The sequence below is a fragment of the Scyliorhinus canicula genome, chromosome 5 (assembly GCF_902713615.1).
Source record: "Scyliorhinus canicula chromosome 5, sScyCan1.1, whole genome shotgun sequence".
Lineage (NCBI taxonomy): Eukaryota > Metazoa > Chordata > Chondrichthyes > Carcharhiniformes > Scyliorhinidae > Scyliorhinus > Scyliorhinus canicula.
The window spans coordinates 129,814,935-129,887,023 of NC_052150.1; the positions used below are offsets into that span (position 1 = coordinate 129,814,935).

The 72,089-nt window shown below is 46.0% G+C and overlaps 2 protein-coding genes across 2 annotated transcripts; one reads left to right on the plus strand and one right to left on the minus strand.

Annotated features, from left to right (window-relative positions):
- Positions 1–18,097: 18,097 nt before the first annotated feature.
- Positions 18,098–48,674, minus strand: sec61b (SEC61 translocon subunit beta). Its single transcript, XM_038797659.1, has 4 exons — positions 48,526–48,674; positions 45,839–45,942; positions 30,843–30,944; positions 18,098–18,466 (listed from the first exon to the last, which is right to left on the minus strand). Exons 1-4 carry the CDS (start codon positions 48,526–48,528, stop codon positions 18,379–18,381), a joined length of 297 nt encoding a protein of 98 aa, XP_038653587.1. The 5' UTR covers positions 48,529–48,674; the 3' UTR covers positions 18,098–18,378.
- Positions 48,675–48,849: 175 nt separating this feature from the next.
- On the plus strand, positions 48,850–51,330 carry alg2 (ALG2 alpha-1,3/1,6-mannosyltransferase). Its single transcript, XM_038797658.1, has one exon. The coding sequence runs from the start codon at positions 48,943–48,945 to the stop codon at positions 50,179–50,181; it is 1,239 nt and encodes a 412-aa protein (XP_038653586.1). The 5' UTR covers positions 48,850–48,942; the 3' UTR covers positions 50,182–51,330.
- Positions 51,331–72,089: the final 20,759 nt, after the last annotated feature.

The window sequence follows — 72,089 nt, forward strand, 5'->3', positions numbered from 1 at the left end:
CTCCAACCCCTCCATCTCCCAGAGGTCCCGCGTGGCCCCACCCACCCCTGGGTCCATTCACTGTTACTTTCTACAGATACTGTCTAACCTGCTCAGTATTTCCAGAATTTGCTGCTTTTATTTCAATCTTTCACACTTGCGATGTTACCAACAATTTAAGCATCAACCCTTCTGAATGTTTTAAACTGGTTCCTTAAAAGATTGGCACAAAATCATTATTTAAATGAGAAAATTAGAACTCAGTAGAATTAATATGCGCATTAAAATGACAAGGGAAGCCATCTCATTATCAGTCCCTTGGGGATATCCGGTATCAGTCGCTCTTCCAGGATGAGACAAAATTCATCAGTTTAATGATCAAGCATTTCAATCAGAGTGCAATGCAATCTGTGCAGGTCTGTTTTGTATCACCGAGGTTCAATTTGTATTTCAGAGGCTGATAAAATTGGGATCATATTTACAAAAACCTTACACAATGCATACAGGATATTATTTGGGTTGAAGTCTGACACAGTTTTATTGGGCAATAGCTAGGAAAACGAAATGCAGTTAACAAACTAGTTCTGAATCCTAAGGCTGTATCATTGAGTCTGACCAACCTGAATCCTTCTTTGCAAAGTGTGTAGTGGCAGTGGGAGTGATTTCATTTTGTTTTCAGTGACTCTTATTTCTCAAAAAATGCTGATAGCAGATACCATGGCAGGTTGCAGAAAAATGTGCATTCTGCTCATCAAATCTTTTGACTTGGAATAGTAATCAGGTTCTATTTACAGGCGACTGGCATATTTATACACGCTAAATTAAAGCTTTGTGCCTCAGTCTTTTTCCAATGCTGCCCCAGAATTTCACATGCTCCGGCAAAATAACTTATCTAAGGTCTCCACAAAATCTAAACTTTACTCATTTCTCTTTTCAAAGCCTGTTATAAAATTCTAAATTAGCTAAAAATAAAATCCTGCAAATGTCCCAAAGGTTCAGCCTTTCCTTCAACTTCTTGAATTTCTGGCATTTTCTGTCTTTACACGGGAATTTTTCCAAGACTGCACTAATGTTACATAGCTTCATGGACAGTGGTCAGGGATGGAGGCCCTCACATAATTCCTGTTGTTCCTGATTCTTTCATCATCAATTTATGTGCATTTGATTGAACCCCTTCTTACATTTTAGTTCGTGTATTACATTTTGCTGGGTCTTCATCAGTTTTTGTTCTACCTCATCAATAATATTTTTGGTTGTTATTTAGCTTTAATTTTACATTTTAAGTGGGGCTCATGCATTGGACATTCCTTTAGGGGTTCTGAATGTACTACATAACTGAGTTGGGGAAGGTAGGTTTGTGACGGGCTAGGACAAAAAACATACTTAGTGTGAACTTTTTTTAAAAAAATTTGTTGTTAGGGTTTTTTCTTTTTAGACATAACAGACAAGGATAAAAATAAACATTCACAAATCGATACACATCAGTTACAGTTTACAATTTACAAGTGCCCAGCATTTGAATTGGCCTCCTAACCCCACCTCCGCCCATTTCCACGAGACCGCTTCCTCTTCTTGCTATCTGCGTGTTTTCTTTGTTCTCTGCTTCATCAGTCCTGAACATACTTGGGTAGCAAAATGATAGCTATGTTACATTGTGCTATCATAGAATCCTAGAATTTACAGTGCAGAAGGAGGCCATTCGGCCCATCGAGTCTGCACCGGCCCTTAGAAACAGCACTCTACCCAAGACCACGCCCTATCCCTCACCCAATAACCTCACCCAAACTTCTTGCACACTAAGGGAAGTTTAGCATGGCCAATCCACCTAACACACACATCTTTGGATTGTGGGAGGAAACTGGAGCACCCGGAGGAAACCCACGCAGACACGGGGAGAATGTGCAGACTCCCGCACAATCAGTGACCCAAGCTGGAAATTGAATCTGGGATGCTGGAGCTGTGAAGCAACTGTGCTAACCACTCTGCTACCGTGCTGCCCACAGTGGTAAGATGGTAAGTTGTTCTTATTTAGTTGCTTGTATTTACAAACACTCGGTCCGGTGAATGGTGAATGCCTCTACGATTTATTGAAGTCTTCTTCCGACCCCCGGATGGTGAATTTAATTTTCTCCATTTGGAGAAATTCCAACAGGTCGGCCAGCCAGTCCGCGGCTTTGGGTGGTGCTGCCGATCGGCAGCCAAGTAGGATTCTTTGATGGGCGACTAGGGAGGCAAAGTCTAGGGCATTGGCCCGCCTTCCCATAAATAGTTCTGGCTGTTTTGATACCCCGAAGACTGCCACTTTCGGGCATGGCTTCACACTCATTCCCACAACCTTGGACATCACTTTGAAGAAGGCAGTCCAAACCCCGGCAAGTCTGGGGATGCCGAGAACATGTGGGCGTGATAGGCTGGGCCTCCCAGACACCGTTCACATATGTCCTCCACCTCTGGGAAGAACCTGCTCATTCGGGTTCTGGTTAGGTGGACTCGCCAACACTAAACGCATTCAGAAACATAGAACATTACAGCGCAGTACGGGCCCTTCGGCCCTCGATGTTGCGCCGACCTGTGAAACCATCTGAAGCCTACCTGACCTACACTATTCCATTTTCATCCATATGTCTATCCAGTGACCACTTAAATGCCCTTAAAGTTGGCGAGTCTACTACTGTTGCAGGCAGGGCGTTCCACACCCCTACTACTCTCTGAGTAAAGAAACTGCCTCTGACACCTGTTCTATATCTACTACCCCTCAATTTAAAGCTATGTCCCCTCGTGTTGGTTATCACCATCCGAGGAAAGAGACTCTCACTGTCCACCCTATCTAACCCTCTGACTATCTTATATGTCTCTATTAAGTCACCTCTCAGCCTTCTCCTCTCTAACGAAAACAACCTCAAGTCCCTGAGCCTTTCCTCGTAAGACCTTCCCTCCATACCAGGCAACGTCCTAGTAAATCTCCTCTGAACCCTTTCCAAAGCTTCCACATCCTTCCTATAATGTGGTGACCAGAACTGCACGCAGTACTCCAGGTGCGGCCGCACCAGAGTTATGTACAGCTGCAGCATGACCTTGTGGCTCCGAAACTCAATCCCCCTACTGATAAAGGCTAGCACACCATATGCCTTCTTAACAACCCTATTAACCTGGGTGGCAACTTTCAGGGATTTATGTACCTGGATGCCGAGATCTCTCTGTTCATCTACACTACCAAGAATCTTGCCATTAGCCCAGTACTCTGCATTCCTGTTACTCCTTCCAAAGTGAACCACCTCACACTTTTCCGCATTAAACTCCATCTGCCACCTCTCAGCCCAGCTCTGCAGCTTATCTATGTCCCTCTGTATCCTATAACATCCTTCAGCACTATCCACAACTCCACCGACCTTCGTGTCATCTGCAAATTTACTAACCCATCCTTCTACACCCTCTTCCAGGTCATTTATAAAAATGACAAACAGCAGTGGCCCCAAAATAGATCCTTGCGGTACACCACTAGTAACTGAACTCCAGGATGAACATTTCCCATCAACCACCACCCTCTGTCTTCTTTCAGCTAGCCAATTACTGATCCAAACCGCTAAATCACCTTCAATCCCATACTTCCTTATTTTCTGCAATAGCCTACCGTGTGGAACCTTATCAAACGCCTTACTGTAATCCATAAACACCACATCAACTGCTTTACCCTCATCCACCTGTTTGGTCACCTTCTCAAAAAACTCAATAAGGTTTGTGAGGCATGACCTACCCTTCACAAAACCGTGTTGACTATCGCTAATCAACTTGTTCTTTTCAAGATGATTATAAACCCTATCTCTTATAACCTTTTCCAACATTTTACCCACAACCGAAGTAAGGCTCACAGGTCTATAATTACCAGGGTTGTCTCTACTCCCCTTCTTGTACAAGGGGACAACATTTGCTATCCTCCAGTCTTCCGGCACTATTCCTGTCGACAAAGACGACATAAAGATCAAGGACAAAGGCTCTGCAATCTCCTCCCTGGCTTCCCAGAGAATCCTAGGATAAATCCCATCTGGCCCAGGGGACTTATCTATTTTTACACTTTCCAAAATTGCTAACACCTCCTCCTTGTGAACCTCAATTCCATCTAGCCTGGTCGACTGAACCTGAGTATTCTCCTCGACAACATTGTCTTTCTCCAGTGTAAACACTGATGAAAAATATCCATTTAACGCTTCCCCTATCTCCTCTGATTCCACACACAACTTTCCACTACTATCCTTGATTGGCCCTAATCTTACTCTAGTCATTCTTTTGTTCCTGATATACCTATAGAAAGCCTTAGGGTTTTCCTTGATTCTATCCATCAACGACTTTTCGTGTCCTCTCCTCGCTCTTCTTAACTCTCCCTTTAGGTCCTTCCTGGCTAACTTGTAACTCTCAAGTGCCCTTACTGAGCCTTCATGTCTCATCCTAACATAAGCCTTCTTCTTCCTCTTGACAAGTGCTTCAACTTCCTTAGTAAAGCACGGTCCCCTTACTCGACAACTTCCTCCCTGCCTGACAGGTACATACTTATCAAGGACATGCAGTAGCTGTTCCTTGAAAAAGCTCCACATTTCGATTGTACCCATCCCCTGCAGTTTCCTTCCCCATCCTATACATCCTAAATCTTGCCAAATAGCATCATAATTGCCTTTCCCCCAGCTATAATTCTTGCCTTGTGGTATATACCTATCCCTGCCCATTGCTAAAGTAAACATAACCGAGTTGTGATCACTATCACCAAAGTGCTCACCTACATCTAAATCTAACACCTGGCCGGGTTCATTACCCAGCACCAAATCCAATGTGGCCTCGCCCCTTGTTGGCCTGTCTACATACTGTGTCAGAAAACCCTCCTGCACACACTGCACAAAAACTGACCCATCTATAGTACTCGAACTATAGTATTTCCAGTCAATATTTGGAAAGTTAAAGTCCCCAATAACAACTACCCTGTTACTCTCGCTCCTGTCGAGAATCATCTTTGAAATCCTTTCCTCTACATCTCTGGAACTATTCGGAGGTCTATAGACAACTCCCAACAGGGTGACCTCTCCTCTCCTGTTCCTAACCTCGGCCCATACTACCTCAGTAGACGAGTCCTCAAATGTCCTTTCTACCGCCGTAATACTTTCCTTGATTAACAATGCCACACTCCCCCCTCTTTTACCATCTTCTCTGTTCTTACAGAAACATCTAAATCCTGGAACCTGCAACAACCATTCCTGTCCCTGCTCTACCCATGTCTCCGAAATTGCCACAACATCGAGATCCCAGGTACCAACCGATGCTGCAAGCTCACCCACCTTATTCCGGATGCTCCTGGCGTTGAAGTAGACACACTTCAAACCAGCGTCTTGCTTGCCAGTGCCCTCTTTCGAACTTTTAACCCTATCCCTGACCTCACTGCTCTCAACATCTTGTACACTGGGACTACAATTTAGGTTCCCATCCCCCCTAGTTTAATTAGTTTAAACCCCCCCGAAGAGCACTAGCAAATTTCCCCCCAGGATATTGGTACCCCTCTGGTTCAGGTGAAGACCATCCTGTTTGTAGAGGTCCCACCTACCCCAGAATGAGCCCCAATTATCCAGGAAACAAAAACCCTCCCTCCTGCACCATCCCTGTAGCCACGTGTTCAACTCCTCTCTCTCCTTATTTCTCACTTCGCTAGCACGTGGCACGGGTAACAACCCAGAGATAACAACTCTGTTTGTTCTAGCTCTCAGCTTCCACCCTAGCTCCCTGAATTTCTGTCTCAAATCCCCATCTCTCTTCCTACCTATGTCGTTGGTACCTATGTGGACCACGACTTGGGGCTGCTCCCCCTCCCCCTTAAGGATCCCAAAAACACGATCAGAGACATCACGAACCCTGGCACCTGGGAGGCAACACACCAACCGTGAGTCTCTTTCGTTCCCACAGAACCTCCTGTCTGTTCCTCTAACTATGGAGTCCTCAATGACAAGTGCTCTGTTCCTCTTCTCCCTTCCCTTCTGAGCAACAGGGACAGACTCTGTGCCAGAGACCTGCGCCCCATTGCTTACCCCTGGTAAGTCGTCCCCCGCAACAGTATCCAAAATGGTATACATTTTATAGAGGGGAACGACCACAGGGGATCCCTGCACTGCCTGCCGGTTCCCTCTCCCTCCCCTGATGGTAACCCATCTACCTTCTTCTTTTACCTGAGGTGTGACTACCTCCCTATAACTCCTCTCAATAACCCCCTCCACCTCCCGAATGATCCGAAGTTTATCCAGCTCCAACTCCAGGTCCCTAATGCGGTTCTCGAGGAGCTGGAGTTGGGTGCACTTCCCGCAGATGTAGTCAGCAGGGACACTCGAGGTGACCCTTTCCTCCCATATTCTGCAGGAGGAACATTCAACTGCCCTAGCCTCCATTCCCACTGAACTAACTTCCCAACTACTGAAAACTAAAAACTAAAAAAAAACTTGTTAGTTTTGCAATCCGACGGACAGAACTTTGTTTTTGGTTAAAGGAGGAGGATGGGTGGGAGACACTACGTAAGTAGTGTTTCGGGTAAAGCTGTCACTCGAGAACAGCCCCTTCATAAACCACCTTCAACTTACGCTGACCGTACTACACGTATGCAAATCTCCCCGGAACAGCCAATCAGAAGCTCTGCTCTGCTGCCCTCTGCTGGGTGCTTGCCTTCCCTCGAACACCTCGGGTCACTTGCGCAGGTACACCTTCAACTTACGCTGACCGTACTGCACGTATGCAAATCTCCCCGGAACAGCCAATCAGAAGCTCTGCTCTGCTGCCCTCTGCTGGATTCAAATGGTCATTGGCTAAACATATGGATGATAAGGGAATAGTGTAGATGGGCTTTAGCGTGGTTTCACAGGTCGGCGTAACAGCGAGGGCCGAAGGGCCTGTACTGCGCTGTAATGTTCTATGTTCTAAATTTCTAGGTGTGCTCTATGTACCACTTTCAGCTGCATTAAGCCTAGCTTTGCACATATGGAGGTGGAGCTGACCCTGTTTAGTGCTCCGCTCCAGAATCTTCAGCCTATTTGAAACCCCAGGTCCTCCTCCTATTTTTCATTTGTCTCGTCCAGTGGGGAGCGTGCTTTCTCCAGTAGTCACCCATACAGTCCCCACAGTGCCCCCCCCCCCTCCCCCCACCCCCAGGAGGTCTGCGCCCAGTAGTTTTTCTAATAGTGATTGTTTCGGTGCTCATGGGTATGTCTTTGTTTCCCTACAAAGGAAGTTTTTAATTTGCATGCATCTTAACTCGTTTCTTTGTGTGAACTTTTAACTTATGTTGCTTAAAGCAGCATATAAGGAGTTAACCCACAGTAACATGGTAGGGAGATGGTGACAACATCACCATGGCCATTCCAGGCATCTCCCCAATGTGACCTAACATCATTAGGCACTTACCTGATAGGTAATGAGGTCCTTGTTATCTTTGAGGCAGATGTCCATAAGACCATGAGACATAGGAGCAGAATTAGGCCACTCATCCCATTGAGTCTGCTCCGCCATTCAATCATGGCTGATATTTTCTCATCCCCATTCTCCTGCCTTCTCCCCATAACCCCCGATCCCCTTATTAATCATGAACCTATCTATCTCTGTCTTAAAGACACTCAGTGAATTGGCCTCCACAGCCTTCTGCGGCAAAGAGTTCCACAGTCTCACCACCCTCTGGCTCCTCATCTCTGTTTTAAAGGATCGTCCCTCTAGTCTGAGATTGTATCCTCTGGTTCTAGTTTTTCCTGTAAGTGGAAACATGCTCTCCACGTCCACTGTATCCAGGACTCGCAGTATCTTGTAAGTTTCAATAAGATCCCCTCTGATCTTTCTAAACTCCAATGAGTACAGACCCAGAGTCCTGCCTTTGAGAGCTGCCAGCCAATCAGACACCAGCAAATCTCCAGTACTGATAGCACCACTGGTAGCCACTGCCTGTTAAATTGCTATATTGTTTTAAAAGAATTATGCACATACAGACATGTACAACCAAGATACCGCATCACACTGTGCCAAAGCGACTGTGCATCATTCAATGTATCATGCCAAAGCGCATGGTGAAATTTGAAACATATGTTCATTGTTAGCTCCTGTAACTGCAAAATAGTGTGATTATTTCAAGCTTCTGGGAACCACAGGACATAATATGATGGCAACAGTTGTCTATGAGAAAAAACGAAACATTTTGATGCAACCATCAATTCACACGAGACGATTAGTAGAAGTGAACAGTGGTTTTAATCAGCTAGATTTGTGCCTGCCTGCGACTACTCTGTACTGAGTGCCGCCGATAGGCTGCAGATTTATATACCACCGCCGAGGGGGCAGAGTCACAGGTGGAGCCCACAGGGGCATCAGCATAATACAGTACAATACAGTGGTGAATTGCAGTAGCAATACGTTCACCACATTCACCCCCTGTTAAAAATTGAAGTCCAGCGGGGGTGAAGTGGGCTCACATATCGAGTCTGTCCGGAGCCTTAATCGTTCTCTGTGATTACCTCAGCTCCGACTTCACTGCGGGCACTGGTGTTGGACTCGCACTGGGGGCACAGGTGTTGGACTCGTTGACTCCGGGAGCGTGTCGTCTGGAGCTTCATCATGGTGTGTCGGCGATGGTGGAAGGGGGGGGGTGTAGGCCGTGTAGGGGTGGGGGTGGTGTTCAGGATCCCCAGGGGGGCAGCTGGTAGCCTTCCGTGAGGGATTCGGTTGGTGGTGATAGGCGGTGTGGGGGGGGGGGGGGGGGGGGGGGGTGAGGGGGTGGCATTGGTGATGGTCGCTGGGGAACCAGCGGGTGCCAGATCCCGGAGGAAGACTGTATCTTGTCGTCCGTCGCAGTGTGCCACGTAGGCATACTGAGGGTTGGCATGAAGGAGCTGGACCCTCTCGACCACGGAGTCAGACTTATGGCTCCTCACGTGCCTCTGGAGGAGGACAGGCCCCGGTGTTGTCAGCCAAGACGGAAGCGAGACCTCGGAGAGGGACTTCCTGGGGAAGACAAATAAACGGTCGTGAGGGGTCTCGCTCGTGGCTGTGCAGAGGAGCGACCGAATGGAGTGGAGCGCGTCGAGGAGGACCTCCTGCCAGCAGGAAACCTCTAGACCTCTAGACCGTAGGGCCAGAAGAAAGGCCTTCCATACCGTCGCGTTCTCCCTCTCCACCTGTCCGTTTCCCTGGGGGTTGGAGCTGGTAGTCCTGCTTGAGGCAATGCCCTTGCGAAGCAGGTACTGACGCAGCTCATCGCTCATAAAAGAGGAGCCCTGGTCACTGTGGACTTAAGTGGGGAAACCAAACAGGGTGAAGATGCTGTGCAGGGCCTTAATGACAGTGGTCGCGGTCATGTCGGGACATGGAACAGCAATGGGGAAACGGGAGTACTCGTCAACGACGTTGAGAAAGTACACTTTGCGGTCAGTGGAGGGGAGGGGCCCTTTGAAATCGACACTGAGGCGCTCAAAGGGGCGGGAGGCCTTCACCAGGTGGGCTTTGTTGGCCGATAGAAGTGCGGCTTGCACACCGCGCAGATTTGGCAGTCCCTGGTCATGGCCCTGACCTCCTCGGTGGAGTAGGGCAGGTCGCGGGCCTTGATGAAGTGGAGAAGTCGGGTGACCCCCGGGTGACAGAGGTCATTGTGGATGGCCCGAAGCCGGTCATCTTGCGCACTGACGCATGTGCCGCAGGACAGGGCATCTGGGAACTCATTGAGCTTCCCAGGACGATGCACGTTATCATAATTATAGGTGGAGAGTTTAACAAGAGAGGAGCGCAGAGATGGGGAAGAACATAGAGTTTAAAATTGTCGTACTCATCGCCCTGTATTGCGAGGTTCACGACACAGTACCCCCGGATCTGCACTGAATGTGATCTGAAAGCAAGGGAGATTGTTTGGGACATGGAGGAAATCTGGAGGGAGCAGCTCCTTACCGTGTCCGGACAGACAGGGCGTTTCGTGCCCATTGACCTGGATGGTCATCATGGAGTTCTTGAAGAGTTTGGGCCGTGACTGGTCGAGAGTGACAGCACCGAGCTGGAGGTAGCCGGCGTGGTCGGTGGTAGCGAGGTGGTCCCATGATAGTAGCAAAGATGGCGGCCCCTGTCGGTCGCACGTGTTGGGTGGCGTTGAAGATAGCGGCCAAGATGGCGGCCCCCATGAGTCGCACATGGCGGCGGGGTTGAAGATGGCGGTCAAGATCGCAGCCCCCATGAGTCGGACGTGTCGGGCGGAGTTAAAGATGGTGGCCCCCACGGAAAGCATGAGGCGGATGACGCATCAGAAGGGGGTGGTACCGGCAGGCGCGCAGCCACGCTGCGGAGCCTGCGGGCCTGTCAGTCAGTGAGTCGGGCCTGCGATTTTGGAACTTTGGGTCGGGCCAAGTAGACTTTGGCAAAATATCCTTTCTTGCCGCACTTGCTGCAGGTTGCGTTTCGAGCTGGGCAACGCTGCCTGGGGTGCTGGTTCTGACGGCAGAAATAGCAAGAAATAGCCCTGGGTTGGGTGGGCAGCCGTACGGCACAGGCCTGGGACACCCTCGGGTAGGGTGATGGCTGCACCACCAGCGCACATCTGCAAATCGCGTGGTCATAGGGGAAAGCATTTAAGCTCTGGAAAGCTACCTCTAAGGAGGTGGATAGTTTTACCATCTCTTCTTGGTCGCGGACGCCCTTTTCGAGCAGGCGCTGTCTGACATAGTTGGACCGGACTCCAGCCACATAGGTGTGCCGGATGGCGAGTTCCATATGCTGCAAGGCCGTGACGTCCTTGTAGTTACAGTTCCGAGCGAGTAGCCTCAGGGAGCGTAGATATTCCTCCAGTGATTCCCTGGGGCATTGACAACGTGTGGTGAGGAGCTGCTGCGTGAGCACTTCGTTCACTGGCCTCACGTAATGTATTTTCAGGATCGGGACCATGTCTGCGTACATGGTCACGTCCTCGATTAGTAAAATGATTCTGTGGCTCACCTGGGCGTTGAGGAGACTCAGTTTGTGTGCCTTGGTGACGAGGGGCGAGGAGGAGGAGGCAAGGTAGGCCTCAAAGCAGCGGAGCCAATGTTAGAAGATTCCTTTGGCTTCAGCTGCCTGTGGGTCGAGTTCCAGTCGATCAGGTTTGAGGGCGGCTTTCATTGCGATATCTTAGCTTATTAAATTGATATGACCATCAATTCACACGAGACGATTAGTAGAAGTGAACAGTGGTATTAATAAGCTAGATCTGTGCCTGCCTGCGACTGTTCTGTACTGAGTGCCACCTACAGGCTGCAGGTTTATATACCACCACCGAGGTGGCGGAGCCCACAGGGGCATCAACATAATACAGTACAATACAGTGGTGAATTGCAGTAGCAATACGTTCACCACACATTTGAAATGGATTTTATGCTGAATAGATTAAGAAAAATCAACTCAAACTAGTGTCAGAGAGAGAGAGAAACTGAGTGAATTTGTGAAAACAAAATGGCCACCCAGCAATGAACTCATAGCTCCAACTCCTGATGAACTGGGAGGCTAATGATGCCATAGAAATATCTGATAAGTTTAAACAAAACGTAGATTGACATTCAGTAGTTTTCTAAAAGGCACCAGTAAAGAGGAGAGGGTCAGTTACATCCTTTTGTGGGCAGGAGAAAGATCATTTAAATAGTTGAGAAATGAATGGGTAAGACAGTAAAATCCTAGAAATCCTTTTTGAGAAGTTTAGCACACCTCTCCAGCCAAAATCAAACTATCTGATCCACTGATATGAATTTCAAAGCCAGAGGTAGGAATCAGTTGAGCCTGGTGACAATGTATTTATTTTTAAAAATCTTTTTGTTGGCATTTCCCATATTTATAAACAGTTGTATATATACACATCACATTTTTCTCACCCGTGCTAATTGTCTTTATTATACAGAGAGGTCCTTCGTTTAACTGACCCTACGTGCATTTTGTTGCCCTCTGGGTTGGTCTATGGTTCCTCCCCCTTCCCTGTTGTTGTCCCCCCCCCCTCCCTGCCTGCCCCCTCCCTCCCTCCCCCACCCCCCTGGCTTTGGCTGTGCTTCTCCCCCCCTCATCTCTCGTGGTTTCTCCACCTTTCCTCCCCCCCCCGATTAGCAGTCTTTTGGTACCTCATCTATCTTTGGTGTTTAAAAAAAATCTTATTAGGTTACTCCTCGTTGCTGGCCTCGAACAGGTTTTGGAACAGACCGACAAACTGCCCCCAAGTATCCAGGAAACCTTCATCTGACCCTCGGATGGCATACTTAATTTTCTCCAGGTGGCGAAATTCCAAGAGGTCAGCGAGCCAGTCTGCAGCTTTGGGTGGTGCTGCCGATCGCCAGACGAACAGGATTCTCCGGCGTGCGATTAGGGAAGCGAAAGTGAGAGCGTTGGCCCCCTCCCCATGTGTAGCTCTGGCTGCTCTGATACCCCGAAGATTATCACTATTGGGCATGGCTTCACCCTCACCCCCACAACCCTGGACATTACCTCGGTGAAGGCTGTCCAGAACCCAGCAAGCTTGGGACATGCCCAGAACTTGTGGGTGTGGTTGGCTGGGCCCCTCTGGCACCGTTCACATTTGTCCTCCACCTCCGGGAAGAACCTGCTCATTCGGGTTCTGGTCAGGGGCGCCCTGTGCACCACTTTGAGCTGCATTAGACTTAGCCTTGCGCAGGAGGAGGTGGAGCTCACCCTGCTCAGTGCTTCACTCCCCATCTTACCTCTGTCCACAATTCGTCCTCACATTTTTGTCTGGTCTCATCCAGTGGCTCTGTCCAGTAGCTATTCGTATATTTTCCTACACAGCCCCCCTTCTCGTTGCTTGTGCCTGTCAGGTCCTCTAATAGTGTGGTTTCTGGGGCCACGGGGTACCCTATTGTCTCTTTGCGGAGGAAGTGTTTTATTTGGAGGTATCTCATTTCCTGTCCTTTTGCTAGTTTCCACTTCCTCGTCAGTTTGTCCAGTGTCATCTGTCTGCGCCCTACGTAGAAGTCCCAACCGTCAATGTGTCCCCGTCCCGCCTCCATCTTTTGAAGGTGGTATCCAGCATGGCTGGGGGGAATCTGTGATTGCCACATATGGGAGCCAGAGGGACATTTTAGTTATCCCAAAGTGTTGTCTCAGCTGGGTCCACATCCTCAGCCTGGCCGCTACCACTGGGCTCGTTGTGTATCTTGTTGAGGAGGATGGGACTGCTGCTGTGGCCAGGGCTGTTCCTTTACAGGATGCCTCCTCCATTTGTACCCAATCTGTGTCGGGTTCTTGTACCCATCCCCTAGTGACAATTTCTTAATGAGATTGAGAAATATATAGCCAGAAAATATAAATTCAAAGAGACAGATAAAAGGCCGCTGGATCAGCTCATTGGAGGCCCTTCACACCCTTAAGTACAAAAAGCTATGATTAGTAAAGATGAGCCCACAATCTCACAGGTTGTTGACACTGCCAGAGCACATGAAGTCACAAGTGGACAGATGAAGATGCTGACTACCCAAATTGCCGGCCTTCTCCCAAGTCCAGGGAAAGACAGCAGGTTGGTGCAGTGAAACAGTGACAAAAGAATGTGTACCAGACAGAGAGAAAGGTGTGCAGGAGCTGTGGACGACCATTCACATTCAGAAGGAAATGGCCCGCAAATGGATCAAACTGCAGAGTTTGTGGAAATCCAGACATTGGGAAAGGTGTGCCGAACAAAGAAAGAAGATGGTAAAGGAATTATCAGAGACGGAGCAACAGGGCGAAGGGGAAGGAAAAAGAAAAACCATCTCGAGGTTGAGGATACAATAGACAGGGGAACCGTACCACTGCATGAAATGTCGAGATACAACAGTTCCCAGAGAAAAGAAATTCACACACCATTCAAATCAGGAAGAAGGTGAGAATTTAACCCACACCGTAAATCTGAAGCTTGATACCAGAGTACAGAGTAACATTATCTTGCTCAGACTATATCAGATCCTTCCTGAAAATTTGGAAGAAAAAGATTACCCAAGGAAAGATACCCGGAACTTGAGCAACATCATGCTAGTGGCACAGGTTAAATTGAGATTTGACAGCCAGGAATGACCAAAATCAGAGGGACACACAAAGGAAAAGACACTCACTGCATGTTCTATGTCATGGAAACACGTTCAGAAACAAGGAAGAGCCATAGGTATCCAGTGTGTTTTGGTGAGTGAGTTGAATGCTTTGAAGATTTTTAGCATCATATGATCATTGACCCCCTCCCCATGTAAAATATCAATAGAACTAAAAAGAAGCTTGAAAGAGTGTGCCAAGAGGCGGAGGAGAAGAAAGTGATCACCAGAGTCATTGTTTGGAGAGAGAAGTCAAATGGACGTCCATGAATTTGCCTGGATCCCAAAGATTTTACTAGCAATTAAGATGAATCGCTACCCTACCACTCCGACAAAGTGGAAGGAATCAGGCCAGTATTAGCAGATGCAAATGTTTTCAGCAGGGTTGATGCTAGAAATGGCTATTGGAATAAGAAAACTTCACTGCTGATAATATTTAACAAACCCTTTGGATGGTTCAAATTATTGCACCTACCTTTGGCCTTAAACTGAGCCGGGATGTGTTCGAGCATAAAGTAGACTAGACTTATATGAAAGGAGCTGTGGCCATATGAATACTAAATAGGAAATGGAGGAGGAACATCCTCCCACTAAGCAATACTGTGAATGATGTTTCTGAGAAAAGAAACATGCTATCAAAGACTCTTGGGGTGAATTGTATGGCGGTATTGTTCGTCACCTTCCCCCACCCAGCTAGAAAAGTTGGTTAGACCTTTAATTGCCCCTGATCTTTACTGAGAATTCATACAAGTAATTAGAGACAACGTGACAGTCCAACACATATTACTGCTCCGAGGAAGTAATCATCCAGTATTTTAAAGGAGGAGAGAGAAGTGGACGGAATTCCAGAGTTTAGGATCTTGGCAGGTGAAGGTAGAACCACCAACAATTAAAACTGAGATCACAAAAGAGGCCAAAATTGGAGCAGTGCAGAGAGCTCAGAGGATTGTGAAGCTGGGGGTGGTTAGAGAGGCAGAGTGGGATCAGGTCAGGGAGGTTTCTGGTAAACAAGGATGAGAATTCTAAAACCTAGGGGACCAATCTAACAGAAAAATTTCTAAGTGTCATTTTGGGCTGGATTGGTGAAGTCGCGGTCCATATTTACTTAGTGCCAGATATGAGCCCCCACAAGCTTCTCACCATTGTTGGCTGTCTTGCATCTGATTCACCAGACCCGTACCTCAGCGTCTCACCACTAACAAAGCGGAGCTGCTTTTAAACGCTCCCTCACCAGTCACTCCAGTCAACACACAATCATGGGAGGGCGCAGACCTGCTCCTTGCTTTGGGGATGCCAATCTGGCCAGGCTTCTCAATGCTGTGGATGCAAGAGGGAGTCGGAGGACCAGCATCATGGTGACCAATACCACCTGGGAGGCAGTAGCAGCAGCTGTCAGAGCAGGCAGCATGACGAGGAGGACCGCCATCCAATGTAGGAAGAAGGCCAACGACCTCCACTGAGCTGCAAGGGCAAGTCACCACCTCTCTCCTGGCATCAGTTCTCCCTGCCACCCCTCAAATTTCCCCCCTCGCCCCTCATATTAGCAGACACCTCGGACCCTTCCCACATCAGATCTTCGTACTGGCTCCTCAGAACCCCCTGGCATTCACCAGCGCAGCTCCTTCATGACTAGGTGCGGTGCCCACACGTGCCACCAGCTTTAGACCTCTGACCCGTCAAGTGTGTGGCTCACAATGCCCTCTCTTTGTCCTCGCAGGGGAAGATAGCCCACAATAAGCAGGAAAGGGCCAAGACAGGGGGCAGAATAACAGAGATTTGAGTCTTCACCCTCCGATGAGGAATGGGCCCTGGAAATCACAGGGCAGACCATGGAGAGAGTAATCACCAACACTGTGGTTGGTCTGCACTGCAGAGGTTTCACCCAGATTACCTGTGAGATTTCCTGTCAGACAAAATGATCCTTCCCTCTCACTGATCATATGTCCATTGTCTCGCAGAATCTGCATTTGATGGGGCCGGGCTATCTGGAGTCGTTCATCCCCCCTGCCCCACCAGCCCCCACCCCCACCCCAGCCACCCAAGAGATCCTCCGTTTCGACAGCAGCGCACTCAAGCCCACGGATTTCCAACGGCGTGGAGGTGCCCACATTGGGAAACTCCATTGGCCAGCTGGCAGGTCGGAGAATCCTGCCCATTGTTTCTATTTCTTTGAATTTAAGTTGGAGGGGATCCTATCAAGGTGCTTTTATGGTGGGATTTTATAGCGCACAGAAAAAAACTACTTTCTCAGACAGGGATATCTGGAATGGGAGGTATGGAACTTAAAAATTAGAGGATTAGACAATTTTAGAGTAAAATCAGGAAATACAGACACACACACAGGTAGTGGAATCTTTCCCCCGAAGTCAGGGTTAAATTATATTTTCACAGCCAATGTATTTTGTTTTCTATCCATAGAGCTGCCAGACGCGAGTACTTGCAGCATTTTCTGTTTTCATTCCAGGTTTCCCACATCCACAGTATTTTTCTATTATCATTATCTAAACAGTGCTATTTTGCGACGTACAGAGTGGAAGGAGCAGTGGGGGCCAGTTTAGCTCAGTTGGCTGGACAGCTAGTTCGTGTTGCAGAGCAAGGCCAAAAGCGCGGGTACAATTCCCGTACCGGCTAAGGTTATTAATGAAGGCCCGTCTTCTCAATCTTGCCTCTTTCCCGAGGTGTGGTGACCCTCAGGTTAAATCACCACCGGTCTGCTCTCCCCCTCAAAGGGGAAACAGCCTTATGGTCATCTGGGACTATGGCAACTTTTCCCTAGAGTAGAGGAACCTGGGAGTGCATAGTCACAAATCCTTGAAGGTGGTAGGGTAAATTTATGCGCAAGAATGTCAAGGCCTGAGAGGAGGGTGCAAAGCAACATTACCAGGATGACATCAGGGATAAGGGACTAGTTTTGTGAAATATTGCAGAAAATAAGATTGATCTCCTTAAACAGAGAAGTTTAAGGGGAGAACTAATAAATATATTCAAGATTATGTGAATGTTTGATGGAGCAAGTAGGGAGTAATGGTTTCCTCTGGCAAAGGGGTTGGCAACCAAAGCTTGGAGATTTAAAATAATTGGCAAAAGAAAGGAGGAAATGAGAATAATTATTTTTGGACAGTGTATAGGATCAAAAACTCTCTACCTGGAAGTATAGTGGTTGGGGATTCCACAGCAACATTTATAAGATAATTGTGGACATGTACTTCCAAGAGGGCTAATTTAGTGTTATGTTGAAAGTTGGATACGGGACTCAATTGGACAGCTCTTGCAGAGGCACACCAGATACAAATTCTGAGAACACGCATGAACAGACTCAAGAACAGCTTCTTCCCCACTGTTACCAGACTCCTAAATGACCCCCTTATGGACTGACCTCATTAACACTACACCCTGTATGCTTCATCCGATGCCGGTGTTTATGTAGTTGCATTGTGTACCTCGTGTTTTCTGCAATGTATGTTCTATTATGTATTTTCTTTTCATATACTTAATGATCTGTTGAGCTGCTTGCAGAAAAATACTTTTCACTGTACCTCGGTAAACGTGACAATAAACAAAATCCAATCCAAATAGCCTCTTCCTGTGCTGAGATTCTGGGGGCTGTTAGTATTAAAGAATTGAAAATGTTTTATTTCAGATACCCAGTCAGAATTAAGCACTCCCGGATCAAGTCCTGAACGTCTAGAGTAAAGCTCTTGCTAGATTGTCCCAATAGCATGCCTCAGCTTAAGAGCATTCTTTACTGCTACATACAAAGCTAACAGGCAACACCAAGAGGAAGTTGTTCGCTCCAGCAGAATGGACTAGATTTAAACCCAAGATTCAAAGGTTAAGGATCAGTGGCTAGCTCACTGTGTCAAGAGTATATTAAAAAGGAACCTTATCAAGACTATTTTGATATTTGAACTGTTTTGCATTGATAGAGGGTTAAAAAAGGTGTATTTTCATGCCTTAATGTCTAGCAGACCATTCCAAAGTGCTTCACATACAAGCATGAATTATCTTGGTAAATTGTTTTTTGTTTATACTGAAAAAACACAACATGATAATAAGTAACAGCGTTTTTATTGCTGAACATTAGGTGAGCTGTTTTACAAAATAATGTAAAACAAAGATAGGAAAGAGACTTTCAAAGATTTCAAAGTTCAACACAGAGACAGCATTTCTCCTTGTGAAAATTAGGAATATGGATTAAGCTGCTACACCCAGTCCTGTTGAGAGGATCTTTTCTTGAAGGTGAGGTTTAATGCGTCAGAATTGAGTTCTCATAAAAATAGGCATTTGGTCCAGGATGAATGAGTGCATTAAGTTGAAGTTGAATTCTTGTCTATGTGCGGGTGTACTTGCCCCAGATGTGCAGCATAAATACTGAAGCGATGAACAGTAGGCTCATAACAAGCACTGGAACAGGCCCACTGAGGAGAGAAGAGAAAAAAAATCAATAGGAGCACATTTAACAGTACGTTCACCACTGCTTGCTTTCATACTTCCAATGTCAATGCAGTGATAGTAATACAAGGAACCAAAGGGACACCTAGTGGTATAGCAAGAGTACCCACACAATGCTAGTTTTATCTGCACTGTTGGAGGAAACGCATAATAAACACACACCCACAAACTCTGCGTCCAGATTTATACACCATTCTGCCCATTGTTCACTTTAAATACCTCATTCTTAATAGATTTAGAAAATACAACGTTCTTCACTTAGGTTTAAAACCTTTAAGTACATCAGAAATTATAACCTTAAGAGCGGAAACTAAATTTCCTCACATCACTGTTTTCACTTCTTCCTCCACTTGCGAAGGTAAAGCTATATGTACCAATCCATATTGAACAAGAGCCCTCAGAAGGCATTGGAGGCCATATCAGTTCTTCAACTTAATGGTCAAGCTCTGACACAAGCTTTAGGCTAACCACACCATAATAAATTGCAGACTGGATTACAATGTCAGGACAGTTAGCATAACATGGCATAACCTGAATTTTAGATACAAACAGAAAACCTTGCTCACATTCTAATCACAAGCAAAATTGTTCACAGCTGATTCTCATTGATTTGTACAGGGGAGATTGAATTTAAACAGAGGTTATGGTCATTGAGAAGATCCAGAATTGCGCTCTTTCACTGGTTTCTAGCTCACTGGCTCAGAACCAGCACAATTCTTTATATCTGGAAGAGTTCTCCATGGAGCAAAATTATTTATCTTTTAGAAAACTGAAACAATCACCAGGAAACTCAAGGGTGCTGAGAGCAATTTTAAGTAACACTAGCTTCTAGAATCATAGAATCTACAGTGCAGAAGGAGGCCACCCGGCCCATCGAGTCTGCACCAGCCCTTACTCAAGCCCATATATCCACCCTATCCCCGTAACCCAGTGACACCCCACTTAACCTTTTTGGACACATGGCCAATCAACCTAACCCGCACATCTTTGGACTGTCAGAGGAAACCCATACAGACACGGGGAGAACGTGCAGACTCCACACAGATGGGAATTGAACCTGGAACCCTGGAGCTGTGAAGCATCTATGCTTACCACTATGCTACCGTGCTGTTTGAGAATTTAGCAAATCTACAAGTGCAGTTTTGCACAGCATTCTCTTTTTTTAATTAATCACAGTCTCACCTTACATCCTAGTGAAGGGCTCAACTCAGGCTGCAGACTTTATGCTAAGCCTTGAAACACAAAAAGGCCACTTTATGCCTTAAAACATCAAATATTTGAATCTAGAATCAGAAAATACTACAGCAAAGGAGACCATTCAGTTCATTATACCTGAAAAAGAGTCAGTGAATTAGTCTCAATCCCACACTCCTCCCCATAGCCCTGCCATTTTTGCCTTTTCCGGTATAGCTCATTCCCAATTTATCCAATCTAATTGGCTATTAATGCTGCACACAGTATAAATTGGACTGGGACAGACAGCAGTGAAAGAGATCACACCATCATCAACACAATATTACATTTATTAATCTGGGCAAGAAAAAATTGCAGGAGACATTCTTAGATCTAGTCTTTGACAGTCAACGTAGAATTATGGAGCTATTATAAAAGGAATTAGCAAATGTTATAAAGCAGCTCAGTATATTAAAAAAAATAGCCTGTGTACTTAAATTCTGGATAATCAGACAAAGAAAAATAGTTGCAGATGGAATTTATTTGTTTTTCTTTCAAACAAGTTACTTAAATTGAAGTGTTTTTTAATGTGGAGTTAAGAGTCCAAAAATATTCTGGACTTTAAAATAAAGGTGCTCGTACACAGACTTGACTATTAAAAGATTTTTTTAAATCCTTAAAATCCTGAACTCATCTGTCTCATTGCAGTTATCGGATGAAGAATGGACTTTGACATAAAGCTCCTGTTTCATTTCCCATGTGTAAAATGAACACAAACTATTGAAAGCCTCAGATCAATGTGTGCACATACGTTCATACACAGTCAAAGCTGATAAACTCATCTACCACTGACATACATATCCAAGGTACAATTTGACCTTCAAAGAAATATGGGTGAACCGGAGAAATACCTATTATTCGAATTGTCAACTCAAGCCATCTAACCAAATTATTTAAAAGACAAAGTGCTGAAAGAAACAAGACTTGAGGATTAACACAAAAGTTGTTACTCTTTAAAAGAGGAAAACCAATTTGACTAGTAGGTACATGTTTCAAATCAGGGGAGACTCACTAAACAGACAAGATGAAATTCCCAGCTTCATCCATTTTAGCCAAAATGATTTAAGTAAAAAAACGAAGGAGCATCACATCTAATTTCCCCCATCAAAAAGTACTTTGCCTGTTTAGTGTTTCACAAAGATTTATTGTTGAAGATCTTGTATTTAAAATATAGATTTTGAAAAGGTCTTCAATTTTCCTACACACAAATGGGCACACTACCAATTCCTGATGCAGTCTGATGATGGGAAGCCTAATGAAGCAGGTATAAAAATTGCACACACATGCACATTTCTCAATATGGGGAACATTGAGGTTTAGTTTTCATACAATAGGGTAAGAAACCCCTACACTGTTTTCCTTTTATCATTTCCATCTCCATAATAATGCCATCTCTATCCCGCCTCCGCTCATTCACTGCAGAAACCCTCAACCATGCCTTTGCTACCTCTAAATTTGACTAATTCAACACACTCCTGTGTGGAAGGTGTCACATTTCACCCTCCATAAACATGGTCATCCAAAATTCTTCTGCCCATGCCCTCACTCACTGCAAGTCCCATTCGCCCATCACCCCTGCGCTTTCTGATTTACATTGGCTCTTGATTAAACAACACCTTGGATTTTAAAATTTTCATCCTTGTTTTCAATTCTCACCATGGCCTTTCTCTTCCCCATTTCTAATCTCCCTTCACCTCAACACCCTCCCAGATATCCCAGAATTCAGGCCACGTGAGCACCTCTGATTTTAACTTCTCCATCACAGGTGGCCGTGCTTCAGTTACCTGGGCCCTAAACTCAGGAATTCCTTTTCTCATTTTGATGCTCCTTACAGTTGCTTCTTGAATGAAGCTTTTGGCCAGATGACCCAATATTTCCTTATGTGGCTTGATGTTAAATTATGCTTTAGAATGATTTTCCTGTGAAGCACATTGAGAAGTTCTGTTATGTTAAAGGCACTACCTATAATTTATTGTTTCTGAAGTGTATGAAATTAAATCATTTAAAATCTGATAGTAAGACTTGTATATTTTCAGCATTAAGTTTCAGTCAATCGCTGCCATTTCACCGTGTCAAGCTTTACTTGAAGTATTGAACTATTTGAACTCTTTTCTTGATAAACTATAAAATTTGGAAGTCATAATTACCAAAGTGCTTCTTCCTTCCAACCCAACTCCTCAGTACCAATCTGTGATAACATATGTGAAACTGAGTCAAGAGAGTCGGAGACCAATAACTAAATACATTAACAACACTCCCACTACCAGTCATTACTGTCAAAGAAATTTAGTGTAAGGTATGATCACATTGTATGGTACGAATCAGTAGTGGCGGTCTTGGTTTGATTCTGTAGAATTGGAGGTGAATTTTATCCGGTTAAAAGAGTTGATGGGTCACATGTCATTTAGTTTTTTTGATTGTCTTGAATTCTCACTTATGTAGCCTAAGTTTGTAAAGAAATGGCGTGGGATGTGATTTAATCAGCTTATCATAGTGCATCTAATCATACTGTAGAGAACCTTAGGCAGGCATCACGTAGGAGATAATTTTTTTTCAAAAAGATAAAAAGACCAAATTTAAAAGGTCATTAAATGTGGGAGATAGAGACAGTTGTCTTTTTTTTTTATTCATCAAAAAGACTGTATTCCGAATTTCAACTTGCAAAGCATCCTACTTTTCATCCTTTGAAACACAAGAGACTGCATTTAGCAGGTTACTGCCCCAATCATAACCTACTGCATGGTTACAAAGTTCAAAATGCAAAATAATAACTCAATTTATTTGTAATTATGCTGCAATTTAGTTGTCAAGTTAAAAAGGTAGGATGCTTATGCAATTCTACTTTGCATACATTTTAATCGTGCAATGCTGATCATTTAATTATAAATTAATTCAACCTGTATAATAGATCCATTTAGTATCCAGTATGGTAAACCTGCAACAATGCACCAGGTTAATCAATGGGGCCACAAGACTCTTAAAAGCAGGATCTTGACTGATTGGACTTTTAACCAGCTATCTGTTAAATATGCCCAGCACATTAAACCATCCCAAAGAACTAGGCATTGAACAAAAATCAATACAATATTCAGTGCTCAAAGTAACTGGTTGGCACTGTTTTACACAGAGTAAAAGTTTTAAACCTTTTCTGCACAAGAGATGCAAGGAAATAATTAAAGTGGACAAGAAAACCTGTGTTGACCTCAATAATCTCACTCAAAAAGTAGTAAAAACTTAAAACTATGGTCTGCTCTTTTAAGTTGGTAACAGCATGTGACATGAAGTATTCAGTATAGGAGAAAAAACATTTCGAATTGTATAGAAATACTTATGAAATTATTCAATTGAAGCGGTACAATACAGGTACTTCTATTATTCTAGATAAAAGCCTAAAAATAAAGCTACTCAGAGAACAAGTAACAGGGAAAAAGGATATAAAAGAGAAAGCAAAGCAGAAATTCAAGTAAAGACAAAGTCTGAGAACACGCACAAACAGACTCAAAAACAGCTTCTTCCCCACTGTCACCAGACTCCTAAATGACCCTCTTATGGACTGACCTCATTACACTACCCATGTATGCTTCATCCGATGCCAATGCTTATGTAGTTACATTGTATATATTGTGTTGCCCTATTATGTATTCTCATGTATTTTCTTGAATTCTGTTTAATTCCCTTTTCTTCCCATGTACTGAATGATCTGTTGAGCTGCTTGCAGAAAAATACTTTTCACTGTATCTCGGTACACGTGACAATAAACAACTCCAATCCAATCCAAGTAAGAGGTTTATTAATATTTGTAAAAAGAAAGGAAACGCGTCTTTGTACTTTACAGATGATGGTCTGCTGTGTATTTCCACCATTTCCTGTTTTTATTTACGCTGGCAATCATTAAGTGAAGAGCATTTAACGATCACAAAAATAGGACCAGAGTAGTTCATGGCAGAGCAACGCAAGATAAATATTTTAAACCAAAGTCTCATTCTAGGATTTCTTGTTTTACAAAAGAGGCAAGAATAAAATACAGCTGTTTTATTTCCCTCTCTTTAAGATGATTGTTTAAGGACATTTGGGTGCTTAGCTTCAAAAGTACCCTCTCTGACTTTGCTGGGGAACTAAAGCAACTTATTAAAACAGATCCAGAATCCTACCCAGGGAAATAATGCTACACAGCTATTTTGTATAAAACAGCTAAACTGAATCAAATGAACTGAAGGACATGTTAAGTCATTTGACAGTTTCCTGTATACTGTGCAACAGAGCAGGTTTTCTGTGAAGCTTTGTTCTTCCCAGAAGAAAACACAAGGAATAGGAGCAGACGTGGAACCTCAATACCATCAGCTGATTTGCCTCAATTCCATTCTCCCATTTGCTCCCATATCATTGAATTCCCAGGAGACCAAACATCTCTCTACTTCAGCTATAAATATCATCTATACTGAACTACCAGAACCCCCTCAGGTAGGCAATGCCATAGATTCACAATAGTCAGAGTGAAGAATTTTTTTTCCTCATCTCAGTCCTAAATTATCGGCCCCTTATCCTGAGACTATGTCCTAAATTCCTCAGGCGGGGGGAAATGGATAGTGAAACATGAAAGTGGTGTTACAGTGTCTACCCTATCAAGCCCCTTCAGATTCATGTATGATTCAATAGGATCACCTCTCTTTCTTCTAAACTCCAGAGTTTGGTCCAATTTACTCAGCTTTTCATCATAGCATAACCCTCTCGTTGCAGTAACTGATCTAGTGGATATTCACTGTACTGCCTCCAATGCAAGCATTTCCTTCTTTAAATATGATGCCAAAACTGCACACTGCTCCAGGTGTGGTCTCACCAAAGCCCTGTACAATTAAGAACAAAGAACAATACAGGAATAGGCCCTTCGGCCCTCCAAGCATGATACCAACCTTTGCCAAAAGCCTCAGCACTTCCTTGTGCCGTATCCCTCTATACCCATCCTATCCATGCGTTCGTCAAGATGCCTTTTGATCTGCTTCCACAACCTCCCCTGGCAACACGTTCCAGGCACTCACCACCCTCTGCGTAAAAAACCTACCTCGCACATCTCCTCTAAACTTTGCCCCACGGATGTTAAACCTATGCCCCCTGGTGACTGACCCCTCCACCCTGGGAAAGAGCGCCTGCTCATCCACTCTATCCATGCCCCTCATAATCTTGTAGCATGACTTCCTTATTCTTGTACTCTAATTCCCCCTACAGGTCAAAATGCCATTTGCCTTCCTTTTGCTTGCTGTGCTCACATTAACTTGTGTTTCTCAAATGAGTTTCCCCAAAGCCTCGCTGAACATCAATATTTAGAAGCTTCACACCTTTGAAAAAATATTCCGCTTTGCTATTGTTACTACCAAAGTAAATAATCTCACACTTGCCCACATTGTATCCTGCCGTTTTATTACACACAAACTTAGAATCTGTCCATATCTCTTTGCAGCCTTTTTTGTGTCTTCCTCACAGCTTACATTCCCACCTAGTTTTGTATCATCAAACCTAGAGACATTACTCTCGATTTCTTAGTCATTAATGTAGATTGTAAATAGCTGTTGACTCCAGCACTGATCCTTGCAGCACTCCATTAACCATAAGCTGGCAACGTCAAAATTCACCATTTATCCCCCCCTCTGCTTCCGGTTCGTTAACCAATTCTCCATCTAAGAGTTTAAATTACCACCACCACCCGGTGTGCTTTTATTTTTTCTTTTGCAAATTTAGCTTGTGCGGCACCTTATTGAATCCCTTCTGGAAATCCAAGGATAGTATATTTATTAGATCCCCATTATCTACCCTACCAATAACTTCCTTTAAAAACTCTTAGCAAGTTTATCAAATGATTTCCCTTTCATAAAGCCATGGTGACTCCATGTGATCACTCTGATTTTCTAAGTGCATGTTAGGACTTCTTTAATAATAGATTCCAGCATTTTCCAGATGATTGATGTCAGGTTAACTGGCCTATAGTTCCTGTTTTCTCTCTCCCTCCCATCTTGAATCAGCAGTGTCACATTTGCTAACTTCAAATCTTCAGGGCTCATTCTAGAATGTAGAGAATTGAAGCTTTAATTAAATAATAATAACCTTTATTAGTGTCACAAGTAGGCTTACATTAACACTGCAATGAAGTTACTGTGAAAATCCCCTAGTCTCCACATTCCAACGCCTGTTCGGGTACACTGGGGGTGGGGAATGCAGAATATCCAATTCACCTAACAAGCACATCTTTCGGGACTTGTGGGAGGAAACCGGAGCATCTGGAGGAAACCCATGCAGACACGGGGAGAACGTGCAGACTCCGCAGACAGTGACCCAAGCCAGGAATCGAACCCAGGTCCTTGCGCTGTGAAGCAACAGTGCTAACCACTGTGCTACCGTGCCACCCGTAAAATTAAATGTTCCTTCTGGACAATGTTGAGTTAAAGGAAACACTTGCAAAAATGTTACTGATGTCTTACAACAAACTGAAATGTGCCTCATTCCTCCCATTTTTACCACGGTTCCTGATTCACGCTTATTCTGGTTTACAGGAAGACATAATTAAGGGAATCAAGTACTTCCTGCATGTTCTGTTTACATTTTTAAAATGTCAAGTTCTGGAGGTGCTGCAAAGGAGAGTCTTAAGATCGATTCCCGAGTATGAAAAAACAGAGTTCCAAGAGAACACTGGAAAAACTTAGACTTTTCAAATCAGAAAGTAAGCAACCGAGGGGGGCCCTTAAAAAGTACAGAATGTATTGAACAATATAAAAGGCAAACCAAGTACTACTTCAAAAGTGAAGCAACAGCAAGACAAAAACTCACCGATTCAAAATCAAATTTGGGACAGATGCCAGAAAGTTGTTATTCATTTAAAAAGTAATCAATGCATGGAATGGGCTTCTAGGTTGGTTAGTGGAGGTAGAATCCGCGCTAAAACAAAAACAACTGGATTGGATCAGAATGACTGAAGGTTTGCTGATGGCGCTGATCTAAGAAGGCTAAATGTTCTCCTCATCCAAAATTTTCTTCTGATAAGTGAGTAGACTGGAAATGCAAGTGATCAGAGCTGGCCGTTTTTCTGATTCCATAATACTTTATGTTTCTATTCCAGATACAAACTTCTAGCATGATTGGATGATATGGGCTCTCAGCTGAATATTTATTACTATAATTGGTTTATATGTGCATACAATATACTGATGTTTAATACTCCTGCAGATTTTGGTTTCATCTTAGTTACATTTTAGTTACGGCACTCTCGTCATAGAGGTCTACATCACAGAAAAGACCCTTCAGCCCATCACGTCTGCACCGGTCAAAACAACCACCTTGTATTACCTTGCAATCTCCTATTGGTGGCTACTCTAGGGCAGTCATGAAAACATATCTAAAGGTCAGTCCTTTCACCAAATACTATATTGCATTTCCATCCTATCAACATATCCAATAGGACTCAAAAACTTCAATTTCCCCCCCTCCTTGTGCACTGTGAAGTATTATTACATGTAAGAAAGCAAATATAACCTACACTTTCCAGATGAAATATTTTATAAAGGCGAATAAACTGGATAGATCAATATCAGCAATCTTGAACAGTTCTTTCTCACAAAAAGAAAAAAAAAATCTTCACACAGGATAGATCTGTTGGGAAGATTTATCAGAAAAGAGCTTTTCTTAATAGCTAGTGAGCATTACTAAAAGTACATGCCACACTCTTCACCATTCTCTCACAATTATTTAAAGAAAACAAAAATAGTTATATCCAACCATTACCGATGAAGACACATCTTGGCTACTTCCCACTGCAAAGACCTTTCACTTCACTTGGAACAAAAAGATCAAGCCCGGATTTTATTCTGTTCAGCGGGTCTTTAGTATTTTCACAAAAGCATTGCTGATTACTGATTACCAGAGATTTTGGACTGACTAGAAAAGCAGCCAATCTCAGAATGCATTACTTTAAAAGAAAAGTGAGGGAGCTTATTTTTCTCATGAAGGTAAAATTTGCAGTACAAGACCTAAATTTGAAGAATTATTGCAAAATGCATCATTAGCTTAAACCCAACAGAACGAGGGACATGAATTAACACCAAAGATTCACTCATTAACATGGATATCTTTAGTATCAACCGAGTATAATAATGCAGCTCCATCATACCATCAGGTTTAATATTTCAAGGCAGTATGCTTAAAGACGTCAACAGCAATCACGGTTCAGGAAATTAAGAAAATTGAAATGGAGAGTGTAAGAATCCTTCCTGTATATTTCCTTTGTTATAATTCCGTTTAAGTTATTTTATTATTTTGGTCCGTAAACCCATAATTGGAATGTACCTTTAAGCAGAAGATTCAAAGTTGAAGCGGCTCGCTTGTTTTTGGAAAGGAGTCAGCGGGGTAGCACAGTGCTTAGCACTGCTGCCTCACAGCGCCAATGACCCGGGTTCAATTCCAGCCTCAGGTGACTGTGCGTAGAATCTGCACTTTCTCCCCATGTCTGTGTGGGCTCTCCGGGTACTCCAGTTTGCTCCCACAGTCCAAAGATGTGCTGATTAGGTGGATTGGCCACGCTTAAATTGCCACTTAGTGTCTGAAGATTAGGTGGGGTCCGGAGGGTTAAGGGGATAGGGCGGGGGAGTGGGCCCAGATTAGACTGCTCTTTCAGAGGCTCGGTGCGAACTCGATGGGATGAATGGACCTCTATCTGCATTGTAGACATTCTATGATTCTATCCTATGAGAAGTCAGACTCCTCGGCCTAAGTGGATTTTAGGAATCAGGTTTGGAGGGAGTCGGATCAATTGTTTGGCTGGCAACCGGTGGGTTGGCAAGGGACAACAGTCAGTGATTGATTCCTGTGCGATGCTTTCTCAGAACTGGGCAGAAATATTTTGACCTTAGGAGTGTAAGGAACGCTCTCTCACTCACTGAACTGAAAGAACTGTTTTATTGTTCTGAAAGCAGAGTATGCCCGGCACATCCTTTGCTGTGAGCTTGGTATGATGCTGTGTCTGCAGAGAAGGTAGGCAACGTTGCCAGACAAAACCATCTCAAGCCTGGGGAGGAAGTATTCAAATGAAAGCTGAACTTCGGAGAGAAAATAACCGGTTATCATCCCTGTGCAAAGATCTTTATCCTTTTATTTTATTTATATTTTCTTTACCTTTCCACCACCCTTTCCCCTCTGTGTTGTTTGTCTGTGTTTGTGTGTGTATAGATATAAAGAGTGGGGGTAGTTAGGAAGGAAGAGTTGGGAAAGGGGTATTAGATAGCCAGTTACATTTTCTGTTGGTTTAATTATAGTACTGCACATAAAAAGGTTACCTGTGTTAAAGTTACAAACATGGTGACTGCAGTTTATTGGGCTCAGCCAAGGACCGCCGGTATTTTAAATAAAATCTAATTTCACTAGTGTTGCAACTTCGGATCAAGTGGGGCTGGAGTAGATCATGCACTGCCTAAGATGTCTTGATAATAGTGAAACATGATGAAGGTGTTACAGTTTTGGGGAAGCAGTGGCGTAGTGGTATTGTCACTGATCTAGTAAACCAGAAGCCCAGGATAAAGATCTGGGGATCTGGGTTCGAATCCCACCACCACAGATGGTGAAATTTGAATTCAATAAAAATCTGGAATTAAAAGTCTAATGATGACCATTCATTGCAGATGGTCGTAAAAAGCCACCTGGTTCACTAATGACCTTCAGGGAAGGAAATCTGCCATCCTTACCCAGTCTGGCCTACATGTGACTCCAGACCCACAGCAATGTGGTTGACTCTTAACTGCCTCAAGGGCAATTAGGGATGTGCAATAAATGCTGGCTCAGGCCGCGACACCCACATCCCATGAACGAATAAAAAATGGCAACATTAATAACACACATCAGCTGATTTTACAACAATCCAATCTCATGCAAATATAAGAATGAAGGATGTGGGCAGAATTCTCCATTTTTGAGACTAAGTGCGGTGGCAGGTGGCTCCAGCCATACCTTTCCCGTTGGCCAGAATGGCAGGAACTTGTCCCAGATTCTGCACCTGGAAGCTCGAATCATTCACAGGCATGTTCCGCTCCAAATCACCTGGTAGCTGATTCAACCAGCAGCTATCAGCCATCAGGTTCAAAGGTCCGGGTGGCATTTGCAGCTGCCAGTCCAGCACACTTCCTCGAGCCCACCTGTCCTCATAAGACAATGCATGCAGGATGTCCGAAACCCAGAGGCAAAAGGCCAGCAGCCTCAAGAATAAGTCTGTACCTCGATTCAACTATGAACTCCCGAGTCCAGCACATGCAAGGCGCCCTCTGTCCATCCCATCAGGAAACTTTGCGCAGCCCCTTCCACTTAACAATATGGTATCCCTTTGACACCCATGTTTCATGCAACTTGTCGAGTTCCAGCTTCCCTCCCCTCTGTCTTTCCTCTGCCTTCCATTGTTTGAAATCCTCATCCACCTTCTTGCACCTCTGCCTGCCATCATGCCCCCTCACCTGAAAGGGCATAATGGCCCTCCAGACCCCGCCCTTTCACAGCATTCTTTCCACATGATCACCCCCGTCTTCATCTGCCACTCACCCCTCAAGTCGCACCTGACCCCTGGTCGAACTTTGAACCATTGGGAGTGGAGGATTCATGGGTCCCGCAGCAAAATACTGTTCATAAAGATCAGCTCGGCATGGAACTGGAGGGGACGAACTGGTCTGCCCCAGCAGAGTGGCATTTAGCACAACAGGAGCAGTGCAACACGTAGGCTATGTTGCACTCACTTCGAAGTCTCAAGTGAACCGAGGACCGCTTTATGCACATCACTCTTTTTCAAACGGGTTTGCCTCGGACGTGATTTCCTGCTGGTGTGACGCAAGATTGGAAGGCCAACGAGATTTCAGCGATCAGCTGTTTTACTGGGCATTCATGAGATGCAAATGGCCTTCATGCCACTAGGCAGTGGGAGGCTGACCCACCATTAACCCACCAATGGAAGGATTGCAACTGTTTTTATGCTGGCAGGCTTCTGACCCCACTACCTCCACTGGATTTTCCACTCCTGCCCACCACCAAACTTGCCATGGGCAGGATGGCAGAATTCCGCCCTGTGATTCAACATTCATGGAAAATACTTACACTTTAAGGCCAGGAGAATCCTCTGTGTAAAACCGCCACATACCCCCAGTGCCTGTTGATGTGGTTCGTCCAGCACGGCTCACTGCACTACTAGTAGCTTTCCTGAAAGAAAGGGGTCAAAGGAAAACAGATATTAGCTACACATTATACCATAAACCCCTAAATAAGCATTGCAATCAGAGGCAGTATTTTGTTGGCAGGAATCTATTTTAACCCAAGATTTTAACAAGTTTAATTAAAATAATTTCTGACAGTAATCAATGGATTTCTTTACTCGTTTTCCAGGATCCTCATCTTCACAAACGTTTATTTTATTTGCTTTTCTCTTCAAACCAAAATGTAGTATAGAAAATATTAAACACTGTTCATGAATATTATTTCACTAAAATGTACCTCTTGTTTTTGGGTAAAAAAAATAACGCTCTACTCAAACCAGGTTTTAAACAATGAAGATTTGACTAAAATTTCAAGTTTTAGTTTGAAGTTTTAAAAAATTGTACGGACAGAAGAAAATGGATGGCAATGCTAAGCAGCAGCATCCTCACATTCAGGGTGCGGGGAGGAAGGGAGAAAAGAGACACATACCTGGGTAGGTTTTGTTCCCTCTCATATATGGAACATTGGAGAAGGTGTAGTTCCATCAGGCCATAAGAGCATAAGACATAGGAGCAGAATTAGGCCACTCGGCCCATCGAGTCTGCTCCGCCATTCAATCATGGCTGATATTTTCTCATCCCCATTCTCCTGCCTTCTCCCTATAACCCCTGATCCCCTTATTAATCAAGAACCTATCCTGATCACTCCACTGAAGTTAACTAAGAAATGGAGATTAAAAATACACAAAGGAACTGGGTGGAGGTACAAATGCACTCATTAAAACACAGTTTCGTATTTGAAAATACAAGTTTATAGACTTTCTGGCACAATGTTGGGGAAGACGCACTCGAGGTGGCTCCCGTTGGGGTACTGAACATTTTGCCCCTTGCCTTGGCGTCATGGATTATTTATTCTTCAGAAACCCCATGTAAGAGGTCTTTTATGACCAAAAAAAACACAAAATCAGTGAAAAGAAAGCGGGGAGCAGAAATTTGTCGATGGAGTCATAGGCCTCTCTGAGCTCAACACAAGTAAAACAGCAGAGTCCTTTTCTGGTTCTTTGTCCTCTCCACAAACAGCCGAAGTTCTTTCTAATTCCTTGGCGAAAGCATTAGAAAAGCACAGATGAATTGTGTTGGAAGACCTCAAAAAAAAATCAAGAAGAGGCCTTGTCCCCCAATCAAATGGCTCTGGGGAAAACTAATCGGAACAATCGAAGTCCAGGGAGTCAGGATAAAAAGTTTGGAGGTGGCCTTATCAGACCACAGCGATTGGATTGCCACACTGGAATCCGAACTGTCTTCAGCGAACAAAACGGATAGATCGCTGCAAGCCAAGGTGAATGACCTAGAATACAGGTCCAGAAGGCAAAATATCTGGATTGTCGAATTGCCAGAGGGAATTGAGGGCCCTATACCCACAGAATATTTCTCGGATATGTTCTGCAAAATGGTGGGCGAGGTTGGATTCACATCACCACCTGGATTGGACCGAGCCCATCGCACACTTCAGCAGAGGTCTCGTCTTGAAGACCTACTGCGTGCACTGCTATTGGTGTTCCTCAGCTTCAAGGAGAAGGTATTGTGATGGCTAAAGGAACACTGGTGATTTTAAGTGGGAAGGCCACTCCATCAGGTTCTATCAGTACGTGGGTGCGAGTTGGCAAAGAGAAGGGCCACGTTCAATGGAGCAACGGCTATTCTGTATACAAGGTGGAGCCCGGTTCGAGTTGGTCTACCTGGCTTGTGTCAGAATAACTTTTGAGGGAAAAGACTATTCTTTGATGTGCCGGGAGAGGCGGACCCTTTTGTTAAGACGCATTTTAATCGGGTTTTCGGCTCGGTCGGCGGGCAGGTTATATTGTTACATAGTTGGTGTTTCATGTTGGTTCTCATTTTTTCTTCTTGCTGGGATTAAGTTCTTATAGTTCTCAATTAGAATTGGGGTTTACAATATGTGGGGTTCTGTTCTCTGTATTAATATATAGCTTCCTTTTGGTGCACAAGTTAAATGTGGTTTTGGTATTTTGTTGTTGATATCTATTTCTCTTTCTAGAGTTGGCAGTCTCCGTATTAAGGAGTTAGTTAACGGGAGTGGTTTTGGAGGGTTCGCTGCAGCTCATTATATTAGCCTTATTTAGATAATGAACTTAGGGTTCTTGCTTTGTTTTGGTTTGTTAAAAAAAGGCTTTGTTTGTCTTGCTCCTATTTGTACTTGGGTGCAGTCACATTCAATGGTGCTGGCATGGGGGGGGGGGGGGGGGGGGGGGGTAGTTTTCTGATTGTTTCTGTTAATTTTTCTTCACCCTGTCTTTTGAATTGGTTTCATGGCCATCTTAGGTGGATCTTTTTGCTTGACTTTTTAAGTATCCCTTAGTTAATCTCTCAGTAGAAATGGCAGACTCTGGATTGAGGTGGGAGACCTCCAATTAGTCTGGTCACTTGGAACGTTTGGGGTTTGAAGGGCCCAGTGAAAAGATCAAAAGCATTTACTCAACTCAAAGAGCTAAAACTCCGACGCGGTTTTTTTGCAAGACATTTGCAGGTCAGAGATCAAACTAGGGGTGGGTGGGGCAGGTTTTTTCCATTCAGGTTTCGATGGCAGTGTGTGGGGGGGGGGGGGGGGGGGGGTATGGTGATTCTAATTGAGAAAAAGTTTCCTTTTCCCTCCTCAAAGATTATAGCTGACCCCAAGGGTCGATATTTTATTGTCTGCTGCTCCCTGGTGAGCATCCTGGTTGCCATTTACCATACACCCCCCCCCCCCCCCCAAAACTGGTATGATACAAATTTTATTAATTCCCTGCTGGCCTCCCTCTCCAATTTAGACTCAATCCAGTTTATTTTAGGCGGGGACCAGAATTAGGTCCTTGACCATAGATTGGATTGTTTCAAGCCTAAATCTCCTGTTCCATTAGGGATGGCAAAGGTTTTGTTGCCTTTCATGACGCCACGGGGGTGTGAAATAGATACTTAGCGCTTCTTGCACCCAAGCGATAAAGTCTTTTTTTCCCCACATGTCCACCAAGTATATTCACGTATGTTTTGTTTTAGATTGGTCTCTCCTCTCTTCAGTAGTGGCGGCTGATGCCCAGTATTTTATTGATTTGTCGCTAGTTTCTGGCCCAACCCAATGTTCACCCTGGAGATTGTTAGCGAATAATATATTTTGTGAACATACTTCCGCTGCTATAAAAGGACTATATAAAATTTAACAAACCCGAGTCAATCTCACCTTCCATGTTTTGGGAGGCTCTTAAGATGGGTCCCCAGGGAGGAAATGATCTCCTACAGAGCACATTTGTTGAGGACAATGAGGCCAGAGCAGATGTTGGTGGATTACATTCTTGAGGTGGATCACCAGTACTTGCTTGACCCTACTCCAGAGTTACTGGCAAGTAGGAAAAAACTGCAAACACAGTTCAAACTATTGTTGACCAATAGGGCCGTAAGTCAGTTACGATACTGATGGGGCATGTTTTGTGAATATGGGGAGAAGGCCAGTCACCTTTTGTCTCACCAGCTTAAACGACAGGCGCTCTCCCGGGATATCACACAGATGCACAATTCAGCGGCAACCTTGTTTCCGTCCCTCCTCAGGTTAATGCGGGCTTTCGTACCACGATGTTTATAGATTGGAACTTCCTGTGGATGGGTCAGTCGCGTCAGACTTTCTGAACAGCCCATCCATCCCAACTGTTGAGGTGGATAGGAGCAGTGAGCTAGAATCCCCATTACACCTTGATGAATGTTTTTAATGTATTGGGCTGATGCAGTCTGGCAAGGCCCATGGTCCAAATGGCTTTCCGATTGAATTCTACAAGACGTTGTTGGAGCAGCTTGGGCCTTTAACTTTGGACATGTTCACTGATTCCCTACCCCGAGAGTCATTGCCTCCGATCCTCACAAGCCTTTATTTTGCTGCTTAAGAGGGGCAAGGACCCGACAGTGTGTGATTCATACCATCCTATTTCACTTCGAAACACGGACATCAAGCTACTCGCCAAGGTGCTTCGGCTGGAGCCTTGCCTCCCAAATATAATCTCGGGGAATCTAACGGGCTTCGTGAAGGGCCAATTGTCAGCCAATATACGTCATCTGCTAAATGTTGTCCTTTTCCTCTCCTCAGTGACCAAACCAGAGGTGATATTATCTCTTCATGCCGAAAAGGCATTTGAGTATTTATTCGAGATTCTCGGGAAGTTTGGTTTTGGTCTCAAAAGTATTTCTTGGATTCATCTGTTGTATAAGGCCCCCACTGCCAGTGTCCATACGAACGCCTTGAATTCTAATTATTTTCCTTTGAATAGGGGCACGAGGCAGACTGTCCACCGTCCCCACGTCTGTTTGCTCTGGCATTAGAGCCGCTCGCTATAACGCTGAGGTCTTCTGGTAAGTGGAAGGGGGAGTAGCCGGGGAGGGGTGGATGACCTACTTCTTAATATTATGGATCCAGCCCCCTCCATAGGTACAAATTGATCTTAGGAAAGAGTGAATGTTCCCTGGTTAACCTTTCTGGGAGGAGAGTCCAACTCCTTAGGAACAGGAGAGGAGAGGTCACCCTGTTGGGAGTTGTCTATAGACCTCCGAATAGTTCCAGAGATGTAGAGGAAAGGATTGCAAAGATGATTCTCGACAGGAGCGAGAGTAACAGGGTAGTTGTTATGGGGGACTTTAACTTTCCAAATATTGACTGGAAATACTATAGTTCGAGTACTATAGATGGGTCAGTTTTTGTACAGTGTGTGCAGGAGGGTTTTCTGACACAGTATGTAGACAGGCCAACAAGGGGCGAGGCCACATTGGATTTGGTACTGGGTAATGAACCCGGCCAGGTGTTAGATTTAGATGTAGGTGAGCACTTTGCTGATAGTGATCACAACTCGGTTATGTTTACTTTAGCAATGGGCAGGGATAGGTATATACCACAAGGCAAGAATTATAGCTGGGGGAAAGGCAATTATGATGCTATTCGGCAAGATTTAGGATGTATAGGATGGGGAAGGAAACTGCAGGGGATGGGTACAATCGAAATGTGGAGCTTTTTCAAGGAACAGCTACTGCATGTCCTTGATAAGTATGTACCTGTCAGGCAGGGAGGAAGTTGTCGAGCAAGGGAACCGTGGTTTACTAAAGAAGTTGAAGCACTTGTCAAGAGGAAGAAGAAGGCTTATGTTAGGATGAGACATGAAGGCTCAGTTAGGGCACTTGAGAGTTACAAGTTAGCCAGGAAGGACCTAAAGGGAGAGTTAAGAAGAGCGAGGAGAGGACACGAAAAGTCGTTGATGGATAGAATCAAGGAAAACCCTAAGGCTTTCTATAGGTATATCAGGAACAAAAGAATGACTAGAGTAAGATTAGGGCCAATCAAGGATAGTAGTGGAAAGTTGTGTGTGGAATCAGAGGAGATAGGGGAAGCGTTAAATGGATATTTTTCGTCGGTGTTTACACTGGAGAATGACAATGTTGTCGAGGAGAATACTCAGGTTCAGTCCACCAGGCTAGATGGAATTGGGGTTCAAAAGGAGGAGGTGTTAGCAATTTTGGAAAATGTCAAAATAGATAAGTCCCCTGGGCCAGATGGGATTTATCCTAGGATTCTCTGGGAAGCCAGGGAGGAGATTGCAGAGCCTTTGTCCTTGATCTTTATGTCGGCTTTGTCGACAGGAATAGTGTCGGAAGACTGGAGGGTAGCAAATGTTGTCCCCTTGTTCAAGAAGGGGAGTAGAGACAACCCTGGTAATTATAGACCTGTGAGCCTTACTTCGGTTGTGGGTAAAATGTTGGAAAAGGTTATAAGAGATAGGGTTTATAATCACCTTGAAAAGAACAAGTTGATCAGCGATAGTCAACACGGTTTTGTGAAGGGTAGGTCATGCCTCACAAACCTTATTGAGTTTTTTGAGAAGGTGACCAAACAGGTGGATGAGGGTAAAGCGGTTGATGTGGTGTATATGGATTTCAGTAAGGCGTTTGATAAGGTTCCCCACGGTAGGCTATTGCAGAAAATAAGGAAGTATGGGATTGAAGGTGATTTAGCGGTTTGGATCAGTAATTGGCTAGCTGAAAGAAGACAGAGGGTGGTGGTTGATGGCAAATGTTCATCCTGGAGTTCAGTTACTAGTGGTGTACCGCAAGGATCAGTTTTGGGGCCACTGCTGTTTGTCATTTTTATAAATGACCTGGAAGAGGGTGTAGAAGGATGGGTTAGTAAATTTGCAGATGACATGAAGGTCGGTGGAGTTGTGGATAGTGCTGAAGGATGTTATAGGATACAGAGGGACATAGATAAGCTGCAGAGCTGGGCTGAGAGGTGGCAGATGGAGTTTAATGTGGAAAAGTGTGAGGTGGTTCACTTTGGAAGGAGTAACAGGAATGCAGAGTACTGGGCTAATGGCAAGATTCTTGGTAGTGTAGATGAACAGAGAGATCTCGGCATCCAGGTACATAAATCCCTGAAAGTTGCCACCCAGGTTAATAGGGCTGTTAAGAATGCATATGGTGTGCTAGCCTTTATCAGCAGGGGGATTGAGTTTCGGAGCCACAAGGTCATGCTGCAGCTGTATATAACTCTGGTGCGGCCGCACCTGGAGTACTGCCTGCAGTTCTGGTCACCACATTATAGGAAGGATGTGGAAGCTTTGGAAAAGGTTCAGAGGAGATTTACTAGGATGTTGCCTGGTATGGAGGGAAGGTCTTACGAGGAAAGGCTCAGGGACTTGAGGTTGTTTTTGTTAGAGAGGAGAAGGCTGAGAGGTGACTTAATAGAGACATATAAGATAGTCAGAGGGTTAGATAGGGTGGACAGTGAGAGTCTTTTTCCTCGGATGGTGATGACCAACACAAGGGGACATAGCTTTAAATTGAGGGGTGGTAGATATAGGACAGATGTCAGAGGCAGTTTCTTTACTCAGAGAGTAGTAGGGGTGTGGAACGCCCTGCCTGCAACTCGCCAACTTTAAGGGCATTTAAGTGGTCACTGGATAGGCATATGGATGAAAATGGAATAGTGTAGGTCAGATAGGCTTCAGATGGTTTCACAGGTCGGCGCAACATCGAGGGCCGCTTGTCCCGTACTGCGCTGTAATGTTCTATGTTCTAACTGGGGATGTTACCTGGGGATGTTTGCTAAAACAAGCTTCCTCTTTCTGGGGGTTCGGGTGGCCCACAGCGGGTCCCACTTATTAAGTTAAACCACACCAGTATCAAAGCAGACTTGCAGAGGTGGAACAACCTTCCCCTTACCCTTGGCGAGTAGGGTTCAAACTATTAAAATGAATGTGCTCCCAAGGTTTTTATTTTTCTTTCCGAGTCTCCCCATTTTTCTCCCCAAATCCTTTTTTATCAAGGTCAACAAACTGCTATCCTCTTTTGTTTGGGCGGGTAAGACTCCTAGAATTTGTGGTGTTCTGCTCAAGGGGCTTGGCCCTCCTCAATTTATTGCTTGATGACTGGGCAGCTAACATTCAGAAATCCCTGGTGGAAGCTCGTTCGTGCACTACATCTACTCTTTGTGCAATAGTTACTGCACCATTGCCTTTTCAGCATTAGATTTTCCTCAAATCCAATGCTGCTCCCTCAGAATTTGAAAACAGTTGAGACTGCATTTGAGCTTTATTTCCCTGTCTTCACAAGCCCCTAATTGCAATAATCACCTTTCTACCTGCTGGTTTGGACTCAACATGTAAATTTCGGTAGGTAAATGGCCTGGAGTGGTTTGGGGACCTTTGCGTGGAGGGGAGGTTTGCCTGTTTATGGGAGTTGGCTGAGAAATTCCAGTCTTTTTAGGTATTTCTAAGTTTTCCTTCCTTTCCTTTGACACCACCCTCTTCCCTGATGAAGATGCTTTCTCCGGCTAGGTCTGACCGGGGGAGGGGCGGGGGGTCTATCTCTGACCTGTATGGTCATATCTTTCAACGGATTCTGCTTCGTTGAGTGGTGTGAGGGTAAAATGGAAGGGTGAAGTGGAACCCTTTCTTCATGGTTAGGTGTGGAGTGAGGCCCCTCATAGGGTCAGCTCCACATATTCATGTGCTCAATTGAGCCCGATTCAGTTTAAGGTACTGCATTGGGCGCACTTGACCAGGGCAAGGATGAGTGGGACCTATAGGCTTCTACGCTTCATTCTTTAACACTATGTCGGAGATATTCGGTGTAGAATTAGATCCTTGTCCACTGATGGTCATATTTGTGATGTCAAATTCGCCGGTGATAACAGGCTTGAGGTAAAGGCGGGTGTCCTTGCCTTTGCCTTATTGATAGCCCGGAGGCGAATATTGCTTGGTTGGAGATATCCCACTCCGCCTTGTGCCTCTGCTTGGCTGAGTGGCTTAATGTCATTTCTGTATTTGGCAAAGATCAAGATCACCATCAGGGGGTCAGTAGAGGGGTTCTATCCAAGATGGCAACCATTTATTTCCTTTTTTAATGAGTTAGTCACCGGCAGTTAATTTGTGTTGAGTGTTCTTCCCATTTTATTAATTGTGATGTTTTGTATTTTTTTCCTGTTTCATTGTTTTGGTAGTTGTATTGATTATGAAAAACGTCTTAAGAAATCATTTTTTTTAAATAAAAATTTATGGGACGATCGATTTACAAGTTTGCTATTTTACAACAGCATTTAAACTACATGAAGTTGTTTGGGTCAGATGTTTAGTGTTTTTTTAGATAAAATTAGGTAGCATAGCAGTAATATTAAACAATTTAAGATCTAGGAAATTGACCACTAAATATTGGGCAGAACAACAAGGCGATATTTTAATTGCCCTCCTGGTTTATAACGACAATGCAGAAGTTACCGCCTTGAAATCACTCCCCAGTTGTCCTATTTATAATACTTTTGATACAGGAGAATCTATACTTTAATTTGCATTTCACCCTCCACCCCAAACTTTTAAACTCGAGTTCTCAACTAGTTGACTCTTAGCAGTCCTAGCATGGCCAATACAACAAATGACAAATGAAGCATCATCGCTGGAGCCCTGAAATACTTTGTAAGAGTCAAACTCCTGGGACGCATCCTCCGTTTTTGAATACTCACGTGCAACAGGTTCGTTTCACAGAATCACAGTAAAATACAGTGAAGAGGCCCTTTGTCCCATTGAGTCTGCACCGCAACATGGAAGGCACCTGATCTGCCAATCCTAATCCCATTTGCCAGCATTTGGCCCATAACCTTGAATGTTAAGACGTGCCAAGTGCTCATCCAGGTACTTTTTAAAAGGACATGAAGCAACCCGCCTCTACCACCCTCCCAGGCAGTGTGTTCCAGATCCTCACCACCCTCTGGGTAAAAAAAGGTTTTCCTCAAATCCCCCCCCCACCCCCTCATCCCATCACCTCCCACCCTTCATCTTGAACTCGTGTCCACTCGTAACCGACCCTTCAACTAAGGGGGACAGCTGTTCCCTAGCCACCCTATCCATGCCCCTCCTAATCTTGTACACCTAGATCAGGTCATCCCTCAGTCTTCTCTGCTCCAGCGAGAACAACCCAAGCCTATCCAACCTCTCTTAGAACATAGAGCATTACAGCGCAGTACGGGACAAGCGGCCCTCGATGTTGCGCCGACCTGTGAAACCATCTGAAGCCTATCTGACCTACACTATTCCATTTTCATCCATATGCCTATCCAGTGACCACTTAAATGCCCTTAAAGTTGGCGAGTCTACTACTGTTGCAGGCAGGGCGTTCCACACCCCTACTACTCTCTGAGTAAAGAAACAGCCTCTGACATCTGTCCTATATCTACCACCCCTCAATTTAAAGCTATTTCCCCTCGTGTTGGTCATCACCATCCGAGGAAAAAGACTCTCACTGTCCACCCTATCTAACCCTCTGACTATCTTATATGTCTCTATTAAGTCACCTCTCAGCCTTCTCCTCTCTAACGAAAACAACCTCAAGTCCCTGAGCCTTTCCTCGTAAGACCTTCCCTCCATACCAGGCAACATCCTAGTAAATCTCCTCTGAACCCTTTCCAAAGCTTCCACATCCTTCCGATAATGTGGTGACCAGAACTGCACGCAGTACTCCAGGTGCGGCCGCACCAGAGTTGTGTACAGCTGCAGCATGACCTTGTGGCTCCGAAACTCAATCCCCCTACTGATAAAGGCTAGCACACCATATGCCTTCTTAACAGCCCTATTAAACCCTGAAAGTTGCCACCCAGGTTATGTACCTGGATGCCGAGATCTCTCTGTTCATCTACACTACCAAGAATCTTGCCATTAGCCCAGTACTCTGCATTCCTGTTACTCCTTCCAAAGTGAACCACCTCACACTTTTCCGCATTAAACTCCATCTGCCACCTCTCAGCCCAGCTCTGCAGCTTATCTATGTCCCTCTGTATCCTATAACATCCTTCAGCACTATCCACAACTCCACCGACCTTCGTGTCATCTGCAAATTTACTAACCCATCCTTCTACACCCTCTTCCAGGTCATTTATAAAAATGACAAACAGCAGTGGCCCCAAAACTGATCCTTGCGGTACACCGCTAGTAACTGAACTCCAGGATGAACATTTGCCATCAACCACCACCCTCTGTCTTCTTTCAGCTAGCCAATTACTGATCCAAACCGCTAAATCACCTTCAATCCCATACTTCTTTATTTTCTGCAATAACCTACCGTGGGGAACCTTATCAAATGCCTTACTGAAATCCATATACACCACATCAACCGCTTTACCCTCATCCACCTGTTTGGTTTTAGCCCGCTGTCTCCCGTGGGTCACCCAACTAGCTATACTGCCTTCCACTAGCAGCACTCCTCTAACTAATACATTGAGCAGCATACATCCACAAACAAGACAAGAGAATTTCACAGCATTCCTGCAGTTAACGTGGCAGCAAAACACATTAAATTTAATTCACAAGATATGCACAACTGAATAAATGAATTCACTTTGAGAGATGAAAATAAAGCATCCACTATCTTCTATAGTTATCTTTATCTCATGCAAGGGCGGCACGGTGGCGCAGTGGTTAGCATTGCTGCCTCACGGTGCCGAGGTCCCAGGTTCGATCCCGGCTCCGGGTCACTGTCCGTGTGGAGTTTTCACATTCTCTCCGTGTTTGCGTGGGTTTCGCCCCCACAACACAAAGATGTGCAAGGAAGGTGGATTGGTCACACTAAATTCCCCCTTAATTGGAAAAATTTAATTGGGTACTCTAAATTTATTTTATTTTTTTTTTTAATTGGGAAAAAAATAATTGGGTACACTAAATTTAAATAAAAATCTTTATCACATGTATGCGTGTGTTTACGTATATCTGAAAAAGTAAACAGACAGAAAACCACCACACTCTATTCACGCCTTACTGTTGACAACCCTCAGTTTTCCCCTTCATTAAGTTCATTAATTGCAGAGTCGAGTTGAAATAAAATGACCACTTTTCAACTTTACAGTAGTTCAGAATGCTGCACTAGTTCAATATTAACGATTACCAATAAACAAAGAGTAATCTTTTCTCATTAGCCTCCTTTGCTTCGATCTGTGCTTTGAAACATGAATCACCAATCTGAATTTCCCCCCCCTCCCTGATACGTTACACCACTTTTTACTTAAATGGAATTTTCCACCAATAGTAACAGGGAAATTCAGTTTATTTTAGCGAGGGAGAGGAAACAAAAATATTTGCAAAATATTTTGTGGTTCTAAAACTTTACTCAATTTCCCAACATCTTCAAAATTAGAATCCTACAGTGCAGGAGGCCATTCGACCCATCGAGTCTGCACCGACCCCTTGAAAGAGCACCCTACCTGGGTCCACTCACTCATCCACCCTGCCCACAGTACCAGTGGTCAGCACTGTTGCTTCACAGCGCCAGGGGCCCAGGTTCAATTTCCGGCTTGGGTCACTGTCTGTACTGAGTCTGCAGGTTCTCACCGTGACTGCGCGGGTCCCGAAAAATGTGCTTGTTAGGTGAATTGGACATTCAGAATTCTCCCTTGGTGTACCTGAACAGGCACTGGAATGTGGTGACTGGGAGATTTTCACAGTAATTAGATTGCAGTGTGAATGTAAGCCTACTTGTGACAATAATAAAGATTATCATTATCCCCGTAACGCCATAACCTAACTTGCACATCGCAGGACATTAAGCGGCAATTGATTATAGCCTATCCACCTAATCTGCACATCTTTGGACTGTGGGAAGAAACCGGAGCACCAGGAAGAAACCTGCATTGGGAGTACGTACAAACACCAGCGACCAAACGCCAGAATTGAACCCGGATCCCTGCACTGTGCCACCGTGAATTGGAATTAGCATTCCAATAAAATGCAGTACTTTAAAAACCAACAATACCAGCATTTATTGATATGACAATATTTTCTCCATTTTACAGTAGCACACTCTACAAGTCAATATCTTATATAATTTGATTTTCCTCAAAGCCACGTGCTTTAACACAACATATTAATGTTCACATCCAATTAAGGCAGGCTTGTCAAACTCGGGGGCGCGACCTGTGGGTGGGTCGCGGGCGGGTGTCGGGAGGGTCGCGGAACTGTCTGTCATGGCACTCCCTATCACGCAAATCCGTGCGCAACAGCCGGCTTTTAATAGTGTCGGCTGTGAGCGGCCTTCAAAATGGCCAGGAACAGATTAAAAAAAATTTGGCCGCATTGCGCATGCGTTCCCAATCATTGGTGCGTATGCGCAGAACTATGAGCATGCGCACCGAGGATCGGGCATGCATGCGCAGTGCGGCCGCATTTTGTTTTTATATGGTCTCAGCCTTTTATTTCAAGTTCGGGGGGGCCAAAGGGACCATTGGAGCCAAAGGGACCCAAAACCATTTCCTCCATTTTTGTCAGCAACAAACAAGGCAAGAGAAAATGGTGAGTCGCACAGGTCGGCTGGCGTAGGTCGCAAAGGTCAGCCGGCGTGGGTCACGAAGGTTGGCAGAAATGGGTCCCCGGAAAAAAAGTTTGAAAAACACTGTATTAAAGAACTGATTTAGATGTTCACATCGCTTTATTTGTCAAATGGTTATGCATTTAGTTACAATTGTAGTAAACAAAGCCCCAGATATTTGTCACAATTCACTCCTTCCATAATCTGGAAGCCAGAACACTTGCAAAATTTTAATAAGATCAGTACACATTGAGTCTAACAGCCAGCCGTAAAGACCTGAAATACTTTTGTACAAATTTTAAAAATCTCAATGTATCAACTGTTTCCTAAAAGGCAAAAGTGCAAGAATTTATCATCTTTTATTTCTCTTAAAAGCAATTGTTCTTTCTGCATATTGTTCAGCAGGTACCAAGAAACCTCCACTGTTTAGCATAAATATCCGGGTCATGGTCATACTGTGTCAGCAGCTTGTGGAAAACATCATAATCAAAAGCGACCTTTTCCTCATCAGATGTCCACATGGACAATTTCTACGATAGTCACGTAACAATCATTTCCCCCCCCCCCCCCCCCTCTCTGGCACACCAGGCTGGACTGCTCCAACTGACCTGCTTTACTCAGCTCAGCCCAAGACTCAAACCAATGATCTTCTGTTCTGTATAGCTGGTTACCATGTCACATAGAATACAGAGTAGGCCATTTGGCTCTTCGAACCTGCTCGTCATTCAACATGATTGTGGCTGATCCTCTATCTCAACACCATACTCCAGCGCTCTCTCCATGGCCCACGAGACCTTTGAGTCTAGAAATCTATTTCCTTCTTCAATATATTCAGTGATTTGACGTCCACAGCCTTTTGTAGTCACGAAATCCACAGGTTCACCACCCTCTTGAGTGTAGAGGTTTCTCCTCATCTCAGTACTAAATGGTCTACCCTGTATCCTGAGACTACAACGCCTTGCTCTGGACCCCTCTCCCAGCTGGAGGAAACAACATCCCTGTATCCAGTCTGTCAGTCCTGTCAGAATTTTATACGATTTCAAATAGATCCCCTCTCATCCTTCTGGATCCCAGCCAACCCAATCTCTCTTCATACGACAATTCTACCATCCCAGGAATCAGCCTAGTGAACCTTCACTGCATTCCCTCTATGGAAAGTATATCCATTCTTAAATCAGGGGACCAGAACAGCGCATAATATTCCAGCTGTGGTCTCACCAAGGCCCTGTACAGCTGCAGTAAAACAGATCATGTAATCAAGTCCTCTTGCAATGAAGGCCAGTATACCATTGGCCTTCCAAATCAAATAATCACACCATCTTCTTACTCCTTATGTATCAAGGAACTCAATACTTTCATATGTAAAACTATTTAACATACACATTTCACTCATCTAATAAAGAACATTTCTCACTGCCATCAAATAGATTCTTAATAATCCCTACATTTCACTGTCATAAGAGGAAATAGTAATTTCTCATGACAATAACTACATTTATTCAAAACAAATACCAAACTACATAGATCTCATGAAGTTACACTCAAAACATTAACTTTGTTCCTTTGTCAAATGCTCCTGTGCTGATCCATTCCCACTTTTTGTTACATATTTAATATTATGCCTCACAAAAATTTAATTGAAGTCACAACTTAGAAAATGAAATGAAAATCATTAAAATAGTTAAGCATGAAATAAACTACTATGCAATACTAAATCCTTAATTGCTCATATTTGAATTAAAATATATAAGTAGGAGGAATGTACTGTATTCCAAGTGCAGAAGATTGTGGAGCTTATTTTGTACTTGTTTATCTCAAGCATAACTCTTGACTTTAAAAGGTTGCTTCAGGCTATCTTTTATTGGGCACTGACTTGCTTAGTAATTAGCAACTGTTCACTTCCCATTAGTAATCAAATCATCACTATATAAATCTAACTGTATCCAACTTGTAATCCACTGACATGTTGGTTGGATACTGCTGAGTCCAAATGTACTATATCATTTAATATTGTGCCTGCCCCAAACTATTTACCTTTGCCTCACTGTGGATCCACCACCAGCAGCCCGGGGTGCTACAGCTTTACTGGGCGATCGGCTAGAGGCGCCGACATTTGTTGCACTTGCAGCAGGTCCAGGCTGAAAAGGGCAAAACAAGATGTTAGTACTGATAAAACAAAATGTTCATTCCATACAACATTTACAGAAATCCAAAGTATAAACCTCCCAAGACAGCAGATAGAAGTACACAACCAAAGTATTAGTTTGTATTAATCATTTTGTTTCCAAATAGTAGTGAATTTGTGCCATGGATTACAAATGTGGCACCTGTACAGCAGTAGTGAATAAAACGTTTTCCTGATCTTGGGTTTCAAAGGAAAACAACACAGTAAATTGAAAGGAGGTAACTATCTACAAACAATAAATATATTGATTCATTCTTCATAGCCATTTTAAATCCCATAGTTTCCATGGTCAAGATTCCCAAACATACTAAGTTAGTCAAAGGGATTACTGTGGAGATAGTAGCATATTGAAAGGGATGTGTTGGTTAGTGTCAGGATGCGTGCATGGAACATGTCCACTAGCTGCCGTCAATAACAGAAAATGCTGAAAGTAATCAGCAGGTGTGACAGCATCAATGGGGGGGGGGGGGGGAAAGAAAGAGTTAAATGTTTCAGGTAGATGACCTTTCATCAAACCATCATTATTCGTTTTCACAGGCAGATGAACGTAGAGATTTTTCAGCATACAGGGCTTCAGTTTAATAGTTTGTCACAGAGGGCATGTCCAATAATGTAACTTTTTCAGTACTGCCCTGAACTATCAGTCGAGATTTTGCGACTACAGTGGATTTGGAATAGTTATTAAACAGGTCACGACAACACAGCATCATCTGTCTCTCCCCTATATGCTTTCATAAAATCATCGAAATCATTAACAGAGCCCAAAGATGTGCAGGTTAGGTGGTTTGACCATTCTAAATTGCCCCTTAAGTGTCCAAAGATGTGGCACGAGGATAGGGAGGGGTACTGGGCCTAGGTAGTGTGCTCGTGTAGCCATCTCAGATGGCTACCTGCAAAGGACCATGGGAATTATGGCCAACCCAGGACTCAAGACAGACTCAGAGCTTGTGTGTGTATTTACAACCCAGATAGCTAGACCCGATCTAAACACCCGATCATTTGCAATCTAATGGCCCATTTCCGCAGAACAAAACAACTGTACTCAGATAACCGATACAGATTAATCGGCGCCACTCCCTTTACTCAGGGAGCCCAAAGAGCCACGGTCAATGACCGCGAAGGACATGCCCAGCCATCAAGGCACCCCCCCCTTTATTGGCCAAAATCAAAGGCAGTGATTGAAGCCTGTCAAATTATTGGGTCCAAGTTAAGGACCACCCCAAAGAGCGCAAAATCCCTGAGGGATAAGAAGAGACACAGCCATGTACTCGGTTTCTCTTGGATCTGGCCTTTGCCAACCCAAGTGCAGCACAACGACCAAACAGGCAAGTACAAGACCAACGATTGCTACCAGACGATGAGCCCAGCAGAAACAGAGCCACTTCTTCCACCCAGCCATGCAAGATCCGGACAAAGGCTTTGTCCATCTGCATAGAGCTGGTTGCCCTGAAGTTAAGTATAGGTTATTGTAGTTGTGAGGTGTAGTTTAACTTGTAGTGTTTTGTGTTGCATGTCGAAGTAATCCGTGTGTGTAAATAAACCATCTTTGAACTTGAACTGACTAACTGGTTGTGTGGTCCTTTGATCGATAGCCAGTAAAGCCTTGTGGTGGTATCATTTGATACCTAGCGACTCTAAAGAGCATCATTATTAATTGGCAACATGAGTGGCGACTCTGGTGCCAATTGGTAACACTCGTTCTTGGAGGGTTGATGCAGACTCAATGGGCCGAATGGCCTCATTCTGCACTGGAGGGATTCTATGGAACTTGGGACTATATCAATATGCATGTTATGAAGCACAGAAAAGATATTGAATTCTGTCCCTCTCACCAGTCTTTGCTCCATCACACATTTTATTTCTATAGCTCTAAAACGAAGATAAAAAGACAGCCACTTGGACAAACAAAGTATTACAAACAAAACTGCAACCTCTGAATTCAAAGATCGGGGAATGAAAACCGAGATCACTCTCCCGTTTATACCAATATACTGCACCCTATCATTTCATAACAGCCTCCCCGCGCCAGAATGTGGCGACTAGGTGCTTTTCACAGTAACTTCATTTTTGAAGCATACTCGTGACAATAAGCGATTTTCATTTCAAATGCTGTAAGCCCCTTTCATTTAGTGACTATTCAAATAAAAAATCCCCACTTAAAAATACACCACTACAAACAAATCTGACTTATTTAAAGCCATCTGAGTTTGGATTACTGCTGACGTGGCGTTGCTGTAAACCAGGAAACTTTTGATGAGTTCAAAGCAAACAAATTGTTATTGCTGGTGCACATATCTCACACAGGAGATTGGGGACAAGCACTTCCTCCTGATAGTGGGGCAATGCTGTTGAAAGAGGGAATTTGCGGCGGTCAGAGACTGAACACCTTGGTGAGGCTGTTGGGTCTCCATTGCTCTGTACCAGTCGCTAAGTTGTTGTTGCAGCCACCCCCCCAGCCCCGGGAACTCTGAAGCAGCCATGAAAGCTCTTCCTGGAGATGCTCGCGGTGGCACACCCAGGACAATGGCCTTCTTACCATGTTGACGCCGCGTGCTGCACTCCGTTCCTCTGCGATCCGCTCGAGCCACCCGGTTTCACTCTGTTCCGCTCGAGCCGCTGCTCCCCTAATGTGGCCACGACACACAACTCAGGACCCCTTCCACTCAGTTGGCGCCCTTACACCGCCTGACCAAACAAAACACAACAAAACACGGTCAAATGGATATTAACACGATGAAGAACCGCGCCGGTTAGCTGGTTAACTTACTGGCCCTTTCAGCTGATAATGAACCATTCACTCGGCTTTTTGTTTCTGCATTCAGGCTTCACTGAGGACAGCTGGTTGGATGGTGATGACGCGGCGGTGGGACGGGCACCCGGTGACAGATACCGGGAGACGGTACGGCCCGAGCCCCGGGACAGCGAGAGGGGGGGGAAACGAACGGGAGCGACCATGGTGAGCGTGGTGTTCCTGCACCCGGACCTGGGGATCGGCGGCGCCGAGCGGCTGGTGGTGGACGCGGCGCTGGCACTGTGCAGGCGCGGTTGCCGGGTACAGATCTGGACGGCTCACTTTGACCCTGCGCACTGCTTCTCGGAGTGCCGGCGGCCGGCTCTCGGTGTTCACTGTGTGGGCGACTGGCTGCCCCGCACTCTGCTGGGCCGCTGCTCGGCCCTGTGCGCCTACCTGCGGATGCTGTACGTGGCCGCCTACCTGGTCTTCCTCAGCGGCGCCCAGTTCGATGTGGTTTTCTGCGACCAGGTGTCGGCCTGTATCCCCGTGCTCAGGTTGTGCCGGAGAGTCAAGCGGGTCCTCTTCTACTGCCACTTCCCCGACCAGCTGCTGACCGGGAGACCCACACTCTGCAAGCGGCTCTACCGCCTCCCCATTGACTGGCTGGAGGAATACACCACCGGCCTGGCCGACCTGGTGCTGGTCAACAGCAAGTTCACGGCCGGAGTCTTCAGGCGGACTTTCCGCTCCCTGTCCCGCCTGCAGCCCGACGTCCTCTACCCGTCCCTCAACTTCTCCGCCCTAGACCGGGAGGCGGCGGCCGGTGAGCAGGAGGAGCCGCCTCTGCCCCCCGGCCGGGACTTGCTCTTCCTCTCCATCAACCGCTTCGAGAGGAAGAAGAACCTGGCCCTGGCCCTGGAGGCCCTGCACTCGCTGCGGAGCAGGCTGAGCCAGGCGGACTGGCAGCGGGTCCACCTAGTCCTGGCCGGCGGCTACGACCAGCGGCTGTTGGAAAACGTCGAGCATTACCGGGAGCTGCAGGAGATGGCGAGCAGCCTGCAGCTGGCCGACAGGGTGACCTTCATCCGCTCCTTCTCAGACCGCCAGAAAGTCTCCCTCCTCCGCCGGAGCGGCTGTGTTCTGTACACTCCCAGCAACGAGCACTTCGGCATCGTCCCCCTGGAAGCCATGTACAGCCGGCGGCCGGTCATCGCCGTCAACTCAGGTGGGCCCCTCGAGTCGGTGGTCCATCAGGTCACCGGCTTCCTCCTGCCGCCGTCACCCGACTCTTTCGCTGAAGCTATGGAAAAACTTGTCAAGGCTCCTGATTTGCGGGCAAAGATGGGAGAGGCTGGAAGGAATCGAGTCCTTCAAACATTCTCCACAGATGCCTTTACAGAACAGCTTTATCAATATATCTGCAAATTAACCCTCACGAAAATGACTAATGTAGAATAACAGCGGGAATGTTAAAAGTGAAATTTTTTGTACACCGCACAAGGTGAAATCTGACACAGACTGGGAGGGGGGACTTCTATATTTGCGAATATTGGTACACAAATCACTGTTTTGCATGGTGGGGTGGTATAGGGCCATGGGCAAAAGTGTGGCATAAGGTGAATAAATTATAATCTTTAGTGTCACAAGTAGGCTTACATTAACACTGCAACAAAGTTACTGTGAAAAGCCCCTCGTCGCCACAGTACAGCGCCTGTTCGGGTACTCTGGGAGAATTCAGAATGTCCAAATTACCTAACAGCACGTAATTTAAGGGCTTGTGGGAGGAAACCGAAGGAAACCCACGCAGACACTGGGAGAACGTGCAGACTCTGCACAGATAGTACCCAAGTCAGGAATCAAACCTGGGTCCCTGGAGCTGTGAAACAACAGTGCTAACCACATAGAATAGATTCAGCAGTTGCATGGGAAGGTACCAGGAAAGGGTAGCTAAAGTCGGGACTGGGGGGAATGAACCAGGGTGTCACACAGAATAGTCGTTCTGTGAAGTGGAGATGAGAGGGGAAGAGTGCTTGCCTGTTTAGAACATGTTGTAAGTGACACAAATGGAAAACAGTCTAGCAACGTGAAAAATTCTCCATGCAAACATTTGAGATTCCAATACAAATTGCAAATGAGACATTTTACCTGAGCTGTTTTGTGAGTTGCAAATTCCACTGATATGCTGTCAGTGTGTTATTTTTGTTAGTACTTTGTCTTGAAATGTATTGTAGTACAAACACTGTAATTGTTGCAAAGTATAGGAGCAATCTCAAGTAATTCATTCCTTTCTTCAGCTTAAAGTTTTCTCTTACAATCCTGAGCTCAATTTAAAAAGAATACATGGTTTCAATCAGATGCCAATTTATTTTGGCTAATTTAGAGACATGCCTGTTGAAGAAATCTTCACTACTTTAATTTCTATAGGAATAAGTTTTTAGAGCAGGTACAGGAAAAGATTTACATGAATGGTCCCAGGAATGAGGGTTAGATGAAATGGGGTGAGGACAGGCTCAGCTGAATGGCCTGTTTCTATACTGTACATTTTATGGAATCAGTTCTTTACTCTTGTACTTAATGTTACTATTTATAAAATCCAAACTCTTGTTAGTGTTAATGACTTTTATCTAACATGTGACACATACATGCATCCTTGTTCACCCATATCCTTCAGTGTCTTTCCATTAAAGTTAAGCCCCAATTCTTGATTTTTCTCCCACAGTGAATGGCATCTTTGTTATTAATCACACAGTAAGAACTCTTACCACACCAGGTTAAAGTCCAACAGGTTTGTTTTGAATCACTAGCTTTTGGAGCACTGCTCCTTCCGCAGTGCTCCGAAAGCTAGCGATTTGAAACAAACCTGTTGGACTTTAACCTGGTGTTGTAAGACTTCTTACTGTGCTCTCCCCAGTCTAGCGCCGGCACCTCCACATCATTAATCACACAGGCAGCACAGTGGTTAGCACCTGGGAGCCGGGTTCAATTCCGGCTTTGGGTGACTTATCTGTGTGGAGTTTGCACTTTTCTTCCTGTCAGTGTGGATTTCCTATGGGTGCTCCTGTTTCCTCCCACAGTCCAAAGATATGTAGGTTAGGTGGGGTTACATGGCGGGATAGTGGGCCTGGATAGGGTGCTCTTTCAGAGGGCTGAAGCAGACTCTATGGGCTGATTGATCTTCTGCACTGTGTAGGAATTCTATGGTTCTATCTTTACTTATCTACCAAGCGTGTGCCTTCTGTTAACCTGGCTGACATGGTTTCCTGACATCTTTTATAGTCCTTGTTATTTGCAATTACCTCTATTTCTGTGTCATCAGTATATTTTAATGGTATGGTTTGATTTGTAGTCCAAATAATATATATGCCAGCAAGGGAGGTAGTAAAGGGTGCACTTTGACTCCCCTCCCATCCCACATGTTAACTTTTTGACTCTTCTCCAATCTAAGTAAGACATTTGCCCTGTCTCTTCCAGTTCATTCATCAACTTTTATACCAGTGTTTCTCCACCTGGAGTTCATGGGGACTCCAAGGTATCTGCAAAATAGTTGAACATGAGAATGGGAGGTGCGAACTCGAAGAGAAGTGCAGTCACCGTGTGCAGCATGGAGTGAGCTGGCTATCTGACCTTGGAGGGGAATGTGCATGGAAATGGCAAGATAAATGCTAGTAGACCTACAGTTACCAATGCTGGTGGTCGGTGCTAGCTGAATTGAGACTTCCAAAGTTGGGGAACCCTTTGAATATTTAATACTTAAGCTCAAGGAAAGGGCACCAAAATGCAATTTGGACAGGTATTAAGTATTTTAATTTAGTTGAGGTGTGTTCATGATTGCTAATCCTTCAACCAAAGAAGTTTGAGAACCACTTTATATCAAATGTTACACTTTTTTACAATATGTCTGAAATATGTGATCTAATTATGTCTCAAATGTTACAATGGGATATATTGGGTAAATACGTTAATGTGATCACTATTACACCAAAAAAACATGTAGGTCATTTACATTACATTGTGCTAACATGAAAATATTAAAATTTTGCACTTGGGGTGTGAAATTGCTTGAAGCACTTGGACAAGAAATGTGAGACCATCTCCAAGAGAATCTCCACTATACAGCTTTGCAATAGCTACAGCACAAATGCAGCTGTTGTAAAGCAAAATTTAACAGGATCCAAGGTTGCAATTTTTTATTTATTTTTTATTATAAATTTAGAGTACCCAATTATTATTATTTTTTTCAATTAAGGGGCAATTTAGAGTGGCCAATCTACCTACCCTGCACATCTTTGGGTTGTGGGGGTGAAACCCATGCAGACACTGGGAGAATGTGCAAACTCCACACGGACAGTGAGGTTGCAATTTTTAAAACATTTGGAATTTTTTAATGCCGACTAACAAAATCAATTTCACCACTGCTATTTTAAAGTTTGACTGACATTCCTGGGACAGATGAGGATGCAGCTGTAGGTATAACTCAAGTCTAGGTTCAATTGCTGTAAGCAGGTAATGGTCTGACTCCAATACCTATAATAACAGGACCACACAAGTCTGCAGGAAATTTTGTTGGATGCTTTTGTATTGATATTTTACGGCGAATAAGTCAGATATTTGAAAAGTTTGGGATTTTTTGCATTTTTGATTACACAAACAATAAAGATCAATTCATAATAATAAGCCAGTATTTATTGAACTTCCAATTTCATTATCTGATTAAATGCTATGGCTCAATGTGTAGTTAAATAATTATGAGGAGTAATCTTTTTAAAGTAAATATAAGAGTCCTCCATTCATATTTTCCAATTAAGGGGCAATTTTAGTGTGGCCAATCCACCCACCCTGCACATCTTTGGGTTGTGGGGGCGAAACCCACACAAACACGGGGAGACTGTGCAAACTTACACGGACAGTGATCCAGAGCCGGGATCGAACCTGGGATCTTGGCGTCGTGAGGTAACAGTGCTAACCATTGCGCCACCGTGCTGCCCTTTACGAGGAGTAACTTGATCAATATAATCTGAATCATGAGGTTCAGGTTCAAGTTCCAATCCAGGGTTGGAATGCAAAAAATCAGTGCTGATAGTCCAGTGCAGTCCTGAGGGCGTGGTGGACTGTCAGAGGTGTCTTCTTTCAGAGGAGATGTTAAATAAAAGCCCCACCTGTCTGCTTGGGGGTGCTGTAAAAGATCACATGGCATTTCAAAGAATTGCAACCAATGAACTACTTTTGAAGTGTGGTTACTGTTGTAGAAAACATGTCAGTTCATTTATACTCCGCAAATGCCTACAAATGTAAATGTGAGAATAACCAGGTAATCTGATAAATACTGGCCAGAACACCAGGTATAGTTTTATATAACCGTGGAATACCTTGTGACCTCCCAAGAACATCAAGGAAACCTTGTTGCTCCTTTTTATTTTGCCATAAAATAGGTGTGAACATGGTAATCAAATGTAAACCAGTTTTCTTTCTAGCTATATCTATGCATGCATTAGGAAGAGGCACAGTCACAAATCCATTCTCAGCTCATGGCCCCCTCACAATCCAGGGCCAAACTATCCTCCCATGACATTAACCCTTGGAAATAGTACCCACTTTAAGAGTGGGTAATCTGGTAATAATTGAAATGTTTTCTGATAAAAAAAATCTTTTAAGTCTTTTATTTTTAATGGGAAGGAACGGTGCTTGAAAGCTGATTCTTGTATCGGACACAGGCATCGCTCTCCCTTGCACACACATCTCACACTCCCTCACCCACACATTCTTAGCTCTCACTCCCCTTTCTATTACACACAGTCACCCCCCTCACACAATCAACACCCCCCCCCCCCCCCCCCGCAAACACACCCTTGTACAAACCTCTCTGAGGCCCATACATCTCCCTCGTACACACTTCTCCGAGGCCTGAATCTAATCTCTAATGCACGACTCTCCGAGGCTCAAAACCTCTCCATCCACTCACATGCCTCTCTGGGGCCTGAACCCACTTCTTGTCACCTCTGTTTGCCACTGGCTCCATTGTCAGCATCGATTCTCACTTGGCTGCTGGCTTTTCTGCCCAGCAACAGTGAGATGGTATAAATCAAATGGGCAATCAAAGAATAGGTCTCCTGGTAGGGAGGTGAAATATACCGTAAATGGCAAAACTCTTAAGAATATAAAAAGTCAGAGAGATCTAGGTGTGTAGGTCCACAGATCTTTGAAGGTGGCACCAAGTGGACAAGGTAGTCAAGAAAGCATACGGAATGTTTGCCTTCATTGGACGGGGCATTGAGTATAAAAACTGGCACGTCATGCTACAGTTGTATAGAACCTTGGTAAGGCTGCACTTGGAATATTGCGCACAATTCTGGTCACCACACTGCCAGAAGGATGTGGAGGCTTTGGAGAGGGTGCAGAGGTGCTTTACCAGGATGCTGCCTGGTCTGGAGGGTGTGAGCTATGTGGAGAGGCTGAATAGTCTCGGACTGTTTTCATTAGAAAGACGGAGGTTGAGGGGTGACCTGATAGAGGTCTACAAGATTATGAGGGGCATGGATAGAGTGGATGGGCAGGCACTCTTTCCCAGGGTGGAGAGGTCTGTCACCAGGGGACATAGGTTTAAGGTCCTAGGGGCAATGTTTAGAGGAGATGTGGGAGGAAGATTTTTTATGCAGAGGATGGTGAGTGCTGGGAACACGTTGCCAGAGAAGGTTATGGAAGCATATACATTAACGGTGTTCAAAAGGCATCTTGACAAACACATGGATAGGATGGGTATAAGAAGGATATGGCACAAGGAAGTGCTGAGGGTTTTAGCAAAGTTTGGTATGACTGGTACAGACTTGGGCCGAAGGGCCTGTTTCTGTGCTGTATTGTTCTTTGTTCTAGTCAGCTTAGCAACATTCGGTGCTCCCAAGAAGCCTTACCTTGATTGGCCTATTGCAGTAATTACTTTTGAAATTTGTTGCTTGCTTCTTTTGAACAGGTGTTTGCCAGTCACTTAGCAGCCACTAGTTCCCTCCGCAGACCCCCCGGGGCTCTGTGGACCACAGTTTGGGAACTCCTGCTTTAGCTTTTTTAAATAGTGTCATGCGATCTTTTACATCACCCTGAGCAGGCAGATGGAGCCTCAGTTTAACGTCTTGTGCAAAAGTGGTGCTTCCAGGAATGTATTGCTCCCTCAATACTGCACTGAATTATCAGCCTTGAGTTTTGTACTCAAGCCCTGGGATGGGACTTGAATACAAAACTTTGTGATTCAGAGGCCAGGGTGCTTGTTGCGAACTTGAGCCATGGCTGAAACATCGAGTTTATATCCTTTTTAAGGCTCTGTACTTATTACTGCATCTGGTGAAACACTGAATATACACCCTACCCCAAAATGCCATCAGTTTTGCAGTCATTCAAGATAATTGTTAGAAAAGTGCTGCAGAAGTGGTGTACTACCAATACCTGTCAAATGGTGGGGCAACAGGAGGAGGGCAGAAATGACACAAGTATAGAACTTTGTCAGAACACTTAATTTTACCACTTCCCCATCCAGAGCAGCAAAGAAAAATGTTTAAAGTCTCTTACAGTGTAAAATAACTCCTGGCTTGAGACAATTCACACCCCTTTAACCTGTGATTATCCCTCTTCAGTCACACCGTTTGGACCTATAAAGACTTAATTACCTACAAAGACTCTCAATCAAAGTATCATCTTGCATCATTGGCTTTGTCTATATATGCTGTGTTTGTGGAACGTACCTCTTCACTCACCTGATGAAGGAGCTGCACTCTGAAAGCTCGTGATTCCAAATAAACCTGTTGGACTTTAACCTAGTATTGTAAGACTTCTTACTGTGTCCATCCCAGTCCAACGGCGGCATCTCCACATCAGTGTAAAATAAATTAGAAGGTTGAAATAATGCAATCTGAATTATAGAAGTTTCACAATTCGGTGGGGTGGGGGGGAGAGAAAGGGAGTCAAAATTGGGAAGATCTAATGGGGTTTGACACTTTTTCCTTAACTTGAATTTATATAGCAAAATAAATGTAGTGAAACATCTGGGAGTACTCCACAGGAGTATTACCAAATAACATTTAATAATAATCTTTATTAGTGTCACAAGTAGGCTTACATCAACAATGCAATGAAGTTACTATGAAAATCCTCTAGTCGCCTGCCGTCTGGGTACACTGAGGGAGAATTCAGAACGTCCAATTCACCCTACAAGCACATCTTTTGGGATGTGTGGGAGGAAACTGGAGCACCCGGAGGAAACCCACGCAGACACAGGAAGAATGTGCAGACTCCGCGCAGACAGTGACCCAAGCCGGGAATCGAACCTGGGTCCGTTTTGACCCAAGCCACACAAAGCAGTGTCTTGCTTGGCCGTTTTAGTGGGACAGTTAAGAGCCAACCACATTGCTGTGGATCTAGAGTCACATTTAGGCCAGACAAGGGCTGCATATTATAAGGGGGGCGGGGTGCAAACAAAGTCACCCCTACTTGGGATGAAGTCTGACTCACAGGGCTGCTGAATAATCGGATTGGCCAGCAGCTGCAAGAAGGTGGCACATGGGTCCCGTAAACAGCTAAGTGGGGTATTGAGCAGTTTAGGGAATGGGGTTGGGGTGGTGGGTTTTACAGAGCTGGCGAGTAGGAAGAAAGGGGTGTTATTTTCATAGGGGAATGTCCCCAATACACAAAGGGCACCCCCTTAAAATAGTACACATTCTTCCTGCCCACTCCTACCCAACTGCCCATGCTAACTATTATGTTGTGGAAAACATATTATCGGGGGTCAATTGGGCTTGTTCTAATTATTTATTTATATATGGGGGTCATGTTGCTGATTTCTGGGCCTATCCACCCCCTGTACTATGGGATGCGTTTGGGGTGGGCAGGAAGGTGGTAGGGTTGTCATCCATCCTATTTTACGTGCCTCCCCCACTGAAAGGAAGCCAGGAGGTGGCACAAAGAATGCAGCCCCAGGTCTGGGCATCAGATTTCCATCCTTAAATTACATTAATGAACCAGATGAATTTTTATAAAAATCCAGTAATTTCATTATCACTGTACTTGTAGTGATCTCTGTATGTGCATGTACGTCAGGGGTTAATGTGTAATCAGTAGCACCAGATGATCACTAGGGGGCCGGACCAACAGGGGTATAAAAGCAACCGCATTGCGCCTCTCTCTCTGTATCGGGTGTACTGTGACCAGGATAGGAGTATAAGATTAGCTCAGATGGTTAGTGTAGTTGAGCATAGTTACTGTATTTAGATCTTGTTGACCTTATCACTAGTATTAATATTAAAGTAAAGAATTCATGCAATTATTGTTATAGTTACTCAATAAACCTTTTGTTACTACTGGACGAGTTCGAGTCTTCTTCATCGAGATTCAGAAAACCTCATCAGCAACCAAGGTTTGGGTAACACATATTACACTCAGTAGTATATTGAAACACACAAAGAAGTGTCATAAAAGAGTACTGATACCAGTTTTTAAATTGAATTAAAAATCGTCAACTGCCATGATAGGTTTGAATCCACTACTCTGGGTTAATGGTTCTAAATTAATTCAGTAACTTAGTGATACGCTTCCCTTTTGTGTGAAGAATTGTAGAATATATTCCACCAATCTCTGTGTAAGCTTTATGTCACCAGTTCATCCTGAAAAAATTAGTACATTTAGGTGTTGCACAGACTAACTGCATTTCTAAACCCTTCTCCCCTGTCTCCTCCACCCTCCCCTAAAACAACAAGTTCATGGATCTCCTTGTCACCAAGATTGACAGCATCTGATCAGTGGCCCTTGCCACTTCCCTCCCTTCCTCTAACCCACTGGGCCAAACCGCCTCTAAGACTTTCCTTTGCCCTCGCCCATTCCATTTTCTCTCCTTTCCACCCTCATGCCCTCCTTGAGTTCATTTTGTCCATGAAAACTACCTCCTGTTCACTTGACCCAATTCTCACTAAACTACTGGCCATCCAACTTCTGACTCCCTTCTTAGCTGATGTTGTTGACACTTCTCTCTCCTCGTGCTCCGTCCCTCTCCTTCAAATCTGCTGTCATCACCCTTCTCTTCAAAGGACCAAGCCTTGAGCCCTCTATCCTTGCCAACTACCACCACAGCTCCAATTTTCCTCTCCTCTCCAAGGCCCTTCCTTGCCGCTTCCCAAATTTGTGATCCTCTTTCCCACCAGAACTCCCATGTAAGAATCCCTTCTATTTGCACCATGAGAATCACAGTCAATGCCTTCTCTTCCTGTTCCTGCAACATTAGCTCCGATGTCACCCACCCCCACAAGGATCAATTCTTGGTCACCATTTATTTTTCCACTCATGCTCCCCCTTCAGTAACATCATTCAAAAGCACATCGCATTCCAAAACCAGGATTTGCCAGTCCCGTCACAGCATGTCTCCCACTGGTGGATGCAGCTGGCCTGTTAAATTACCATTTACTTCAGCCAGGCAGGTGAGGGCAGTGCCAAAATGTCAATGTATTCCCTGGATTGGTCCTCTGGGTGCACAGGGCTTTTGGCTGCGGGTGGGGTAGGCCGGATGGGCCCGATTCCAGGAATTAGCTATAGTCCAGATGGGTATTGCGCTTCTAGAAAGAATGATCCCATCAATGGTAGAGATGCAGACACAGAGACAGGATCTACAGGAGGTGGTGTGAGCAACTTTCCAGTGCCTGCAGGTGCTGTTGGAGGAGTCTAACCACCTTCATATGCAGGAGATCTTGCCGACACTGAATGGGTGGTATTCACGGTGGAAGCCCTGGGTGAGAAAGTCCAAAGCCATAAGTCAAGGCATCCAAGGTTTGGGGCACACTGGGATTGATGGCTGAGGCTCAGGACAAGGAGCCCAGTCACAGGCAGCCGTGTTCCAGCCCCACATGGACATTGCTGCGGCGCTCCAGAGTTTGGCTCAGTCACACAGTGTCTTGGCTGTGGGCATGGAGAGCATTGGCCAGGTACTGGCTGGCCTGGGCCTGTCTCAGATGGACATGGCACAGTCTCAGAGAGACGTAGAACTGCCTCAGAAGGACGTGGCCCAGTCTCTGTGCTCCATGGCTGAATACATCGAGACCCTGGTTATGCACAAACGATGTGGAGCACCAGAGCTCCTCTCTCAGTGAGTTGTCATCATCCTCTGATCCATGGACAGGATCTGCTGAGACTGCAAACCAAGTACCAATACCCAGTAGTGATGTTGCTGGGATTATCACTAAACAGTGCATTGGTGTCCTGAAGATACAGTTCAGATGCCTGGACCGCTCTGGTGGGGCTCTCCAATATAGTCCCACGAGAGTCTGGACATTGTGGTGGCCTGATCCACAACATCACACAGCAGAGGGGGAACATACTGGAGGAAGAGGAACGCCAGACCTCATCCGACAAGGAGGATTCGGTGGTTTGCCAGGATGACCAAAGCCTGGGGTCCGATCAGGCACAGGAAGTCACCCAACGTGTGCTTCAGCACCGCTACACACAGGACAACCTGATAACCTCCAGGTTCACTGACTAGGGGGCCAGTCCTAACTCTCTGCACATTCCCATAGCCACTCACATCCTCCTCTTCCCTTTACTCCAAACCATATCCCACCCTGGCCTCATGATCATCGCCAATTTAAATTGTTCCATCAATGATGGCCATGCCTTCAACTGTCTTGGTCCTAAGCCCTGGAATTCCTTCTCTAAACCTAGCCACATCCCTACCTTGCTTTCTTCCTTCAACATAATCCTTAAAACCAGCCTCTTTGGACAAGTTTTGATCATCTGCCCAACTATTTCCTTTTGTGGCTTAATGTCATTTTGTTTTGTATTGCCTCTGTGACGCCCTTGGGATATTTAATCATGATAAAGGTACAATATGAATGTTGTGAGAATTGGTTTTAAATAACTTATCTTTACACTAAAATGTAAAATTTATCATTTTGCAAATATGTAAGGTATATCTCTTTCAAATCAATACACACACTGCATTCCTTATAGTGAATTACATTAGGATTAGAAATTATCTAACAAAGACCAGAACAAGAATTACTTTTGCTTTATTTAATTCATGTAAATTAGCTTCATCTTATTCCATGGGTGATATGCTTACTGAATACAACCAGAGTCTTTTGTTTCTAATTCATGTAGATAAGGCAAAATGTATTCAGCAGACAGTGTGTAGCTTTTTGTTGGCAAATGAATTATTAGACCAAATTCTTCATCCATTTACAGCTTGTCTGCTGACTAGAAAAAATGTGTTGTGTAGCCTCTGGAGATGGCTTTCATTTGGTATTCTATTAAAGAATTTGATGTAAAAAAGTAGATTTTGTCGAAGTGTTTAAGATTTTTAAATTTAGTGTACAATGTGACAGGAGCAATGTTGCAACATGTAAGTGAAATAATACCTGTCAAATGTACATTTTTATTAAGTGTCTTGGATGCCTGGACATATGAATATTACAATATGAATACTTGCGGAAGACTTGCAACATTCAACCCAAATTCCTTTGACTGCTATTTGAACAAAGGTCTTAAGCTGTGTAAAACATTGGACAGAGAAATGTTATCTGAATGTGCTGAGCACTTGTAAGACAATATTGTATGGTATATTTTCCAGGCAACAGAATCAATTTAATAACATTTTGTTGCTGAGTCTCATTTGGCGTGAGTGTCATTCAGGAGGTCCAATTAGATGTGGCGATCAGCACACTCGATCCTGGTGCATCATATTTCCAGAGTCTCACAAAATGCTAGCAAAGTGGGGAATCTGGAACTACCATCACAATTACTTGTTGCTGAGGTACCCCAAGGTCAAAATATATACTATAGTGTTTTTTATGCTACATGCTTCAATAGATGTGGGGGCAATTTAACAGCCTCGTCGCACCCGACTTGGTGACAAGCCTCTCGCAAGATTCGTGACGCTTGAGACGACTTGGTGACAGGCCTCTTGCAAGATTCGTGACGCTTGAGACGTCTCACGAGATTCACCCAGATCTCACGAGACACCATGATCTGGATCTTGCCCTCGCTGAGCTGCCAAAAAAAAACCCAGTTAGATAGCAGAGTCGTTCCTGCCACTTGTAGCACTGGAAACGAACCTCGATTCTCACCCAAAACAGACTCTTTTTCGTTGGTTAGACCGCACCCTTTTTGGTTAATCGCACCCTAAGTGTGGGTGAATACCAGTGTGGATCTCACCCAAAAAGCCCAACAGGAAACACTCCGCCAAATTCACCCAAACAGACACTTAGAAATGTTTTGGTTGAATTCTGCTCGTGATCCTTAACTCCATTTTTCAAAAAGGTACATAGTCCAAAGGCCCTTCAGAACATCCGTTATCTAATCTAAGCTTTAGGGTCTCTTCCTGAATACCTGTGGCCTGGCAACGGTGTCTTCGCCCTGAGCTGAGATATTAGTCATGGTCTCACACAGAGGATTTACTGGGGATTTGATATCAATAGCTTTGTGTAGGGAGAAAAACCTGGCCGGTCTCTGTTTAATGTTAGTTTTTCCGTCTGCCTTATCGGTGAATTCCCTGCTCCTGGCTACCCAGAGTTGGTATAACCTTGGACACTTTGCTACTACAGATGTTTGAGAATTGGTGTGCTTTGCTGCTCCCAGTGGTTGGGAAATGTGTTGGGTGTGCAGGGTCTTCTTTCCTCCTCAGCATTTTGCCATGCTTTTTGTTGATGACAGTTAGGGCAATTTCCTTCTCATCCTTCAGCATCAGGCAGGTGGTGCACATTAATGATTTGGACTTAAACTGGATTTGGATTTACACTTCACGGTAGTACAGTGGTTAGCACAGTTGCGACACAGCTCCAGGGTCCCAGGTTCAATTCCCGGCTTGGTCACTGTCTGTGCGGAGTCTGCACGTTCTCCCCGTGTCTGCGTGGGTTTCCTCCAGGTGCTCCAGTTTCCTCCCACAAGTCCCGAAAGACGTGCTGTTAGGTAATTTGTACATTCTGTAGTTATAGAAAGGGGGGTTTGCGGTTAGCACTATGAGGTTCCAGTGGTTAGTGGACAGTCTGCACATCCAGAGTCTGTGGACAGTAGTGGGTCCGGGTCTACGGATAGTCTGTAAGCTCAGAGTCTTTGGTCAGTCTGGAATCTGTGGAATGTCAGTAGGTTCAAAGTCTGTGGACTGTTTGTAGGTTCAGAGTCTATGTATGTCCCTGTATATCCAGAGTCTGTGGACAGTCTGTAGGTCCAGGGTCTGTGGACAGTCTGTATGTCCAGGGTCTGTGGACAGTCTGTAGGCCCAGGGTCTGTGGACAGTCTGTAGGCCCAGGGTCTGTGGACAGTCTGTAGGTCCAGGGCCTGTGAACAGTCTGTCGGTCCAGGGTCTGTGGACAGTCTGTAGGTCCAGGGTCTGTGGACAGTCTGTAGGCCCAGGGTCTGTGAACAGTCTGTAGGTCCAGGGTCTGTGGACAGTCTGTAGGCCCAGGGTCTGTGAACAGTCTGTAGGTCCAGGGTCTGTGAACAGTCTGTAGGTCCAGGGTCTGTGACCTGATTTTGCGCGTTTTTCGCAGAGTCCCGCGCCCACACGCAGCGAGCGCACCGATGTCACGGACCGGTACGCGCAGGTGTGCGCTACGCTGGATCGCCCCGCACATGCGCGGTGACGCGACGAACGTCCCGACGCTCCGGCGTGCGGTAACTGCGGCTCCGCCCACATAAAGCGGCAATGTCCCGCGAAGGCCCGATGCTGCCTGCGGTGTGGCAAACGAGGCCATTATGCTGCAATGTGCAGATCTTCCCTGACTGCTGCTTTTCGAAGGCCCACCCAGCCCCACAGAGACGTCAGGGCTATCCAGCCTGCCATCAATGAACCTACTCCAGACCTTGATTCTGGCTATGACTGCAATGACCCACAGGTCCCGTTTCAAATCGGTGTAATCACTACCAACAGGATGTCTCCCACCCATGGCACTGAACCTGCCCACGTCCACAGCATCGGCCAGGATGATGAGTGGTGTGCCACCCTTACGGTCAACCAGTCCCCTGTCAGGTTCCGCCTGGACACTGGCGTTTCTGCCAATCTCATCGTGTCGTCTGGATTTTCGCAAGCTCTGCGTACAGCCTGCTGTCCTGCCATCTGCGTGTAAATTGCTGGATTACAATGGCAATGCCATCGCCGCCAGTGGCTCCTGCCGCCTTGAGGTGACACTTCGTGCTCACACAGCCATACTCCCATTTGAGATTGTTGCTGCCTCAAAAGACTCCTTGCTTGGTGCGCAGGCATGCAAGCTGCTCCACTTAGTGCAGAGAGTACACTCTCTCTCTCTCCAAGTGATACACCTGCATCCTCTGACACAGACTTCAGGGTGCAACTCGACTCCATCATCCAACAATACCATGATGTCTTCGAAGGCATGGGCACGCTCCCTTACGCGTACAAAATCTTACTCAAGCCCAACGCCACCCCTGTCGTTCACGCACCTTGCAGAGTCCCAGCGCCCCTCAAGGACCGCCTCAAGCAACAGCTCCAGGACCTCCAGGACCAAGGAGTCATCTCTAGGGTCACGGAGCTGGGTAAGCTCCATGATCTGTGTCAAGAAGCCGTCCGGCGAGCTGCGGATCTGTATTGATCCTAAAGATTTAAATCAGAATATCATGCGGGAGCACTACCCGATTCCGAAACGGGAGGAGCTCACATCCGAGATGGCCCACGCCAAACTATTCTCAAAACTGGATACCTCGAAGGGCTTCTGGCAGATCCAACTAGATGAGTCAAGCAGGAAGCTGTGTACGTTCAACACACCCTTTGGCAGGTTCTGCTACAACCGGATGCCGTTCGGCATCATCTCTGCGTCCGAAGTTTTCCACTGGATCATGGAGCAGATGATGGAGGGGACCGATGGCGTCCGGGTATATATAAACAATATTATCGTCTGGTCAACCAGAGTTCGTCGCCCACCTCAGAGACTGAACTTATGAACACTGCACACATGTGGACTTTTTAAAATGTTCTTCTTCCCATATTCTTTGTTGTTGCATTCGTTATCCAGTGATCGTCATAGATTTGTTGGTTGTTCCAGTTCATGGTAGTCATCTGCACCAGGCACCTTCCTCTGTAAATAGTCTTGTTCCCTGTATATAGCTTTGTACATGTGTCTTTGCACCTCACACATAGCTAGGTACATTCTCCACACACCCACACTATTTATTAACACATGCCTAGATCAACATTGTTTTTTCTAAAGGGGGGATGTCATAATATACACCAGTATATCATGGTGCAGACACACACTGATGGACACACACAGGGACCAATCAACATTACAAACACCGCAGCCAATCACCAGTTAGAATACACACACTATAAAGGCAGAGGGCACCACGGTTCCCGCTCATTCTGGGTGCTGCCTCTGAGTGTAACAGGAACTTATTCAGCCCAGCACGAACTCACAACACGTGGTGAGAGAATCAACTGGTTCAGACAAGGCTTAGGTCTCTAGTTCAAGTTAGCATCATTTAGACCCACAATCATTGTGTGTTAGTTGGAAGTAGTTAATAAAATTGAACCTTCATCTGTGTTGGAAGTGTCTATTCATCTCTCCAGCCTACACAAGTCAACACATCAGGGTCTGTCGGTCCAGGGTCTGTGGACAGTCTGTAGGTCCAGGGCCTGTGAACAGTCTGTAGGCCCAGGGCCTGTGAACAGTCTGTAGGTCCAGGATCTGTGACACTCTGTAGGTCCAGGGTCTGTGGACAGTCTGTAGGTCCAGGATCTGTGAACAGTCTGTAGGCCCAGGGTCTGTGGACAGTCTGTAGGTCCAGGGTCTGTGAACAGTCTGTAGGTCCAGGGTCTGTGGACAGTCTGTATGTCCAGGGTCTGTGGACAGTCTGTAGGTCCAGGATCTGTGAACAGTCTGTAGGCCCAGGGTCTGTGGACAGTCTGTAGGTCCAGGGTCTGTGGACAGTCTTTGGTCCAGGATCTGTGAACAGTCTGTAGGCCCAGGGTCTGTGGACAGTCTGTAGGTCCAGGGTCTGTGGACAGTCTGTAGGTCCAGGGTCTGTGACACTCTGTAGGTCCAGGGTCTGTGGACAGTTTGTAGGTCCAGGGTCTGTGGACAGTCTGTAGGTCCAGGATCTGTGAACAGTCTGTAGGTCCAGGGTCTGTGACACTCTGTAGGTCCAGGGTCTGTGGACAGTCTGTAGGTCCAGGATCTGTGAACAGTCTGTAGGCCCAGGGTCTGTGGACAGTCTGTAGGTCCAGGATCTGTGGACAGTCTGTAGGTCCAGGATCTGTGGACAGTCTGTAGGTCCAGGATCTGTGGACAGTCTGTAGGTCCAGGATCTGTGAACAGTCTGTAGGTCCAGTGTCTGTGGACAGTCTGTAGGTCCAGGATCTGTGGACAGTCTGTAGGTCCAGGATCTGTGAACAGTCTGTAGGTCCAGGGCCTGTGAACAGTCTGTAGGCCCAGGGTCTGTGGACAGTCTGTAGGTCCAGTGTCTGTGGACAGTCTGTAGGTCCAGGATCTGTGAACAGTCTGTAGGTCCAGGGTCTGTGAACAGTCTGTAGGTCCAGGGTCTGTGGGAAGTCATAGGGTTGGTATTTGTGGACTGTCTGTAAGTCCAGGATCTGTGGACAGTCTGTATGTCCAGGGTCTGTGGACAGTCTGTATGTCCAGGGTCTGTGGACAGTCTGTAGGTCCAGGGTCTGTGGACAGTCTGTATGTCCAGGATCTGTGAACAGTCTGTCGGCCCAGGATCTGTGAACAGTCTGTAGGTCCAAGATCTGTGGGAAGTCATAGGGTTGGTATTTGTGGACTGTCTGTAAGTCCAGAGTCTGTGGATAGTTTGGGGCTGGTTTAGCTCAGTTGGCTGGACAGCTGGTTTGTGATGCAGAACGGTGCCAAAACGTGGGTTTAATTCTCGTGCTGGCTGAGGTTATTCATGAAGCCCCGCCTTCTCAACCTTGCCCCTCATCTGAGGTGTGATGATCCTCAGGTTAAATCACCACCAGTCAGCTTTCCCCTTCAAAACAAAAAACAGCCTATGGTTATTTGGGACTGTAATAACTTTACTTTATAGTGTGTGGACAGTCTGTAGGTTCAGAAACTGTGGACAGTTTGTAGTGTTAAGAACCCCACTGATATGAAATGAGAGTGCATCCCAAAACCGGAAGTGTAACTTGGAATACTGGTTCTCAGTGGGAAATCTGCAGACTGGGATGTGCTGCCAATGGGACCACAAGCAAACAGCCGGAGAATTATTTTTTAAAAAATATTTTATTTAAGGTATTTGTAATTTTATAATAATAACAGTAACAACAACAGTAAACAATGCAAATCCAAATATAAACATATTGCATAAATCATCTCCATCCCTTTTATAAAAAATAATTTTTATTCAAATTTTTGCATGATATCAACAACAAAAAGACAGAATTTTTTTTTTTACAAAGAACTGAAAGAACAGTCCCCCCCCCCCCCTTCCCCCCCCCGCGCATACACAGCGGAAGAGATAAACTAACACCCATCATTCCCCCAAAACATCTGCCCGTCCCTTCAATAGACAGGACAGAAACCCCCCCACCCCGCGCATACACAGAAGAGGAAATGAATTAATGCCCGACATTGGCACAGAACAACTATGCCCATCCCTTTAGTACAAAACAACAAAACATACCACCCCCCCTCCCCCCCACCCCCCCGGGTTGCTGCTGCTGCTGGCCTGTTTCTATCGTTCTGCCAGGAAGTCCAGAAATGGCTGCCACCTCCTGAAAAACCCCTGCTCTGATCCCCTTAGGGCAAATTTTACCCTCTCCAATTTAATAAACCCCGCCATGTCGTTGACCCAGGCCTCCACACTTGGGGGCCTCGCATCCTTCCACTGAAGAAGAATCCTCCGCCGGGCTACTAGGGACGCAAAGGCCAGAACACCGGCCTCTTTCGCCTCCTGCACTCCCGGCTCCTCCGCAACCCCAAATACTGTGAGCCCCCAGCCCGGATTGACCCTGGACCCTACCACCCTCGACAATGTCCCTGCCACGCCCTTCCAAAATTCCCCCAATGCTGGGCATGCCCAGAACATATGGGCATGATTTGCTGGGCTCCCAGAGCACCTAATTCCCCTGTCCTCACTCCCAAAGAACCGGCTCATCCTTGTCCTGGTCATGTGAGCCCTATGCAGCACCTTAAACTGTATGAGGCCAAGTCTCGCACAAGAAGTGGAGGAGTTCACCCTCCCCAGGGCGTCCGCCCATGTCCCCACCTCAATCTCCTCACCCAGCTCCTCCTCCCATTTACCTTTCAGCTCCTCCACCAAGGCCTCGTCTACCTCCTGCATCACTTAGTACGCCGCCGAGATCCTCCCCTCCCCAACCCACACCCCGAGAGCACCCTGTCCTGGACCCCACGCGGCGGCAGCAGAGGGAACCCTGCCACCTGCCGCCTGACAAATGCCCTCACCTGCATGTACCGAAAGGCGTTCCCCGGGGGAGCCCGAACTTCCTCTCCAGCTCACCCAGGCTCGCAAATTTCCCGTCTATAAACAGATCCCCCAACATTCTGATACCTGCCCTGTGCCAACTCAGGAACCCGCCATCAATTCTCCCCGGAACAAACCGGTGGTTCCCCTGTATCGGGGATCCCATCGAGGCCCCCACCTCCCCCCTCTGCCGCCTCCATTGCCCCCAAAATTTGAGGGTAGCCACCACCACCGGGCTTGTGGTATACCTCGTTGGAGGGAACGGCAGCGGCGCCGTCACCAGAGCCTCCAGGCTCGTGTCCACACAGGACGCCATCTCCACCCTCTTCCATGCTGCTCCTTCCCCGTCCATTACCAACTTACGCACCATCGCTGCATTGGCAGCCCAATAGTACCCACAGAGGTTGCGCAGCGCCAGCCCCCCCCCCCCCTATCCCTGCCCCGCTCCAAGAACACCCTCCTCACCCTCGGGGTCCCATGTGCCCACACAAACCCCGTAATGCTCCTGTTAACCCGTCTGAAAAAGGCCTTCGGGATAAGGATGGGGAGGCACTGAAACAGGAACAGAAATCTCCGAAAAGCACCATCATCTTGACTGACTGCACCCTACCCGCCAGAGACAGCGGCAACATATCCCACCTCTTAAACTCCTCCTCCAATTGCTCCATCAGCCTTGTAAGGTTAAGCTTATGCAGGGCCACCCAGCTCCTGGCCACCTGCACCCCTAAGTACCTAAAGCTCCTCTCCGCCCTTTGCAATGGGAGACTACCAATCCCCCCCTCCTGGTCCCCCTGGTGTACCACAAACAGCTCGCTCTTCCCAAAGTTGAGCTTGTACCCCGAAAAGTCCCCAAATTCCCGGAGAATCCTCATCACCTCCGGCATTCCCCCCACCGGGTCCGACACATACAACAATAGGTCATCCGTATAGAGCGACACTCAGTGTTCCTCCCCACCCCACACCAGTCCCCTCCAGTTCCTCGACTCCCTCAGCGCCATAGCCAGGAGTTCAATTGCCAGCGCAAAAAGTAGGGGGGACAAGGGACACCCCTGGCTCATCCCTCGGTATAACCAGAAATACTCCGACCTCCTCCCATTCGTGGCCACGCTCGCCATCGGGGCCTCATATAACAGCCTCACCCAACTGACAAACCCCTCCCCAAACCCGAACCTTTCCAGCACCTCCCACAAGTACCCCCACTCAACCCTATCAAAAGCCTTCTCCGCGTCCAGTGCCACCACTATCTCCGCCTCCCCTTCTACCGCCGGCATCATTATAACATTCAAGAGCCTCCGTATGTTAGTGTTCAGCTGCCTCCCCCTCACAAACCCCGTTTGATCCTCGTGGATAACCTGCGGCACACAGTCCTCTATCCTCGTGGCTAAGATCTTTGCCAACAGCTTGGCGTCCACATTCAAGAGTGAGATCGGCCTGTACGACCCACACTGCTGGGGATCCTTGTCCCGCTTAAGAATCAGGGAGATCAGCGCCCGAGACATCGTTGGGGGCAAAGCCCCCCCCCCCTCCCTTGCCTCGTTGAAGGTCCTAACCAACAGGGGGCCCAGCAGGTCTGCATACATCTTATAAAATTTAACCGGGAACCCATCCGGCCCCGGTGCCTTCCCCGACTGCATGTTCCCTATCCCTTTAACCAGCTCCTCCAGCTCAACTGGCGCCCCCAGCCCCTCCACCTGTCCCTCCTCCACCGTCGGGAATCTCAGCCGATCCAAAAAGCGCCCCATCCCTCCCTCCTCCACCGGGGGTTCGGACCGATACAGTTTCTCGTAGGAGTCCCTGAAGACCCCATTGATGTCTACCCCCCTTCGCACCGCATTTCCTCCCCGATCCTTAACTCCACCAATCTCCCTGGCCGCATCCCGCTTACGGAGCTGGTGCGCCAGCATCCTGCTCGCCTTCTCCCCATATTCATACACCGCACCCTGTGCCTTCCTCCACTGAGCTTCCGCCTTTCTGGTGGTCAACAAGTCAAACTCAGCCTGAAGGCTGCGCTGCTCCCGCAACAATCCCTCCTCCGGGGCCTCCACATATCTCCTGTCCACCCTCACAATCTCCCCCATCAGTCTCTCCCTCTCTCTCTGCTCTCTCCTCTCCCTGTGGGCTCGAATGGAGATCAACTCCCCCCTAACCACCGCCTTCAGCGCCCCTCAGACCTCCCCATTGTCATTGGCCTCCAGGTACCTCTCGATACATCCTCGGACCCGCCCTCCCACCTCCTCGTCCGCCAGCAGCCCCACCTCCAAGCGCCAAAGCGGGCGCTGGTCCCTCTCCTCCCCCAGCCCGAGGTCCACCCAGTGCGGGGCGTGGTAAGAAATGGCTATCGCCGAATACTCAGCATCCTCCGCCCTCGCAATTAACGCCCTACTCATAATGAAAAAATCAATCCGGGAATAGGCCTTATGCACATGGGCAGTATGAAAATTCCCTGGCCCTCGGCCTCGCAAACCTCCATGGGTCCACCCCTCCCATCTGGCCCATAAACCCCCTCAACACCTTAGCCGCCGCAGACCTCCTACCCATCCTGGAACTGGATCGATCCAGTGGCGGATCCAGCACCGTGTTGAAATCCCCCCCCCCCATTATCAGGCCCCCCCGCCTCCATATCTGGAATGCGGCCCAACATGCGCCACATGAAACCCGCATCGTCCCAATTCGGGGTGTATACGTTAACCAGCACCACCCGCTCCCCCTGCAGCTTACCGCTCACCATCACATACCTCCCGCCGCTGTCTGCCATCACATTGAACGCCTCAAACTACACCCTCTTCCCAACCAGGATCGCCACCCCCGATTTTTTGCATCCAGCCCCGAATGAAACACCTGGCCTACCCATCCCTTCCTCAATCTAACCTGGTCCGCCACCTTCAGGTGCGTCTCCTGAAGCATGGCCACATCCGCCTTCAGCCCCTTCAGGTGCGCAAACACGCGGGGCCGTTTGACCGGCCCATTCAGTCCCCTCACATTCCAGGTTATCAGCCGGATCAGGGGGCTACCTGCCCCCCCCCACCCCCATCGACTAGCCATTTCACTTCTGTAATCCGCCACGTGCCCGCGCCCCCCCCCCCCCCCGCTCGTTCCCCACAGCGGCAGACCCCCATCCCGACCCCCTCTGCACGCTCCAGCTCCTTCGCCACTTCAGCAGCAACCCGGTACACCCCCTTCCCCCCCCAAACCCCCCCCCCCCAAGCTAGGGCCCCCCCTAGCTGAGTAACCCCTTCTATTGTACTTCCGTAAGCCAGCCGACTCCTGCTGACCCAGGCTGCTCCCGCCACCCCAAAGACCCTCCCCATTGCAACACAACCACCCCCCCCCGCAGTGGCGGTCCCGCCCACTACACCTCTAGCGCGGGAAAACAAAGCCCGCGTTTCCCTCCCAAACCCCCACCCCGACCCAAAACGCGGGAAAAGGCGGGCACATGACCCAACAGGACCGCGAACCCCACCCTACCTCCCAACCGGTGAAGGAAAATAAAAATCCAAACAAAACAAACGCCCAAGTAAACAGATAACAGTCCCAAAAAGCAAAAAGAAAGCAGAACGGCAAAAAACCAACATCATCCAACAGAACCGATAAAACAAAAGGATACCAAGGAGGGCAAAACCTCCGAGCTGTGTACAACGTTCCCCAGCCCCCAGTCCTCAGTTTAAGTCCAGCTTCTCTGCCTGGACAAAAGACCAGGCCTCCTCCGGGGAGTCGAAATATAGCTGGCGGTCTTTATAAGTGACCCACAGGCTTGCCGGCTGTAGCAGGTCAAACTTGACCCCTTTCTTGTGGAGCACTGCCTTCGCCCGGTTAAAACCAGCCCTTCTCTTCGCCACCTCCGCACTCCAGTCCTGGTAGATCCTGATCACCGTATTTTCCCACTTGCTACTCCTCTCCTTCTTCGCCCATCTCAGCACACACTCGCAGTCGACGAAGCGGTGAAAACGGACCAG

What these genes read in the sequence shown, in the direction of transcription:
- alg2 (XM_038797658.1), top strand. Translation starts at nt 48,943, where the DNA reads ATGGTGAGCGTGGTGTTCCTGCACCCGGACCTGGGGATCGGCGGCGCC.
- sec61b (XM_038797659.1), bottom strand. An exon ending in GGATCCACAGTGAGGCAAAG is followed by an intron (nt 30,945 to 45,838) that starts GTAAATAGTTTG and finishes CCTTTCTTTCAG; the next exon opens with GAAAGCTACTAGTAGTGCAG. An exon ending in GATTCTCCTGGCCTTAAAGT is followed by an intron (nt 18,467 to 30,842) that starts GTAAGTATTTTC and finishes TTCTCTCCTCAG; the next exon opens with TGGGCCTGTTCCAGTGCTTG.